Source organism: Amphibalanus amphitrite, unplaced genomic scaffold (genome assembly GCF_019059575.1).
Source record: "Amphibalanus amphitrite isolate SeventyFive unplaced genomic scaffold, NRLGWU_Aamphi_draft 001186F_arrow, whole genome shotgun sequence".
In the NCBI taxonomy this organism is placed as follows: domain Eukaryota; kingdom Metazoa; phylum Arthropoda; class Thecostraca; order Balanomorpha; family Balanidae; genus Amphibalanus; species Amphibalanus amphitrite.
The window spans coordinates 35053-106713 of NW_024882680.1; the positions used below are offsets into that span (position 1 = coordinate 35053).

At 50.9% G+C, this 71661-nt stretch overlaps 2 protein-coding genes across 3 annotated transcripts in view; one reads left to right on the top strand and one right to left on the bottom strand.

Annotated features, from left to right (window-relative positions):
- Positions 1–24450: 24450 nt before the first annotated feature.
- LOC122370940 (zinc finger protein 316-like) lies at positions 24451–34099 on the bottom strand. 2 transcript variants are annotated; one of them, XM_043346914.1, is made up of 12 exons: positions 33944–34099; positions 32964–33238; positions 32423–32452; positions 31846–32148; positions 31448–31558; positions 30983–31143; positions 28429–28561; positions 28108–28311; positions 27844–27938; positions 27224–27365; positions 25507–25680; positions 24451–25163 (listed from the first exon to the last, which is right to left on the bottom strand). In XM_043346914.1, the coding sequence occupies exons 1-12, from the start codon at positions 34065–34067 to the stop codon at positions 24972–24974; spliced, it is 1944 nt and encodes a 647-aa protein (XP_043202849.1). In that variant the 5' UTR covers positions 34068–34099; the 3' UTR covers positions 24451–24971. The 2 variants fall into 2 exon arrangements, with proteins under 2 accessions (XP_043202849.1, XP_043202850.1); XM_043346915.1 differs by lacking the exon at positions 32964–33238.
- A 33748-nt stretch (positions 34100–67847) lies between these two features.
- LOC122370938 (trichohyalin-like) overlaps positions 67848–71661 on the top strand; it is a 36620-nt gene continuing 32806 nt past the window's right edge. Inside the window, exon 1 of the mRNA XM_043346911.1 lies at positions 67848–68140. Coding sequence (XP_043202846.1) covers positions 67854–68140 — 287 coding nt within the window. The 5' untranslated portion in view covers positions 67848–67853. The remainder of the gene's footprint in view (positions 68141–71661) is intronic.

Consider the following 71661-nt stretch of genomic DNA (forward strand, 5'->3'; position numbering starts at 1 on the left):
CGCACACAATGTAGGTCCTGACATGCCCAATCCACAGTCCGAGTCATTCGGTGGCACTCCCAGCCGTTTGACCTAGAGAGTTCAGCAAAGGTCACGTGGCCCAAATTTGCACAGCAGATTGTGGCCCACCCAGTAGAGCTAGAGCGCTAACATGGCAAGAATCGATTCGCTAGCATCTAATCTTACTTTCCCAACACTCATTTGACCTCTCAAGGTCATTGGTAGCCCATAGGCCGTAGTAACTTTCCGTAAAAACCGCTTTTCGATATGTGACCCCGTTTGCCCTCGGCAGGTCAAAATGTGCAAATAAACGACACTCCATAGTCCATGCGTCGCAGTCCGGATTCAGCCCAGATTCGGGACATCTCCTATCAAGCTGAAAATCGCACACAATGTAGGTCGTGACATGCCCAATCCACATCCGAGTCATTCGGTGGCACTCCCAGCCGTTTGACCTACAGAGGTCAGCAAAGGCCACGTGGCCGAAATTTGCACAGCAGATTGTGGCCTACAGCGCTAAAAATGGCACCAATCGGCTCGCCAGCATCTAATCTTACTTTCTCAACACTCATTTGACCCCTCAAGGTCATGCAATGACCTAAGGTCATTCGTGGGCTATGTCGAAAATACACTTCCACAGCGTTTTCGAGTAGAGGAGTTGACCGAATTCCAAATCAAAGCACATCATCGTAGTCCATAGGCCGTAGTAACTTTCTGTAAAAACTGCTTTTCGATATGTGACCCCGTTTGACCTCGGCAGGTCAAAAAGTGCAAATAAACAACACTCCATACGTCGCAATCCGGATTCAGCCCAGATTCGGGACATCTCCGATCAAGCTGAAAATCGCACACAATGTAGGTCGTGACATGCCCAATCCACAGTCCGAGTAATTCGGTGGCACTCCCAGCCGTTTGACCTACAGAGGTCAGCAAAGGTCACGTGGCCCAAATTTGCACAGCAGATTGTGGCCCACCAAGTGATCTAGAGCGCTAAAAATGGCACCAATCGATTCGCCAGCATCTAATCTTACTTTCCCAATACTCATTTGACCTCTCAAGGTAATGCGATGACCTAAGGTCATTTGTGGGCTATGTCGAAAATACACTTGCACAGCAGTTTTCGAGTAGAGGAATTGACCGAATTCCAAATCAAAGCACATCATCGGGTAGCCCATAGGCCGTAGTAACTTTCCTTAAAAACTGCTTTTCGATATATAACCCCGTTTGACCTCGGCAGGTCAAAATGTGCAAATAAACGACACTCCATACGTCGTAGCCCGGATTCAGCCCAGATTCGGGACATCTTTGATCAAGCTGAAAATCGCACACAATGTAGGTCATGACATGCCCAATCCAGAGTCCGAGTCATTTGGTGACAATCCCAGCCGTTTGACCTACAGAGGTCAGCAAAAGTCACGTGGCCCAAATTTGCACAGCAGATTGTGGCCGACCCAGTAGAGCTAGATCACTAAAAATAACACCAATCGAATCGCCAGCATCTAATCTTACATTCCCAACACTCATTTGACCTCTCAAGGTCATGCGATGACCTAAGGTCATTTGTGGGCTATGTCGAAAATACATTTGCACAGATGTTTTCGAGTAGAGGGATTAACCGATTTCCAAATCAGAGCCCATAGGCCGTAGTAACTTTCCTTAAAACTTCTTTTCGATATATTACCCCGTTTGACCTCGGCAGGTCAAAAGGTGAAAATAAACGACACTCCATACGTCGTAGCCCGGATTCAGCCCAGATTCGGGACATCTCCTATCAAGCTGAAAATCGCACACAATGTAGGTCGTGACATGCCCAATCCACAGTCCGAGTCATTCGGTGGCACTCCCAGCCGTTTGACCTACAGAGGTCAGCAAAGGCCACGTGGCCGAAATTTGCACAGCAGATTGTGGCCTACAGCGCTAAAAATGGCACCAATCGGCTCGCCAGCATCTAATCTTACTTTCTCAACACTCATTTGACCCCTCAAGGTCATGCAATGACCTAAGGTCATTCGTGGGCTATGTCGAAAATACACTTCCACAGCGTTTTCGAGTAGAGGAGTTGACCGAATTCCAAATCAAAGCACATCATCGTAGTCCATAGGCCGTAGTAACTTTCTGTAAAAACTGCTTTTCGATATGTGACCCCGTTTGACCTCGGCAGGTCAAAAAGTGCAAATAAACAACACTCCATACGTCGCAATCCGGATTCAGCCCAGATTCGGGACATCTCCGATCAAACTGAAAATCGCACACAATGTAGGTCGTGACATGCCCAATCCACAGTCCGAGTAATTCGGTGGCACTCCCAGCCGTTTGACCTACAGAGGTCAGCAAAGGTCACGTGGCCCAAATTTGCACAGCAGATTGTGACCCACCAAGTAGATCTAGAGCGCTAAAAATGGCACCAATCGACTTGCCAGCATCTAATCTTACTTTCCCAATACTCATTTGACCTCTCAAGGTAATGCGATGACCTAAGGTCATTTGTGGGCTATGGCGAAAATACACTTGAACAGCAGTTTTCGAGACTCGAGTAGAGGAATTGACCGAATTCCAAATCAAAGCACATCATCGGGTAGCCCATAGGCCGTAGTAACTTTCCTTAAAAACTGCTTTTCGATATATGACCCCGTTTGACCTCGGCAGGTCAAAATGTGCAAATGAACGACACTCCATACGCCGCAGCCCGGATTCAGCCCAGATCGGGACACCTCCGATCAAGCTGAAAATCGCACACAATGTAAGTCCTGACATGCCCAATCCACAGTCCGAGTCATTCGGTGGCACTCCCAGCCGTTTGACCTAGAGAGTTCAGCAAAGGTCACGTGGCCCAAATTTGCACAGCAGATTGGGGCCCACCCAGTAGAGCTAGAGCGCTAACATGGCAAGAATCGATTCGCTAGCATCTAATCTTACTTTCCCAACACTCATTTGACCTCTCAAGGTCATGGGTAGCCCATAGGCCGTAGTAACTTTCCGTAAAAACCGCTTTTCGATATGTGACCCCGTTTGACCTCGGCAGGTCAAAATGTGCAAATAAGACACTCCATAGTCCATACGTCGCAGTCCGGATTCAGCCCAGATTCGGGACATCTCCGATCAACCTGAAAATCGCACACATGTATGTCCTGACATGCCCAATCCACAGTCCGAGTCATTCGGTGGCACTCCCAGCCGTTTGACCTACAGAGGTCAGCAAAGGTCACGTGGCCCAAATTTGCACAGCAGATTGTGGCCCACCCAGTAGATCTAGAGCGCTAAAAATGGCACCAATCGACTCGCCAGCATCTAATCTTACTTTCCCAACACTCATTTACCTTTCAAGGTAATGCGATGACCTAAGGTCATTTGTGGGCTATGTCGAAAATACACTTGCACAGCAGTTTTCGAGTAGAGGAATTGACCGAATTTCAAATCAAAGCACATCATCGGGTAGCCCATAGGCCGTAGTACACTTTCCTTAAAACCGCTTTTCGATATATGACCCCGTTTGACCTCGGCAGTCAAAATGTGCAAATAAACGACACTCCATACGTCGCAGCCCGGATTCAGCCCAGATTCGGGACATCTCCGATCAAGCTGAAAATCGCACACAATGCATGTCCTGACATGCCCAATCAACAGTCCGAGTCATTCGGTGGCACTCCAAGCCGTTTGACCTACAGGGGTCAGCAAAGGTCACGTGGCCCAAATTTGCACAGCAGATTGTGGCCCACCCAGTAGAGCTAGAGCGCTAAAAAATGGCACCAATCGGCTCGTCAGCACTAATCTTACTTTCCCAACACTCATTTGACCTCTCAATATCATGCGATGACCTAAGGTCATTTGTGGGCTATGTCGAAAATACATTTGCACAGATGTTTTCGAGTAGAGGAATTGACCGATTTCCAAATCAGAGCCCATAGGCCGTAGTAACTTTCTGTAAAAACTGCTTTCCGATATGTGACCCCGTTTGACCTCGGCAGGTCAAAATGTGCAAATAAACGACACTCCATACGTCGCAATCCGGATTCAGCCCAGATTCGGGACATCTCTGATCAAGCTGAAAATCGCACACAATGTAGGTTGTGACATGCCCAATTTACAGTCCGAGTCACTCGGTGGTACTCCCAGCCGTTTGACCTACAGAGGTCAGCAAAGGTCACGTGGCCCAAATTTGCACAGCAGATTGTGGCCCACCCAGTAGATCTAGATTGCTAAAAACGGCACCAATCGACTTGCCAGCATCTAATCTTACTTTCCCATTACTCATTTACCTCTCAAGGTAATGCGATGACCTAAGGTCATTTGTGGGCTATGTCGAAAATACACTTGCACAGCAGTTTTCGAGTAGAGGAATTGACCGAATTTCAAATCAAAGCACATCATCAGCCCATAGGCCGTAGTAACTTTCCTTAAAAACCGCTTTTCGATATATGACCCCGTTTGACCTCGGCAGGTCAAAATGTGCAAATAAACGACATTCCATACGTCGCAGTCCGGATTCAGCCCAGATTCGGGACATCTCCGATCAAGCTGAAAATCGCACACAATGTAGGCCCTGACATGCCCAATCCACCAGTCCGAGTCATTCACTGGCACTCCCAGCCGTTTGACCTACAGAGGTCAGCAAAGGTCACGTGGCCCAAATTTGCACAGCAGATTGTGGCCCAGTAGAGCTAGAGCGCTAAAAATGGCATCAATCGACTCGCCAGCATCTAATCTTACTTTTCCAATACTCATTTGACCTCTCAAGGTAATGCGATGACCTAAGGTCATTTGTGGGCTATGTCAAAAATACACTTGCACAGCAGTTTTCGAGTAGAGGGATTGACCGATTTCCAAATCAAAGCACATCATCGGGTAGCCCATAGGCCGTAGTAACTTTCATTTAAACCGTTTTTCGATATGTGACCCCGTTTGACCTCGGCAGGTCAAAATGTGCACATAAACGACACTACATATGTCGCAGCCCGGATTCAGCCCAGATTCGGGACATCTCCAATCAAGCTGAAAATCGCACACAATGTAGGCCCTGACATTCATAATCCACAGTCCGAGTCATTCGGTGGCACTCCCAGCCGTTTGACCTACAGAGGTCAGCAAAGGTCACGTGGCCCAAATTTGCACAGCAGATTGTGGCCCACCCAGTAGAGCTAGAGCGCTAACATGGCACCAATCGACTCGCTAGCATCTAATCCTACTTTCCCAACACTCATTTGACCTCTCAAGGTCATGCGATGACCTAAGGTCATTTGTGGGCTATGTCGAAAATACATTTGCACAGCAGTTTCGAGTAGAGGGATTTACCGATTTCCAAATCAAAGCACATCATCGGGTAGCCCATAGGCCGTAGTAACTTTCCTTAAACACCGCTTTTCGATAAGTGACCCGGTTTGACCTCGGTAGGTCAAAATGTGCAAATAAACGACACTCCATACGTCGCAGCCCGGATTCAGCCCAGATTCGGGACATCTCTGATCAAGCTGAAAATCGCACACAATGTAGGTCTTGACATACCAAATCCACAGTCCAAGTCATTCGGCGGCACTCTCAGCCGTTTGACCTACAGAGGTCAGCAAAGGTCACGTGGCCAAAATTTGCACAGCAGATTGTGGCCCACCCAGTAGAGCTAGAGCGCTAACATGGCACCAATCGACTCGCCAGCATCTAATCTTACTTTCCCAACACTCATTTGACCTCTCAAGGTCATGCGATGACCTAAGGTCATTTGTGGGCTATGGCGAAAATACATTTTCACAGCAGTTTTCGAGCAGAGGAATTGACCGAATTCCAAATCAAAGCACACCATCGGGTAGCCCATAGGCCGTAGTAACTTTCCTTTAAACCGTTTTTCGATATGTGACCCCGTTTGACCTCGCAGGTCAAATGTGCACATAAACGACACTACATATGTCGCAGCCCGGATTCAGCCCAGATTCGGGACATCTCCAATCAAGCTGAAAATCGCTCACAATGGAGGCCCTGACATTCATAATCCACAGTCCGAGTCATTCGGTGGCACTGTGGTGCTGTGGGGCGGTTCACCACATATCAGTGACTGGATTTTACGTTAATCAGAAATGGAAAATATCAACCTGGTGCGTGTTCCAAAAATTCAATCAGTTCGATCCAAACGGCCCCAAGTAAAAGAATTAATTAAAAGAGCGGGTTGTTATATTTTAAGTTCCAAACGAAGGCAAAAACCAAAACAGCGAATCAGACAATGGAGCGACGAAGAGACGAGAATGAAATCCAAGTTGGCCAAATATGCCCTGCCTAATCTAAGTTATAAATCCCGGACAGAACGGGCCAAATCGCGGAGCCAGACGTGACGCGTCTGCTCGGGCCAAGAGCTCGGCCAGAAGTCCCGAGGAGCGCGCGGCCCGACGCAGCGGGCCGGGCCCAGACATGCGCAGAAGCACTCGGACACCACGTGGCTGCCGATCGGAGCGCGGATTGGTCACTGGCCGACGCACTGCGGCAGCGCAGGCCGCAGCCACGCGGTCGCATCGTGATGGGACAAAGTTCACGAACAGACACGTCCTGGGCCGCCCCCCCCCCCAGCGCCGGGGCGGGGTAGCGACGTCACAAGTCGGCGCGCGAATCGGTCTGCGCCGGGAACTCCCGTGCCGGCCGGCGACACACGTGGTTACCACAGCACTCCCAGCCGTTTGACCTACAGAGGTCAGCAAAGGTCACGTGGCCCAAATTTGCACAGCAGATTGTGGCCCACCCAGTAGAGCTAGAGTGCTAACATGGCACCAATCGACTCGCTAGCATCTAATCCTACTTTCCCAACACTCATTTGACCTCTCAAGGTCATGCAATGACCTAAGGTCATTTGTGGGCTATGTCGAAAAATACATTTTCACAGCAGTTTTCGAGTAGAGGAATTGACCGAATTCCAAATCAAAGCACACCATCGGGGGTAGCCCATAGGCCGTAGTAACTTTCCTTAAGAACTGCTTTTCGATATGTGACCCCGTTTGACCTCCGCAGGACAAAAGGTGCAAATAAACGACACTCCATACGTTGCAGCCCGGATTCATCCCAGATTCGGGACATCTCTGATCAAGCTGAAATCGCACACAATGTAGGTCTTGACATACCAAATCCACAGTCCGAGTCATTCGGTGGCACTCCCAGCCGTTTGACCTACAGAGTCAGCAAAGGTCACGTGGCCCAATTTGCACAGCAGATTGTGGCCCACCCATTAGAGCTAGAGCGCTAACATGGCACCAATCGACTCGCTAGCATCTAATCCTACTTTCCCAACACTCATTTGACCTCTCAAGGTCATGCGATGACCTAAGGTCATTTGTGGGCTATGTCGAAAATACATTTGCACAGCAGTTTTCGAGTAGAGGGATTTACCGATTTCCAAATCAAAGCACATCATCGGGTAGCCCATAGGCCGTAGTAACTTTCCTTAAACACCGCTTTTCGATAAGTGACCCGGTTTGACCTCGGTAGGTCAAAATGTGCAAATAAACGACACTCCATACGTCGCAGCCCGGATTCAGCCCAGATTCGGGACATCTCTGATCAAGCTGAAAATCGCACACAATGTAGGTCTTGACATACCAAATCCACAGTCCAAGTCATTCGGCGGCACTCTCAGCCGTTTGACCTACAGAGGTCAGCAAAGGTCACGTGGCCAAAATTTGCACAGCAGATTGTGGCCCACCCAGTAGAGCTAGAGCGCTAACATGGCACCAATCGACTCGCCAGCATCTAATCTTACTTTCCCAACACTCATTTGACCTCTCAAGGTCATGCGATGACCTAAGGTCATTTGTGGGCTATGGCGAAAATACATTTTCACAGCAGTTTTCGAGCAGAGGAATTGACCGAATTCCAAATCAAAGCACACCATCGTAGCCCATAGGCCGTAGTAACTTTCCTTTAAAACCGTTTTTCGATATGTGACCCCGTTTGACCTCGGCAGGTCAAAATGTGCACATAAACGACACTACATATGTCGCAGCCCGGATTCAGCCCAGATTCGGGACATCTCCAATCAAGCTGAAAATCGCTCACAATGGAGGCCCTGACATTCATAATCCACAGTCCGAGTCATTCGGTGGCACTGTGGTGCTGTGGGGCGGTTCACCACATATCAGTGACTGGATTTTACGTTAATCAGAAATGGAAAATATCAACCTGGTGCGTGTTCCAAAAATTCAATCAGTTCGATCCAAACGGCCCCAAGTAAAAGAATTAATTAAAAGAGCGGGTTGTTATATTTAAGTTCCAAAACGAAGGCAAAAACCAAAACAGCGAATCAGACAATGGAGCGACGAAGAGACGAGAATGAAATCCAAGTTGGCCAAATATGCCCTGCCTAATCTAAGTTATAAATCCCGGACAGAACGGGCCAAATCGCGGAGCCAGACGTGACGCGTCTGCTCGGGCCAAGAGCTCGGCCAGAAGTCCCGAGGAGCGCGCGGCCCGACGCAGCGGGCCGGGCCCAGACATGCGCAGAAGCACTCGGACACCACGTGGCTGCCGATCGGAGCGCGGATTGGTCACTGGCCGACGCACTGCGGCAGCGCAGGCCGCAGCCACGCGGTCGCATCGTGATGGGACAAAGTTCACGAACAGACACGTCCTGGGCCGCCCCCCCCCCCAGCGCCGGGGCGGGGTAGCGACGTCACAAGTCGGCGCGCGAATCGGTCTGCGCCGGGAACTCCCGTGCCGGCCGGCGACACACGTGGTTACCACAGCACTCCCAGCCGTTTGACCTACAGAGGTCAGCAAAGGTCACGTGGCCCAAATTTGCACAGCAGATTGTGGCCCACCCAGTAGAGCTAGAGTGCTAACATGGCACCAATCGACTCGCTAGCATCTAATCCTACTTTCCCAACACTCATTTGACCTCTCAAGGTCATGCGATGACCTAAGGTCATTTGTGGGCTATGTCGAAAATACACTTGCACAGCAGTTTTCGAGTAAAGGAATTGACCGAATTCCAAATCAAAGCACATCATCGGGTAGCCCATAGGCCGTAGTAACTTTCCTTAAAAACCGCTTTTCGATATGTGACCCCGTTTGACCTCGGCAGGTCAAAATGTGCAAATAAACGACACTTCATACGTCGCAGCCCGGATTCAGCCCAGATTCGGGACATCTCCGATCAAGCTGAAAATCGCACACAATGTAGGTACTGACATGCCCAACCCACAGTCCGAGTCATTCGGTGACACTCCCAGCCGTTTGACCTAGAGAGGTCAGCAAAGGTCAAGTGGCCCAAATTTACACAGCAGATTGTGGCCCACCCAGAAGAGCTAGAGCAATAAAAATGGCACCAATCGACTCGCCAGCATCTAATCTTACTTTCCCAACACTCATTTGACCTCTCAATATCATGCGATGACCTAAGGTCATTTGTGGGCTATGTCGAAAATACATTTGCACAGATGTTTTCGAGTAGAGGGATTGACCGATTTCCAAATCAGAGCCCATAGGCCGTAGTAACTTTCTTTAAAAACCGCTTTTCGATATGTGACCCCGTTTGACCTCGGCAGGTCAAAATGTGCAAATAAACGACACTCCATACGCCGCAGCCCGGATTCAGCCCAGATCGGGACATCTCCGATCAAGCTGAAAATCGCACACAATGTAGGCCCTGACATGCCCAATCCACAGTCCGAGTCATTCACTGGCACTCCCAGCCGTTTGACCTACAGAGGTCAGCAAAGGTCACGTGGCCCAAATTTGCACAGCAGATTGTGGCCCACCCAGTAGAGCTAGAGCGCTAACATGGCAAGAATCGATTCGCTAGCATCTAATCTTACTTTCCCAACACTCATTTGACCTCTCAAGGTCATAGGTAGCCCATAGGCCGTAGTAACTTTCCGTAAAAACCGCTTTTCGATATGTGACCCCGTTTGACCTCGGCAGGTCAAAATGTGCAAATAAACGACACTCCATAGTCCATACGTCGCAGTCCGGATTCAGCCCAGATTCGGGACATCTCCTATCAAGCTGAAAATCGCACACAATGTAGGTCGTGACATTCCCAATCCACAGTCCGAGTCATTCGGTGGCACTCCCAGCCGTTTGACCTACAGAGGTCAGCAAAGGCCACGTGGCCCAAAGTTGCACAGCAGATTGTGGCTTACAGCGCTAAAAATGGCACCAATCGGCTCGCCAGCATCTAATCTTACGTTCTCAACACTCATTTGACTCCTCAAGGTCATGCAATGACCTAAGGTCATTCGTGGGCTATGTCGAAAATACACTTCCACAGCGTTTTCGAGTAGAGGAGTTGACCGAATTCCAAATCAAAGCACATCATCGGGTAGCCCATAGGCCGTAGTAACTTTCTGTAAAAACTGCTTTTCGATATGTGACCCCGTTTGACCTCGGCAGGTCAAAAAGTGCAAATAAACAACACTCCATACGTCGCAATCCGGATTCAGCCCAGATTCGGGACATCTCCGATCAAGCTGAAAATCGCACACAATGTAGGTCGTGACATGTCCAATCCACAGTCCGAGTCATTCGGTGGCACTCCCAGCCGTTTGACCTACAGAGGTCAGCAAAGGTCACGTGGCCCAAATTTGCACAGCAGATTGTGGCCCACCAAGTAGATCTAGAGCGCTAAAAATGGCACCAATCGACTCGCCAGCATCTAATCTTACTTTCCCAATACTCATTTGACCTCTCAAGGTAATGCGATGACCTAAGGTCATTTGTGGGCTATGTCGAAAATACACTTGAACAGCAGTTTTCGAGTAGAGGAATTGACCGAATTCCAAATCAAAGCACATCATCGGGTAGCCCATAGGCCGTAGTAACTTTCCTAAAAAACCGCTTTTCGATATATGACCCCGTTTGACCTCGGCAGGTCAAAATGTGCAAATAAACGACACTCCATACGTCGCAGCCCGGATTCAGCCCAGATTCGGGACATCTTCGATCAAGCTGAAAATCGCACACAATGTAGGTCATGACATGCCCAATCCACAGTCCGAGTCATTTGGTGACAATCCCAGCCGTTTGACCTACAGAGGTCAGCAAAAGTCACGTCGCCAAAATTTGCACAGCAGATTGTGGCCGACCCAGTAGAGCTAGAGCACTAAAAATAACACCAATCGAATCGCCAGCATCTAATCTTACATTCCCAACACTCATTTGACATCTCAAGGTCATGCGATGACCTAAGGTCATTTGTGGGCTATGTCGAAAATACACTTGCACAGCAGTTTTCGAGTAGAGGGATTGACGATTTCCAAATCAAAGCACATCATCGGGTAGCCCATAGGCCGTAGTAACTTTCCTTTAAACCGTTTTTCGATATGTGACCCCGTTTGACCTGGGCAGGTCAAAATGTGCAAATAAACGACACTACATATATGTCGCAGCCCGGATTCAGCCCAGATTCGGGACATCTCCAATCAAGCTGAAAATCGCACACAATGTAGGCCCTGACATTCATAATCCACAGTCCGAGTCATTCGGTGGTACTCCCAGCCGTTTGACCTACAGAGGTCAGCAAAGGTCACGTGGCCCAAATTTGCACAGCAGATTGTGGCCCACCTAGTAGAGCTAGAGCGCTAACATGGCACCAATCGACTCGCTAGCATCTAATCCTACTTTCCCAACACTCATTTGACCTCTCAAGGTCATGCGATGACCTAAGGTCATTTGTGGGCTATGTCGAAAATACACTTGCACAGCAGTTTTCTAGTAAATGAATTGACCGAATTCCAAATCAAAGCACATCATCGGGTAGCCCATAGGCCGTAGTAACTTTCCTTAAAAACCGCTTTTCGATATGTGACCCCGTTTGACCTCGGCAGGTCAAAATGTGCAAATAAACGACCCTCCATACGTCGCGGCCCGGATTCAGCCCAGATTCGGGACATCTCCGATCAAGCTGAAAATCGCACACAATGTAGGTCCTGACATGCCCAATCCACAGTCCGAGTCATTCGGTGGCACTCCCAGCCGTTTGACCTAGAGAGTTCAGCAAAGGTCACGTGGCCCAAATTTGCACAGCAGATTGTGGCCCACCCAGTAGAGCTAGAGCGCTAACATGGCAAGAATCGATTCGCTAGCATCTAATCTTACTTTCCCAACACTCATTTGACCTCTCAAGGTCATTGGTAGCCCATAGGCCGTAGTAACTTTCCGTAAAAACCGCTTTTCGATATGTGACCCCGTTTGCCCTCGGCAGGTCAAAATGTGCAAATAAACGACACTCCATAGTCCATGCGTCGCAGTCCGGATTCAGCCCAGATTCGGGACATCTCCTATCAAGCTGAAAATCGCACACAATGTAGGTCGTGACATGCCCAATCCACAGTCCGAGTCATTCGGTGGCACTCCCAGCCGTTTGACCTACAGAGGTCAGCAAAGGCCACGTGGCCGAAATTTGCACAGCAGATTGTGGCCTACAGCGCTAAAAATGGCACCAATCGGCTCGCCAGCATCTAATCTTACTTTCTCAACACTCATTTGACCCCTCAAGGTCATGCAATGACCTAAGGTCATTCGTGGGCTATGTCGAAAATACACTTCCACAGCGTTTTCGAGTAGAGGAGTTGACCGAATTCCAAATCAAAGCACATCATCGTAGTCCATAGGCCGTAGTAACTTTCTGTAAAAACTGCTTTTCGATATGTGACCCCGTTTGACCTCGGCAGGTCAAAAAGTGCAAATAAACAACACTCCATACGTCGCAATCCGGATTCAGCCCAGATTCGGGACATCTCCGATCAAGCTGAAAATCGCACACAATGTAGGTCGTGACATGCCCAATCCACAGTCCGAGTAATTCGGTGGCACTCCCAGCCGTTTGACCTACAGAGGTCAGCAAAGGTCACGTGGCCCAAATTTGCACAGCAGATTGTGGCCCACCAAGTAGATCTAGAGCGCTAAAAATGGCACCAATCGATTCGCCAGCATCTAATCTTACTTTCCCAATACTCATTTGACCTCTCAAGGTAATGCGATGACCTAAGGTCATTTGTGGGCTATGTCGAAAATACACTTGCACAGCAGTTTTCGAGTAGAGGAATTGACCGAATTCCAAATCAAAGCACATCATCGGGTAGCCCATAGGCCGTAGTAACTTTCCTTAAAAACTGCTTTTCGATATATAACCCCGTTTGACCTCGGCAGGTCAAAATGTGCAAATAAACGACACTCCATACGTCGTAGCCCGGATTCAGCCCAGATTCGGGACATCTTTGATCAAGCTGAAAATCGCACACAATGTAGGTCATGACATGCCCAATCCAGAGTCCGAGTCATTTGGTGACAATCCCAGCCGTTTGACCTACAGAGGTCAGCAAAAGTCACGTGGCCCAAATTTGCACAGCAGATTGTGGCCGACCCAGTAGAGCTAGATCACTAAAAATAACACCAATCGAATCGCCAGCATCTAATCTTACATTCCCAACACTCATTTGACCTCTCAAGGTCATGCGATGACCTAAGGTCATTTGTGGGCTATGTCGAAAATACATTTGCACAGATGTTTTCGAGTAGAGGGATTAACCGATTTCCAAATCAGAGCCCATAGGCCGTAGTAACTTTCCTTAAAAACTTCTTTTCGATATATTACCCCGTTTGACCTCGGCAGGTCAAAAGGTGAAAATAAACGACACTCCATACGTCGTAGCCCGGATTCAGCCCAGATTCGGGACATCTCCTATCAAGCTGAAAATCGCACACAATGTAGGTCGTGACATGCCCAATCCACAGTCCGAGTCATTCGGTGGCACTCCCAGCCGTTTGACCTACAGAGGTCAGCAAAGGCCACGTGGCCGAAATTTGCACAGCAGATTGTGGCCTACAGCGCTAAAAATGGCACCAATCGGCTCGCCAGCATCTAATCTTACTTTCTCAACACTCATTTGACCCCTCAAGGTCATGCAATGACCTAAGGTCATTCGTGGGCTATGTCGAAAATACACTTCCACAGCGTTTTCGAGTAGAGGAGTTGACCGAATTCCAAATCAAAGCACATCATCGTAGTCCATAGGCCGTAGTAACTTTCTGTAAAAACTGCTTTTCGATATGTGACCCCGTTTGACCTCGGCAGGTCAAAAAGTGCAAATAAACAACACTCCATACGTCGCAATCCGGATTCAGCCCAGATTCGGGACATCTCCGATCAAACTGAAAATCGCACACAATGTAGGTCGTGACATGCCCAATCCACAGTCCGAGTAATTCGGTGGCACTCCCAGCCGTTTGACCTACAGAGGTCAGCAAAGGTCACGTGGCCCAAATTTGCACAGCAGATTGTGACCCACCAAGTAGATCTAGAGCGCTAAAAATGGCACCAATCGACTTGCCAGCATCTAATCTTACTTTCCCAATACTCATTTGACCTCTCAAGGTAATGCGATGACCTAAGGTCATTTGTGGGCTATGGCGAAAATACACTTGAACAGCAGTTTTCGAGACTCGAGTAGAGGAATTGACCGAATTCCAAATCAAAGCACATCATCGGGTAGCCCATAGGCCGTAGTAACTTTCCTTAAAAACTGCTTTTCGATATATGACCCCGTTTGACCTCGGCAGGTCAAAATGTGCAAATGAACGACACTCCATACGCCGCAGCCCGGATTCAGCCCAGATCGGGACACCTCCGATCAAGCTGAAAATCGCACACAATGTAAGTCCTGACATGCCCAATCCACAGTCCGAGTCATTCGGTGGCACTCCCAGCCGTTTGACCTAGAGAGTTCAGCAAAGGTCACGTGGCCCAAATTTGCACAGCAGATTGGGGCCCACCCAGTAGAGCTAGAGCGCTAACATGGCAAGAATCGATTCGCTAGCATCTAATCTTACTTTCCCAACACTCATTTGACCTCTCAAGGTCATGGGTAGCCCATAGGCCGTAGTAACTTTCCGTAAAAACCGCTTTTCGATATGTGACCCCGTTTGACCTCGGCAGGTCAAAATGTGCAAATAAACGACACTCCATAGTCCATACGTCGCAGTCCGGATTCAGCCCAGATTCGGGACATCTCCGATCAACCTGAAAATCGCACACAATGTATGTCCTGACATGCCCAATCCACAGTCCGAGTCATTCGGTGGCACTCCCAGCCGTTTGACCTACAGAGGTCAGCAAAGGTCACGTGGCCCAAATTTGCACAGCAGATTGTGGCCCACCCAGTAGATCTAGAGCGCTAAAAATGGCACCAATCGACTCGCCAGCATCTAATCTTACTTTCCCAACACTCATTTACCTTTCAAGGTAATGCGATGACCTAAGGTCATTTGTGGGCTATGTCGAAAATACACTTGCACAGCAGTTTTCGAGTAGAGGAATTGACCGAATTTCAAATCAAAGCACATCATCGGGTAGCCCATAGGCCGTAGTACACTTTCCTTAAAAACCGCTTTTCGATATATGACCCCGTTTGACCTCGGCAGGTCAAAATGTGCAAATAAACGACACTCCATACGTCGCAGCCCGGATTCAGCCCAGATTCGGGACATCTCCGATCAAGCTGAAAATCGCACACAATGCATGTCCTGACATGCCCAATCAACAGTCCGAGTCATTCGGTGGCACTCCAAGCCGTTTGACCTACAGGGGTCAGCAAAGGTCACGTGGCCCAAATTTGCACAGCAGATTGTGGCCCACCCAGTAGAGCTAGAGCGCTAAAAAATGGCACCAATCGGCTCGTCAGCATCTAATCTTACTTTCCCAACACTCATTTGACCTCTCAATATCATGCGATGACCTAAGGTCATTTGTGGGCTATGTCGAAAATACATTTGCACAGATGTTTTCGAGTAGAGGAATTGACCGATTTCCAAATCAGAGCCCATAGGCCGTAGTAACTTTCTGTAAAAACTGCTTTCCGATATGTGACCCCGTTTGACCTCGGCAGGTCAAAATGTGCAAATAAACGACACTCCATACGTCGCAATCCGGATTCAGCCCAGATTCGGGACATCTCTGATCAAGCTGAAAATCGCACACAATGTAGGTTGTGACATGCCCAATTTACAGTCCGAGTCACTCGGTGGTACTCCCAGCCGTTTGACCTACAGAGGTCAGCAAAGGTCACGTGGCCCAAATTTGCACAGCAGATTGTGGCCCACCCAGTAGATCTAGATTGCTAAAAACGGCACCAATCGACTTGCCAGCATCTAATCTTACTTTCCCATTACTCATTTACCTCTCAAGGTAATGCGATGACCTAAGGTCATTTGTGGGCTATGTCGAAAATACACTTGCACAGCAGTTTTCGAGTAGAGGAATTGACCGAATTTCAAATCAAAGCACATCATCAGCCCATAGGCCGTAGTAACTTTCCTTAAAAACCGCTTTTCGATATATGACCCCGTTTGACCTCGGCAGGTCAAAATGTGCAAATAAACGACATTCCATACGTCGCAGTCCGGATTCAGCCCAGATTCGGGACATCTCCGATCAAGCTGAAAATCGCACACAATGTAGGCCCTGACATGCCCAATCCACAGTCCGAGTCATTCACTGGCACTCCCAGCCGTTTGACCTACAGAGGTCAGCAAAGGTCACGTGGCCCAAATTTGCACAGCAGATTGTGGCCCAGTAGAGCTAGAGCGCTAAAAATGGCATCAATCGACTCGCCAGCATCTAATCTTACTTTTCCAATACTCATTTGACCTCTCAAGGTAATGCGATGACCTAAGGTCATTTGTGGGCTATGTCAAAAATACACTTGCACAGCAGTTTTCGAGTAGAGGGATTGACCGATTTCCAAATCAAAGCACATCATCGGGTAGCCCATAGGCCGTAGTAACTTTCATTTAAACCGTTTTTCGATATGTGACCCCGTTTGACCTCGGCAGGTCAAAATGTGCACATAAACGACACTACATATGTCGCAGCCCGGATTCAGCCCAGATTCGGGACATCTCCAATCAAGCTGAAAATCGCACACAATGTAGGCCCTGACATTCATAATCCACAGTCCGAGTCATTCGGTGGCACTCCCAGCCGTTTGACCTACAGAGGTCAGCAAAGGTCACGTGGCCCAAATTTGCACAGCAGATTGTGGCCCACCCAGTAGAGCTAGAGCGCTAACATGGCACCAATCGACTCGCTAGCATCTAATCCTACTTTCCCAACACTCATTTGACCTCTCAAGGTCATGCGATGACCTAAGGTCATTTGTGGGCTATGTCGAAAATACATTTGCACAGCAGTTTTCGAGTAGAGGGATTTACCGATTTCCAAATCAAAGCACATCATCGGGTAGCCCATAGGCCGTAGTAACTTTCCTTAAACACCGCTTTTCGATAAGTGACCCGGTTTGACCTCGGTAGGTCAAAATGTGCAAATAAACGACACTCCATACGTCGCAGCCCGGATTCAGCCCAGATTCGGGACATCTCTGATCAAGCTGAAAATCGCACACAATGTAGGTCTTGACATACCAAATCCACAGTCCAAGTCATTCGGCGGCACTCTCAGCCGTTTGACCTACAGAGGTCAGCAAAGGTCACGTGGCCAAAATTTGCACAGCAGATTGTGGCCCACCCAGTAGAGCTAGAGCGCTAACATGGCACCAATCGACTCGCCAGCATCTAATCTTACTTTCCCAACACTCATTTGACCTCTCAAGGTCATGCGATGACCTAAGGTCATTTGTGGGCTATGGCGAAAATACATTTTCACAGCAGTTTTCGAGCAGAGGAATTGACCGAATTCCAAATCAAAGCACACCATCGGGTAGCCCATAGGCCGTAGTAACTTTCCTTTAAACCGTTTTTCGATATGTGACCCCGTTTGACCTCGGCAGGTCAAAATGTGCACATAAACGACACTACATATGTCGCAGCCCGGATTCAGCCCAGATTCGGGACATCTCCAATCAAGCTGAAAATCGCTCACAATGGAGGCCCTGACATTCATAATCCACAGTCCGAGTCATTCGGTGGCACTGTGGTGCTGTGGGGCGGTTCACCACATATCAGTGACTGGATTTTACGTTAATCAGAAATGGAAAATATCAACCTGGTGCGTGTTCCAAAAATTCAATCAGTTCGATCCAAACGGCCCCAAGTAAAAGAATTAATTAAAAGAGCGGGTTGTTATATTTTAAGTTCCAAAACGAAGGCAAAAACCAAAACAGCGAATCAGACAATGGAGCGACGAAGAGACGAGAATGAAATCCAAGTTGGCCAAATATGCCCTGCCTAATCTAAGTTATAAATCCCGGACAGAACGGGCCAAATCGCGGAGCCAGACGTGACGCGTCTGCTCGGGCCAAGAGCTCGGCCAGAAGTCCCGAGGAGCGCGCGGCCCGACGCAGCGGGCCGGGCCCAGACATGCGCAGAAGCACTCGGACACCACGTGGCTGCCGATCGGAGCGCGGATTGGTCACTGGCCGACGCACTGCGGCAGCGCAGGCCGCAGCCACGCGGTCGCATCGTGATGGGACAAAGTTCACGAACAGACACGTCCTGGGCCGCCCCCCCCCCCCCCAGCGCCGGGGCGGGGTAGCGACGTCACAAGTCGGCGCGCGAATCGGTCTGCGCCGGGAACTCCCGTGCCGGCCGGCGACACACGTGGTTACCACAGCACTCCCAGCCGTTTGACCTACAGAGGTCAGCAAAGGTCACGTGGCCCAAATTTGCACAGCAGATTGTGGCCCACCCAGTAGAGCTAGAGTGCTAACATGGCACCAATCGACTCGCTAGCATCTAATCCTACTTTCCCAACACTCATTTGACCTCTCAAGGTCATGCAATGACCTAAGGTCATTTGTGGGCTATGTCGAAAATACATTTTCACAGCAGTTTTCGAGTAGAGGAATTGACCGAATTCCAAATCAAAGCACACCATCGGGGGTAGCCCATAGGCCGTAGTAACTTTCCTTAAGAACTGCTTTTCGATATGTGACCCCGTTTGACCTCCGCAGGACAAAAGGTGCAAATAAACGACACTCCATACGTTGCAGCCCGGATTCATCCCAGATTCGGGACATCTCTGATCAAGCTGAAAATCGCACACAATGTAGGTCTTGACATACCAAATCCACAGTCCGAGTCATTCGGTGGCACTCCCAGCCGTTTGACCTACAGAGGTCAGCAAAGGTCACGTGGCCCAAATTTGCACAGCAGATTGTGGCCCACCCATTAGAGCTAGAGCGCTAACATGGCACCAATCGACTCGCTAGCATCTAATCCTACTTTCCCAACACTCATTTGACCTCTCAAGGTCATGCGATGACCTAAGGTCATTTGTGGGCTATGTCGAAAATACATTTGCACAGCAGTTTTCGAGTAGAGGGATTTACCGATTTCCAAATCAAAGCACATCATCGGGTAGCCCATAGGCCGTAGTAACTTTCCTTAAACACCGCTTTTCGATAAGTGACCCGGTTTGACCTCGGTAGGTCAAAATGTGCAAATAAACGACACTCCATACGTCGCAGCCCGGATTCAGCCCAGATTCGGGACATCTCTGATCAAGCTGAAAATCGCACACAATGTAGGTCTTGACATACCAAATCCACAGTCCAAGTCATTCGGCGGCACTCTCAGCCGTTTGACCTACAGAGGTCAGCAAAGGTCACGTGGCCAAAATTTGCACAGCAGATTGTGGCCCACCCAGTAGAGCTAGAGCGCTAACATGGCACCAATCGACTCGCCAGCATCTAATCTTACTTTCCCAACACTCATTTGACCTCTCAAGGTCATGCGATGACCTAAGGTCATTTGTGGGCTATGGCGAAAATACATTTTCACAGCAGTTTTCGAGCAGAGGAATTGACCGAATTCCAAATCAAAGCACACCATCGTAGCCCATAGGCCGTAGTAACTTTCCTTTAAACCGTTTTTCGATATGTGACCCCGTTTGACCTCGGCAGGTCAAAATGTGCACATAAACGACACTACATATGTCGCAGCCCGGATTCAGCCCAGATTCGGGACATCTCCAATCAAGCTGAAAATCGCTCACAATGGAGGCCCTGACATTCATAATCCACAGTCCGAGTCATTCGGTGGCACTGTGGTGCTGTGGGGCGGTTCACCACATATCAGTGACTGGATTTTACGTTAATCAGAAATGGAAAATATCAACCTGGTGCGTGTTCCAAAAATTCAATCAGTTCGATCCAAACGGCCCCAAGTAAAAGAATTAATTAAAAGAGCGGGTTGTTATATTTTAAGTTCCAAAACGAAGGCAAAAACCAAAACAGCGAATCAGACAATGGAGCGACGAAGAGACGAGAATGAAATCCAAGTTGGCCAAATATGCCCTGCCTAATCTAAGTTATAAATCCCGGACAGAACGGGCCAAATCGCGGAGCCAGACGTGACGCGTCTGCTCGGGCCAAGAGCTCGGCCAGAAGTCCCGAGGAGCGCGCGGCCCGACGCAGCGGGCCGGGCCCAGACATGCGCAGAAGCACTCGGACACCACGTGGCTGCCGATCGGAGCGCGGATTGGTCACTGGCCGACGCACTGCGGCAGCGCAGGCCGCAGCCACGCGGTCGCATCGTGATGGGACAAAGTTCACGAACAGACACGTCCTGGGCCGCCCCCCCCCCCAGCGCCGGGGCGGGGTAGCGACGTCACAAGTCGGCGCGCGAATCGGTCTGCGCCGGGAACTCCCGTGCCGGCCGGCGACACACGTGGTTACCACAGCACTCCCAGCCGTTTGACCTACAGAGGTCAGCAAAGGTCACGTGGCCCAAATTTGCACAGCAGATTGTGGCCCACCCAGTAGAGCTAGAGTGCTAACATGGCACCAATCGACTCGCTAGCATCTAATCCTACTTTCCCAACACTCATTTGACCTCTCAAGGTCATGCAATGACCTAAGGTCATTTGTGGGCTATGTCGAAAATACATTTTCACAGCAGTTTTCGAGTAGAGGAATTGACCGAATTCCAAATCAAAGCACACCATCACACCATGGGTAGCCCATAGGCCGTAGTAACTTTCCTTAAGAACTGCTTTTCGATATGTGACCCCGTTTGACCTCCGCAGGACAAAAGGTGCAAATAAACGACACTCCATACGTTGCAGCCCGGATTCATCCCAGATTCGGGACATCTCCGATCAAGCTGAAAATCGCACACAATGTAGGTCTTGACATACCAAATCCACAGTCCGAGTCATTCGGTGGCACTCCCAGCCGTTTGACCTACAGAGGTCAGCAAAGGTCACGTGGCCCAAATTTGCACAGCAGATTGTGGCCCACCCATTAGAGCTAGAGCGCTAACATGGCACCAATCGACTCGCTAGCATCTAATCCTACTTTCCCAACACTCATTTGACCTCTCAAGGTCATGCGATGACCTAAGGTCATTTGTGGGCTATGTCGAAAATACATTTGCACAGCAGTTTTCGAGTAGAGGGATTTACCGATTTCCAAATCAAAGCACATCATCGGGTAGCCCATAGGCCGTAGTAACTTTCCTTAAACACCGCTTTTCGATAAGTGACCCGGTTTGACCTCGGTAGGTCAAAATGTGCAAATAAACGACACTCCATACGTCGCAGCCCGGATTCAGCCCAGATTCGGGACATCTCTGATCAAGCTGAAAATCGCACACAATGTAGGTCTTGACATACCAAATCCACAGTCCAAGTCATTCGGCGGCACTCTCAGCCGTTTGACCTACAGAGGTCAGCAAAGGTCACGTGGCCAAAATTTGCACAGCAGATTGTTGCCCACCCAGTAGAGCTAGAGCGCTAACATGGCACCAATCGACTCGCCAGCATCTAATCTTACTTTCCCAACACTCATTTGACCTCTCAAGGTCATGCGATGACCTAAGGTCATTTGTGGGCTATGGCGAAAATACACTTGCACAGCAGTTTTCGAGTAAAGGAATTGACCGAATTACAAATCAAACCACATCATCGGGTAGCCCATAGGCCGTAGTAGCTTTCCGTAAAAACCGCTTTTCGATATGTGACCCCGTTTGACCTCGGCAGGTCAAAATGTGCAAATAAACAACACTCCATACGTCGCAGCCCGGATTCAGCCCAAATTCGGGACATCTCCGATCAAGCTGAAAATCGCACACAATGTAGGTCTTGACATACCAAATCCACAGTCCGAGTCATTCGGTGGCACTCTCAGCCGTTTGACCTACAGAGGTCAGCAAAGGTCACGTGGCCCAAATTTGCACAGCAGATTGTGGCCCACCCAGTAGAGCTAGAGCGCTAAAAATGGCACCAATCGACTCGCCAGCTTCTAATCTTACTTTCCCAACACTCATTTGACCTCTCAAGGTCATGCGATGACCTAAGGTCATTTGTGGGCTATGTTAAAAATAGGTACAGTTGCACAGTAGTTTTCGAGTAGAGGAATTGACCGAATTCCAAATCAAAGCACATCATCGGCCACGTGACCTTTGCTGACCTCTGTAGGTCAAACAGCTGAGAGTGCCACCGAATGACTAGGACTGTGGATTGGCCATGTTAGGACCTACATTGTGTGCGATTTTCAGCTTGATCGGAGATGTCCCGAATCTGGGCTGAATCCGGGCTGCAACGTTTGGAGTGTCGTTTATTTGCACATTTTGACCTGCGGAGGTCAAACAGGGTCTCATATCGAAAAGCGGTTTTTTAGGAAAGTTACTACGGCCTATGGGCTACCCGATGATGTGCATTGATTTGGAATTCGGTCAATCCCTCTACTCGAAAACTGCTGTGCAAATTTATTTTCGACATAGCCCACAAATGACCTTAGGTCATAGCATGACCTTAAGAGGTCAAATGAGTACTGGGAAAGTAAGATTAGATGCTGGCGAATCGATTGGTGCCATTTTTAGCGCTCTAGCTCTACTGGGTGGGCCACAATCTGCTGTGCAAATTTGGGCCACGTGACCTTTGCTGACCTTTGTAGGTCAAACGGCTGGGAGTGCCACCGAATGATTCAGACTGTGGATTGTGCATGTCAGGACATACATTTTGTGCGATTTTCAGCTTGATCGGAGATGTCCCGAATCTGGGCTGAATCCGGGCTGCGACGTATGGAGTGTCGTTTATTTGCACATTTTGACCTACCGAGGTCAAACGGGGTCACATATCGAGAAGCTGTTTTTAATGAAAGTTACTACGGCCTATGGGCTACCCGATGATGTGCTTTGATTTGGAATTCGGTCAATCCCTCTACTCGAGAACTGCTGTGCAATTGTATTTTCGTCATAGTCCACAAATGACCTTAGGTCATCGCATGACCTTGAGAGGTCAAATAAGTGTCAGGAAAGTAAGATTAGATGCTGGCGAGTCGATTGGCGTCATTTTTAGCGCTCTAGCTCTACTGGGTGGGCCACAATCATCTGTGCAAATTTGGGTCACGTGACCTTTGCTGTCCTCTGTAGGTCAAACGGCTGGGAGTGCCACCGAATGACTTAAGACTGTGGATTGGGCATGTCATGGCCTACACTGTGTGCGATTTTCAGCTTGATCGGAGGTGTCCCGAATCTGGGCTGAATCCGGGCTGAATCTGGGCTGAATATGGGCTGTCTTGACGGACATCTGCTGTGTGCTGCATTGAACTCTTTCGTGCTGTTGTACGATGTGTCGAAATGTATGCTGCCGCCTGATGCTGTGTGCTGCGTCCGGGTCTCTTGCTGCTGTGTGCTTCGTTGAAGTTTATATCGTGCTACTGTTGTGTGCTGCGTTGTGGTCCCTGTGCTACTGTTGTGTGCTGCGTTGTGGTCCCTGTGCTACTGTTGTGTGCTGCGTTGAAGTCTACATCGTGCTGCTGTTGTGTGCTGTGTTGTGGTCCCTGTGCTACTGTTGTGTGCTGCTCTGAAGCTTAGTTATATCGTGCCATTGTGTGCTGCGTTAGAGCATCTCGTGCTGCTGTTGTGTGCTGCGTTGAAGTGTATATCGTGCTGTTGTATGCTGCGTGCGAGTCTATATCGTACTGCTGTTGTATGCTGCGTGCGAGTCTATATCGTACTGCTGTTGTATGCTGCGTGCGAGTCTATATCGTACTGCTGTTGCGTGCTCCGTTAGTCTCTCCAGTCAGAAGATTAGATGATTAGAAGTTTGAAGGAGACCCGTACTAGTCAGTGGAAGGTTTCGACTTTCGCACAGGAAGGGCGCTATCGCACTCGCCCGTTTCTTGCCCGAAAAATAATCCATCTGGCAAAAATCCATGTAAAAATCGGGACAGATTTAAGTAAAACTGGACAGGCGGCGTCTTTCTACCGTCGAACACACGTTGGTTGCGTCTGAGACGTGTATTTCCAGTTGTGCAGGTGACGGGGCAGGTTCCGACCGTTTGGTTCTGTCACCCGCCAGTTGTCACCACGGGTAGCCTGCTGAGCGCACCACTGGCTGAATAGTGAATACGCTCAGCGCAGCGCGAGCGGCTACCGTGACATCAGCTTCAGACACACAGAGACCGGGGGCAGTACACCAAACAGCACTAACAAATTCATTGGACACGAAAAAATGAATCAAACGGCTCTGTAAACTGACGGGACAGTCGGACCCAGCGATCAGCGTCCGGGTCGGAGGGGAAGCAGCGCCCAGTATCCCGCTGTAATATTCCCGTAAAACTTACAGCAGTGGATGGAATAGGGAGTTGGTCAGGTATCCTCTGGCGGCAGACCGGTCGACGAGGGCTCCACACAGGCCACAGGTCACAGGACGCGCCGCTGAGTGGCTCCACACACACCACACGCGGCCGCAGCTGGTGACAGTGGCACGGACGGGCCGCTGAGATCCCGTACAGAGACGCTGGTCGGCGTGCCGTGACCAGTGTCGACACCGGCCACTCGGGGGTCCGGACTCGCCCCCCGCCGCCGGGGACTGGGGACGCTGTTCCGTCCCTCCCTCAGTGGCGGGACTCGCTCCCTGCCGCCGGGGACTGGGCACGCTGTCCCGTCCCCCTTCCCTCAGTGGCGGGGGGGTCTCTCCCTCAGTGGCGGTCCTGACTCCCTCAGTGGCGGGACTCGCCCCCTGCCGCCGGGGACTGGGCACGCTGTCCCGTCCCTCCCTCGGCTGTGGCAGAACTCGCCTCCCTCAGTGGCAGGACTCGCCTCGCTCAGTGGTCCGCGCCGTCCGTCTCCAGCAGCGCGGCCGGCGGCGGCGGCTCCGTCTCGTCGGCCGCGCCCGCCGCCGGCAGCATCTCCTGAACGGAGGCGGCCACCCACTTGGAGCTGATGTCGCCGCTGTCGGCCATCAGCTGGTCAGCGGCGCCGGCATCTGCGGCCGCCTCAGCCTCGCTCAGCATCACCTGGGCACGCCGGAGGGGGCCAGGGCCGGTTAGAGGGTTTGTGATATGGACGATGGGGTTAACCTCACAGCCGCCAGGGATCCGCTGACACGACGGCGGAGTTTTATAGCCGCCGGGGGATCAGCTAAGATAAGGACCCCAACGGTGACGGAGCCGGCCGGCGCTCCCTGGTTGACCGAGCAGCCGCAGCCGGCACAGCCGGTCCACACTAACCACTCGGCTAGAGGTGCAGATTACGCTGCTGAGTTCTGAGGTTCACCGGTTCCCTGCCCCCGGCCGGGCTACACCCGTCCCTGCCGGGTTGTACCACGGAGGTTCGCGCGCGCCGGGAGCGGCGACCCACCTGGACGACGCGTCCGTCGGCGTCCGCCTGCTGCAGCGCTGGCACGTAGGTGAGGCTGCCGTCCTCCTCCTCCCGGAGCACGATGACGCCCTCGCCGTCGACCGGCAGCGCGCCGGGGGTCTCTGCCCCCTCCCCGTCCCCCTCCTCCTCCTCCTCCTCCGGCTCCTCCCCGTCCTGGAGGCGACAGACGCAGCGGGAGCGTCAGCAGCAGGCCAGCGGCGCAGCCACCGCAGCGGGAGCGGCAGCAACAGCGGCGCAGCCACCGCAGCGGGAGCGGCAGCAACAGCGGCGCAGCCACCGCAGCGGGAGCGGCAGCAACAGCGGCGCAGCCACCGCAGCGGGAGCGGCAGCAACAGCGGCGCAGCCACCGCAGCGGGAGCGCCAGCACCGTCAACAGCGGCCCGAACACCGCGAACGGGTGTGTTAGCAACGCCAACAGCGGCGCGTCACACGGTAAACGCCGGCATTTAGCACCACAAACACGTGTACCGCGGCGCTGCGCACCGCAAACAGCAGTCATGCGCCCCAGAGCATGACTCCGTTCCGTGATAATATCCGGTCCTCTCCGACCCTCCCTGAGCTGTTGCTCGGTCGTGTCTCTCCCTCCCTGAGCTGTTGCTCGGTCGTGTCTCTCCCTCCCTGAGCTGTTGCTCGGTCGTGTCTCTCCCTCCCTGAGCTGTTGCTCGGTCGTGTCTCTCCCTCCCTGAGCTGTTGCTCGGTCGTGTCTCTCCCTCCCCGAGGCTGCTGTTGTTCGGTCGCGTCTCTCCCTCCCTGAGCTGTTGCTCGGTCGTGTCTCTCCCTCCCTGAGCTGTTGCTCGGTCGTGTCTCTCCCTCCCTGAGCTGTCGCTAAGTCGTGTCTCTCCCTCCCTGAGCTGTTGCTCGGTCGTGTCTCTCCCTCCCTGAGCTGTTGCTCGGTCGTGTCTCTCCCTCCCTGAGCTGTTGCTCGGTCGTGTCTCTCCCTCCTTGAGCTGTTGCTCGGTCGTGTCTCTCCCCCTCCCTGAGCTGTTGCTCGGTCGTGTTTCTCCCTCCCTGAGCTGTTGCTCGGTCGTGTCTCTCCCTCCCTGAGCTGTTGCTCGGTCGTGTCTCTCCCTCCCTGAGCTGTTGCTCGGTCGTGTCTCTCCCTCCCTGAGCTGTTGCTCGGTCGTGTCTCTCCCTCCCTGAGCTGTTGCTCGGTCGTGTCTCTCCCTCCCTGAGCTGTTGCTCGGTCGTGTTTCTCCCTCCCTGAGCTGTTGCTCGGTCGTGTCTCTCCCTCCCTGAGCTGTTGCTCGGTCGTGTCTCTCCCTCCCTGAGCTGTTGCTCGGTCGTGTCTCTCCCTCCCTGAGCTGTTGCTCGGTCGTGTCTCTCCCTCCCTGAGCTGTTGCTCGGTCGTGTCTCTCCCTCCCTGAGCTGTTGCTCGGTCGTGTCTCTCCCTCCCTGAGCTGTTGCTCGGTCGTGTCTCTCCCTCCCTGAGCTGTTGCTCGGTCGTGTCTCTCCCTCCCTGAGCTGTTGCTCGGTCGTGTCTCTCCCTCCCTGAGCTGTTGCTCGGTCGTGTCTCTCCCTCCCTGAGCTGTTGCTCGGTCGTGTCTCTCCCTCCCTGAGCTGTTGCTCGGTAGTGTCTCTCCCTCCCTGAGCTGTTGCTCGGTCGTGTCTCTCCCTCCCTGAGCTGTTGCTCGGTCGTGTCTCTCCCTCCCTGACTAAGCCGCCCGGCCTGCGCCCGTCTCCCGTTCCCCGGACGTACCCATTCGGGCAGGGCGTGTGCCTCCAGGTGTTTGGTCAGCGTCTTGGCCAGCTTGAAGCGCTTGCTGCACAGGTGGCATTGGTGCGGCTTCTCATTGCTGTGGGAGCGCTCGTGGAGGCGCAGGTTGCTGGCGTTGATGAACCTGCCGGACGGGGAGGGGGGGGGAGGGGTTACAGCCGACCCTGGCCGCGCACAGTTATGCGGTTTACATAGCATATTTGACGAGACTCTAGCTCGTTAATTTGGCGATAATTTCGTTGCAGTTGTCTTCAAATATTTAGAGGGGATCATTTTGTAAATTGTTAAGCACCATTGGCATCTTTTGCAACAGCACGGACGGAGATATAAGCTTGCAACAAACCCTATGTAAACGCGTCTAGTGTCTCCCAGATGGGGAGGGGCGGCCAGGAGGCACCGTGACAGCCACCCAGCTGTCCGACAGGACACACACGGCCAAAGCGCGCTGCATAGAACCCGTTCATGACAGAGACCGAATGACAGTGCAGCCATCACAGCATACCTACCAGGCGAGACTGGTAGTGCCCGGACATGGTGCGTGCCTTTCGCAATGAGACATACCGCGCCGGTCCAGGGTATGTATTATGTAAAGGAAATCTGACCTTTTGAAGCAGACGGAGCACGCGGGAAACTTGTTCTTGGGGTCCAGTTCCGGCGGCTCTTTACCCAGCAGCAGCGCCTCATTCACGTGCTGAACCTGGACAAAAGGCAGCAGCCGTCACTTCATTGGAGTCAGAGCGATGATACATTTCAGGCACATTTAGTATAATAAAGGCTCGAAGTGTGTGTACGTTAGCCGTCTGTCCGTCCCCGCTCCGTGTCGTCCGTTCAGCAGGGACCGCGGTGGGCAGTGACAGTTAGCTGACCTGGTGCATCTTGAAGCGGCTCCGATTGTAGAAGCTCAGCGAACACACCGAACACTTGAACGGCTTCTGGCCCGTGTGGATACGCTCGTGCTCGGTCAGGTGCGACTTCTGCTTGAAGCCCTTCTGGCAGACGGAGCAGACGAACGGCCGCTGGTTGGTGTGCACACGCACGTGGTCGTCGAACGCGCCGCGCGCCGCGAACTTCTGTGGGCGGGGCGGTCGGGCGGCGCTCAGGGCACAGACACACAGTCGACAGGGCCCACGGCAGCGGCAGGGGGACTGTCAGCGGCCGGACGGACACGGCCAGCCGCCGGCGCTCACCTTGTCGCAGAGGGTGCAGGCGAACCGTGCGGCCGCGCTGGGCCGGCCGCCGGAGCGCGCCGCCGGGCGGCACAGCCGTCCCTGGCGCTGCCACTGCTGCCGGTGCCGCTCCAGACCGGCCTCGTGGCGGAACCTGTGGGCACCACCGCGGGACGGAGCTGTGAGCAGACACAGGGAGGGGCCTGTGAGCAGCACCGCGGGACGGAGCTGTGAGCAGACACAGGGAGGGAGCTGTGGGCAGCACCGCGGGAGGGGCCTGTGAGCAGACACAGGGAGGGACTTGTGAGCACCACCCACAGGGAGGGGCATGTAAGCAAAATATCCCACGAAAGGACTTTGTAGACGATAGCTCTGTCCGCACATACCACAGGGCGCCTGACATCCAATCCCACGGAGAGCCTTGTAAGCAGAGCTCACCGAGGAACCTTTTCGACAAACAAACGGGAGATCTGGCCAACTCACCAGACCGGAGACTCACTCTGCATCACGGCTGGAGGACTCGTGGCGCTGCTGAACAACAAACTTACCTTATTCTTCTCGGCAGACCGACTGACAAATGTTTTGCAAGAACGTCACCATGCAATGCCAAAAATGTCCGCTGTAGTCTCGGAGTGGGGCTGGGCCGAGTCGCTCCCGCGGCGGTACTTACACCCCCGTTTGTAGTTGGGGCAGCTGTGTCTGGCGGGCCGGGCGGTACTTACACCCGTTTGCAGGTGGGGCAGCTGTGTCTGGCGGTACTTACACCCGTTTGCAGGTGGGGCAGCTGTGTTTGGCGGGCCGGGCGGTACTTACACCCGTTTGCAGGTGGGGCAGCTGTGTCTGGCGGGCGGTACTTACACCCGTTTGCAGGGGGCAGCTGTGTCTGGCGGGCGGTACTTACACCCGTTTGCAGGTGGGGCAGCTGTGTTTGGTGGGCGGTACTTAAACCCGTTTGCAGGTGGGGCAGCTGTGTTTGGTGGGCGGTACTTAAACCCGTTTGCAGGTGGGGCAGCTGTGTCTGGCGGACCGGGCGGTACTTACACCCGTTTGCAGGTGGGGCAGCTGTGTCTGGCGGGCGGTACTTACACCCGTTTGCAGGGGGCAGCTGTGTCTGGCGGGCGGTACTTACACCCGTTTGCAGGTGGGGCAGCTGTGTTTGGTGGGCGGTACTTAAACCCGTTTGCAGGTGGGGCAGCTGTGTTTGGTGGGCGGTACTTAAACCCGTTTGCAGGTGGGGCAGCTGTGTTTGGCGGGCCGGGCGGTACTTACACCCGTTTGCAGGTGGGGCAGCTGTGTCTGGCGGGCGGTACTTACACCCGTTTGCAGGTGGGGCAGCTGTGTCTGGCGGGCGGTACTTACACCCGTTTGCAGGTGGGGCAGCTGTGTTTGGTGGGCGGTACTTAAACCCGTTTGCAGGTGGGGCAGCTGTGTTTGGTGGGCGGTACTTAAACCCGTTTGCAGGTGGGGCAGCTGTGTTTGGCGGACCGGGCGGTACTTACACCCGTTTGCAGGTGGGGCAGCTGTGTCTGGCGGGCCGCGCGGTACTTACACCCGTTTGCATGTGGGGCAGCTGTGTCTGGCGGTACTTACACCCGTTTGCAGGTGGGGCAGCTGTGTCTGACGGGCGGTACTTACACCCGTTTGCAGGTGGGGCAGCTGTGTCTGGCGGTACTTACACCCGTTTGCAGGTGGGGCAGCTGTGTCTGGCGGGCCGGGCGGTACTCACACCGGTTTGCAGGTGGGGCAGCTGTGTCTGGCGGGCGGTACTCACACCCGTTTGCAGGTGGGGCAGCTGTGTTTGGCGGGCGGTACTTACACCCGTTTGCAGGTGGGGCAGCTGTGTCTGGCGGGCGGTACTTACACCCGTTTGCAGGAGGGGCAGCTGTGTCTGGCGGGCGGTACTTACGCCCGTTTGCAGGTGGGGCAGCTGTGTCTGGCGGTACTTACACCCGTTTGCAGGTGGGGCAGCTGTGTCTGGCGGTACTTACACCCGTTTGCAGGTGGGGCAGCTGTGTCTGGCGGGCGGTACTTACACCCGTTTGCAGGTGGGACAGCTGTGTCTGGCGGGCGGTACTTACACTCGTTTGCAGGTGGGGCAGCTGTGTCTGGCGGGCTGCGCGGGCGGCACTTACACCCGTTCGCAGGTGGGGCAGCTGTGTCTGGCGGGCGGTACTTACACCCGTTTGCAGGTGGGGCAGCTTGTGTTTGGCGGGCGGTACTTACACCCGTTTGCAGGTGGGACAGCTGTGTTTGGCGGGCGGTACTTACACCCGTTTGCAGGTGGGGCAGCTGTGTTTGGCGGGCGGTACTTACAACCGTTTGCAGGTGGGGCAGCTGTGTCTGGCGGGCGGTACTTACGCCCGTTTGCAGGTGGGGCAGCTGTGTCTGGCGGGCGGTACTTACACCCGTTTGCAGGTGGGGCAGCTGTGTCTGGCGGTACTTACACCCGTTTGCAGGTGGGGCAGCTGTGTCTGGCGGGCGGTACTTACACCCGTTTGCAGGTGGGGCAGCTGTGTCTGGCGGGCGGTACTTACACCCGTTTGCAGGTGGGGCAGCTGTGTCTGGCGGTACTTACACCCGTTTGCAGGAGGGACAGCTGTGTTTGGCGGGCCGCGCGGCGGCGTCGTGCAGCAGCTGCGCGTGCCTCCGCAGGTGGACGCGCTGTCGGAACGCGGCGCCGCACTCGGCCACCGGACACGCGTAGGGCCGCTCGTCCGTGTGGGTGCGACGGTGGACCTGCGGCGGCCGCGGCACTAATCACAGAGAGCCAGAGCGACAAACAACGGTCACAGAGAGCGGCACCGGTCACAGAGCGACACTGGTCACAGAGAGCGGCACTGGTCACAGACACGGTGCGGGCGGTGTCTGGGGCTGAGGACGGTGTTTGGGGTGGGTACGGACGGTGGGTACACACTTACACAGTACACATGGTGTCTGGGGTGGGGTAGGACGGTGTCTGGGGTACGGACAGCGTTTGGGGTACGGACAGTGTCTAGGGTACGGACAGAGTACTCTGTGAGGTATGAAGGCCTGCGCGCACCTTGAGTGTCTCCTTGTTGCAGCACATTTTGCCGCAGTAGCCGCACTGCACGCTACTGGCCGTGGCGCGCGCCGGCCGGTCGCTGGCCGCGGCCGACCTTAGCCGCCGCTCCTGTCGGAGACACAAACACACACCGGCACCTCAGCAGTCAGCTAACAGCGGGCACAGTGTGGGCGTCCACTGAGACCGGGCACCACCAGTCTCGGCCACCGTCTGAGCACCTGTCTACCACACAACTGTGGCTACTCCCCGCCCGCCAGTCGGTACTCCCCGCCCGCCAGTCGGTACTGCTGTCGCTACTCCCCGCCCGCCTGTCGGTACTGCTGTCGGTACTCCCCGCCCGCCAGTCGGTACTGCTGTCGCTACTCCCCGCCCGCCTGTCGGTACTCCCCGCCCACCTGTTTGGTCTCTGCGCCGCTGTCGGCTCCGCTGCTGTCGCCGGCTGGCTCCGCTGTCGGCTCCCAGTCGTCGGGCTCCGACTCCGCCGCTGCTCCCGTGGCGTCCTCCCGCTGCGGACTCGGCGCTCCGCCGGCGGCCGGAGCCGTCGGGACCGGTCCGAACAGCCGGTCCGGGACGCCGGCGGTGGCCGCCAGACCGGCGGGAGACGCCGCGCCGAACAGCCGCTCCGGAACACCGGCCCTGGCCAACACGGCCGAGCGGCCGCGGCCGGCCACCGCGCCCCCGGCAACGGGCGGCTGCTCCTGGACGCAGGAGGCGGTAGCGGGTCACACAGGAGTACCACAACACCCTTGCGTGCGTGCTCACTACTCACGTGCTGCGCGCTACTGCGCTGGCTCGTTTGTCAACTCGTTTGTCGGCTGCGCTGGCTGGCTCATTTGTCACCTAAAAGGCATTGTACTGAGTCAAAGAGGTCACTGTGCATCTTTTAGGGCCTTCAGGCACACGATTTCAGTTTGTTATGTCCGTGACACCGCAGAATCTTTGGCACTGGACGACCTGGTCCACGGAACTCACCAGAGTATGGACGACCCGAACATTCACCTCCTACCGGCAGACAAAAACACACACACAGCCATCAGAGGTGTCAGCCCCCGGCGGGTCAGGGCGCACCACTACTGGAGGACCCCTGCACTGCGCCAGTGAGCACCGAGCAAAATGGAAAAGCGGAAGGAAAATACAGCGATATATCCGTCGGACGTGTCACAACACACAAACACCCCCGACCGCCCCTGATACACCTTTGAGTGGACCACCATAGTGGCCCACAGTTGTTGGCAGAGGCCGTATAACTACAGTCACAGAGCGGTACGACTGGTCGGCTCTCCGCGCCGTCCCAGGCCATCCGGCCATCAGCCATCTCCCCAGCCATCTCCTATCTCCCTGGAACCGGTCGGTTCCAGGGTTCCCATACACCTCATCATCTCCGCAGCAGCTCACCGCGGCTGTCGCGGCAGCAGCAGCGCGTACCTCGGGCGGCACGCCATCCCCTGTTACCCCGCGGCAGCAGCAGCGCGTACCTCGGGCCGCACGACATCCCCGCGGCGGCAGAGCCTACCTTTGGCGGCGCGCCGCCGGGCCCGGCCGGCGCCGGCGGCGGCTCGTCCTCCTGTCGCGCCACCTGCGCCGTCTTACGGGGCCGGCCTCGGCGTCGGCGCGGTGTGTCCGACGGCGCAGACTCGGCGGCCTCCCCGACCGCGGCCGGCGCCGGGGTCCGGCTGCCGCCCAACGCCGGCGCCGGGGCCCGGCTGCCGCCCAACGCCCGCTCCGGGGCCCGGCTGCCGCCAGCCGCGGGTTCGGCGCGAGTTCGGAGCTCCTTGAACTCGGGACGGCCTGCGCACACAATTAGTGGATCGATCACTGGAACTGCAGCCTGCCTTACCTCCTGAGCATATTATGCCATTATCTGAGGTAGCCGGCGGCCAGTGCACTACATACACCGATGTCGCGGACTCGCGGCTAAACTAATGACTATGGCTTCTGCAAATAGGTATCAGTTAGCCTATTAGTTCTGCCAACAGGCCAAAGGAAGTTAGTTGATGATCACAGGTGTCAGTAGGTAGAGCTGTGACTATTTATCTAGATGAATCTGCTAAGCAGAATGTACTAAAAAACATTAAAAGTTATATGTAAATCTTCCAAGTGACTTAGTAGCAACTTTAGGACTATAATGTGCACAAAGCATGCTTGAAGGTGTCATATTGTACTTAGAGTGCAGACACCCTAATATGCTAGGATGTCACCAGCTGCTGCCCAGTGACAAGACAGGACCCTAATGTACCGGCCTTTGCACTCTCTCACCCCTGTTTGTATCAGTCTGCTCAGTCAGCCAACTGCTTGTTATGACAGCACCCCTGTCCCCTGAGCATGCCTTTATGTGCCTGTATGCATATGATTATGCACCCTATAGCCTCTATCAACTTACACCATGCTGAATCATTTGGATACATCTGCATTATTATGCCAAAAGGAAAATAAAGGGCAGGCTTTAACACCATCAATGCTTTTAGTAACTATGGCAATGAAAGATAAACTTACTGTGAAGCATGAGCTTAGATGCAAGCTCAAAGAACTCTTCATTTTCTTCTGGTGGTAGGATACCATAGTATACATATCTCATGAAGTCCTTCAGGCAATCAAGGCTTGTATCCAGAATCAGCATGGGATGATCACTCTTGTTTTCATGCAGAAGATTCTGTCAAACACATATTTTACCAGTAAAACGCCTTTTGGGCGAAGAACGAGCGAGCGAGATAGTGAGCCCTGCACGTGTAGAAGGGCGAGAGGGTACTTCCAACGGGCTTGTGCAAAGCACCCTTCTAACCGGTCGCTAACGGTGTACCAAATTTGAACGCAATCGGCCCAGCCGTTCCTGAGATCTGGAAGCGGCATTCTGCACGTGCGCACGTGCAAACGGGGTCCAAAATGACTTTTGTACGGCACCCTACTAACCGGTCCCCAACCGTGTACCAAATTTGAGCGCAATCGGCCCAGCCGTTCTCGAGATCTGGAAACGCCCCCTGCACGTGCGCACGTGCAGTAGCACCCTAACCGCAACACATGGGAATGCATTGCCTGGTGGGTGCCTACCTGTATGCTAAGTTTCAGCGAAATCGCCCCAGTAATTACCGAGTTACTGAAATGGGAACAAATTTAGCACCTCTTATTGTTGTATTTTGCACGTGCAGTGGGGGTCACTCCCATAGATGAAGAGTATCCGACCTTTGGTAGAAGGGATGCAGCTACCCTATAAAAATGACCGCAAGACAATCGCTCAAGCAGCTGCTGAGATATGGGCCTCTCAAAATCATTACTTTTGCAAAACTGCTTGAACACCCTCGACTTTTCACGTGGCACGTGCCACGGCGGTCACTGAGATGTATCAAAAGTAGTCAATTACGGGGTAGAAGGGATGGGGCTACCCAGTACAAAAGACCGCAGGCCATTCGGTCTAGCGGTTGCTGAGATATAAGCCTCTCAAAAGCGTTACAGGCCGGGCCGGGCCGGGCCGCTCATACTGAGATTTTTCCGTTATATTGAAAAGACTTCGCTTCGCTCGCTGTGCTCGCTCGCTCGTAATTAGCATGCTACTGAACAAATGGCAACAGTAGTGTGTAAGGTACTTAGATAGGCACAGAGTAAAAGCTCCATGAGAAGGCAATTTTCATATATAATTTTTTTTTGGAATTACAAAGGCAGCTGTCATTGATTGTAACAGCCTCAAAATTAGGATATGTGCCCAACATAGCTTAGCAGTTAGCACAGTAAAGGGAGAGTGAGCTTCCTGGACTCATTTTGTTTAATGTTGTCACTCTGACTCCCACATGCTGCAATAGATCACTCTCCAGGCTCCAGACTGTTACCTTTAGGGACATTTGCTCATGTGCTCCTGAGCACTTTTTGCTTATGCCATTCAAAATGAAATTGTTAGGCCTGGGAAGGTAGCAGGTTTGTCTCGCTACACCTTGCCAATATCCAAGGTTTACTGGAATATTTGAATGCTGACATCTGTGATAAAACGATTTTCATGAATTTTGAGGGCATATCACTGAGTACTGACAATACCCTCTCCCTTACCTTACCTTACCTTATTTTGTGGGCCATGATTTTGCCATATGGACAGGCCACTGTGCAGTCCAGCAGCATTTCGTTCTCCCACAGCTGCAGACATGACGCTCCCAGTCTGGTGCACAGCCAATCAGATGGAGTCATCAGTGTCTCCGTCACAGCAGCTGAAAAGGAAGGAACTTAGGCACCAGATGATTGACTGTGACAGCAGGGTTATAGCAGCCTGGGCAAAGAGATGAAAATGTTTGAGTTTTGACCTTTGAAGGCACCTCAAGCTTAAGCGGTGAGGCTCTTGCGTCAAATGTTTTGAATGATTGATAAACTTCATATATTCCCACTTATCTTTATTGGATACAGACAGGTTTGGAAACTAAGCAAGGTAAACTTGAACTAAGCAATGAATTGAAAAGGATGCACGATATACTCTTATATTACATGAAGGTACTAACCACTATTTAGGTTAGGTACCTAGGTATCTTCTTCCAACTCAACTCCATTGCGACGACACGACTCCCAGCGTTTTATATACCCTCTGCTACAGCCTACATACCTACATACCTTGAACTCCCAGCACAGCACGGCGACTATAAATACAGCACAGCACAGGTTTATATAGCCTTGCAGCACAGGAGCCTCGCACACAAAAACAAACAAACAAGCAAATCGAGATATAAATAAAACGGGGTCGACAATTGCGGCAGAAGGCGTCGTAATTTGTCGCTTTCATAATAAAATGCAGCCACTAAATCCTTGTGGTCTGCTTGCCTGCTGAACTTGCAAAATACCTACAGGCTACATGACGTAAAAATATCAGTCAATACCGAGGCCACTGGCCTATAGGTATCAGTGGCGGTCGCAGGGGGGGGGGGGGCCATCAGGGCCATGGCCCCACCAAAGGCAAATCAGGGGGGGCCATCATATCATTTGGCCCCCCCCAAACAACCGATGGGCCCCCATGGCCGTATGGGGCCCTGGCCCGTATTCGATTGTCACGAGGCTCGAGAAACCCACGCCAGCTATTAACAGCTCCCATACCAGTCTTTGAGGGTCCTACACTGACCTCTGAGGGCCCTTCAGTGGCGGTCAAGCGTCCACATTGACCGCTGAGGACCCGTATTGACCTCTGAGGGCCCTCCACTGGCCTTTGAGGGCCCCTAAACCGGCCTCAGGGGCCCAACCGGCGTCTGAGAGCCTCACACCGGCCTCTGGTGGCCTCATTTCTGTCTCTCGAGTCCCAAGACTAGCCTTTAAGTGTCTCTGAGGGCCCCGCACTGGATTCTGTAGACCCGATGTCGAGCCAGCATCGGCCTCTGGGGGCCCATCTTGGCCTTTGAGGGCCCTCCGCTGGTCTGGGGTCCAACGCCGGCCCATGCCGGCCTTTTAGGGCCCCATATTGACCTCTAAGGGCCCATGCTGGCCTGTAAGGACCCACGTTAGCCTCTGAGGGCCCCCCGCACTGGATTCTGATGACCCAATGCCGACCTCTAAGGGCCCGCATCGGCCTAGTCTGAGGGCCCATCTTGACCTTTGAGGGCCCTCTTCTGGCCTCTGGGGTCCAACGCCGGCCCATGTCGGTCTTTTAGGGCCCCACCCTAACCTCTGAGGGCTCCATGCTGGCCTGTAAGGACCCATATTAGCCTCTGAGTGCCCGATTCGGTCTCTGATGGTCTCAAACTGCCCTTTGCAGGCCCTGTACTGGTCTCTGAGGGCTCTAAACTGACCCCTAAGAGCCCAAACCAACCTCTAAAGGTCCCACGACCCACACCGGCCTCTGATGGTCCCATTTCTGTCTCTGGGACCGAAACTGCCCTTATAAGCCTCTGAGGGCCCCGTACTGGCTTCCACGGGCGTAGGAACGTCATGAAAAGTGGGTGGGCCACCCTGTCAAGGGGCCTCCTTTTCCAGGGGGCCTCCTATTTTCAGGGGCCTCCAACTTTTGCCTCGTCCTGCTGGCTGCTTTCAAGTATGACCTCCAAATCTAGCTTCTGAGATCGGGCAGATGTACCTACCCAGGGGCGTAACCGCTTAAGAACAGTGCGGAACGTCCGCACCATTTTTAAAACTTATTCCCCCTCCGATTTTTTTTAGAATCTATTTGCCGCAAACGGCGCATGACCCCTGAAAACCACTGTGCCGCCGTCCACTGTGCGGAATGCTTGCGGTCCGTCCGGAATTTAGGTGGGCGCATCCGGTCCGTACGGAAATCGTGTGCGGAGCGCATCCATGTTGTGTGGACACATATCGCTGATAATTGGCGTAGTTATATTCAGTCCCGACTCGGAAGTCACGTTATGCAAGTCGCGCGTGACCTCCCTCGAGCTAAATTCGAAATAGGGTTATCAATCGACATCCGAAGTGGCTGTCGCGGCTGTCGCAGAGACGAAGTACCAAAGTACGACGTGTTGAACTTTGTGCGGAGAACGCAGACGGAATGGATGCGGACATGGCCCGTCGCCCATCTTCGAGTTTTCAATTGCAAATTTAAGATTGAATTTCAACTCTTTCAAGACAAAGTAAATTAATATTATTTCCTTGGCATGGCACCATCTTGTGATGCTAGGCAATGGCCATATTTTCTTTTTGTAACAACTGATATCGAGTGTGCGTGAGCTCTCCGTTTGCTGTCCGGATGCGGAGACATTCCTGGACGGAGACCGACGGAGACCGACTCCGGACGGAGACCGCATGCGCCCATAGGGGATTGAGGGACCTCCCAGACCGAAAGTTTTGGGGGTCTCCTGTGGCCAGTATGAATAGAAGGACCTCTCAGTCCATCAGTCTCATGGGCCTCTTCTGCCTGGTGTGATTATAAGGGGCTCTCAGGTCATCAGTCTCAGGGGCCTCCTCTGACTACAGTGTAGATGGATAGGCATCCCAGACCATCAGTCTCAGGGGCCTCTTCTGACTATTGAGGATAGAGGAGGAGTGAGGGTAGGGGCCTCGGCTAGACCGCCAGTGTTAGGGGCCTATTCTGACTAGTGTGGATGGAGGGGCCTCCCAGACCACTAGTCTCAGACCTCTGACTAGTGTGGATAGAGGGGCCTCCCAGACCGCCAGTGTCAGGGGCCTCCCCAGACCAGTGTGGATATTGGGGCCTACTCAGATCCACTAGGGCCTCTCAGGCCATCAGTCTCAGGGGCTTCGACTGACAAGTATGAACAGAGGGCCTCCTTGGATCCATCACGGCCCCTTGGAGTCCGTGCGTGGGGATTCGTGGAACTTATTTTTACCGAGTTTGTTTATTCTGGAAGGTGACGACGTCCTCTCAAATCGAGACGAGGGGCCTCGAGTAAAAAGTGGGTGGGCCAAAACACATGGTTGCCCCCCCCCCCCCACCTCGAAAAGTGGGTGGGCACTTGCCCACCTGGCCCCCCCCCCCGTTCCTACGCCTATGCTGGCTTCTGAAGGATCGATGCCGGCTTCTGAGGACCCATACCGGTCTTAAAGTGCCTCATAGCGACACCTGAGGCCCCACACTAGCCTCTGAGGGGCCCACAAACTGGCCTATGAGGTCTCTACACCGGCCACTGATGGCCCTATTATGTTCTCTGGGGGGCTCAAGCCTTACCTTTGGGCGTCACGCACTTGCTTATGAAGGCCCACATCAGCCTCTGGGGCCCTACCTAGAACCCTTTGAGGCCCTTCGCTGACCCTTGTGTCCAACGCCGGCCTCTGGGGTCTGACACCGTACTCTAAGGGCCCCATTGCAGCCTCTAGGCGATAGGTATCGCCGAAGCGCTATCGATGGGCCCATAAGTGTAGGAACCATGGGTGCAGTGGGCGCAGTTGCACCAACAATAATTCTGCAGTGAGTGCACTTGTATTCTGCATCCACAATAATCTGTTAGGATATTTTGCCCACTATCCGTCTTTCGAAGCATTTGCTACTGTAATGGTCTTCAAAATTTGCATTTGTGCTCAAGCAAAAAAAAAAAAAAAAAGATTAAACGGAAGTCGGAACACATGTGATTGAACAGTGAACAGATACCGATGACCCACTGCTAAAAGTTTTAGCACGATGATCTTAAAAAATGGCAAAGTTTTTTTGCAAAGAAAATGGCAAAGTTAGCCGCCTTTACTTTTGCGGTAGTCCATTCACAGTTGCGTGAATTATTGACATAATCAATGCTTAACCCGCGCACCGACGGGGGGGGGGGCGGATATCCGCCCCCCCTGAGGTTTTTCGCGAATAGCGGGAAAACCGCGGCGCGTAGCGCCGCGAAATTTGGTATGACTATTCCCTTATCAATTTTACACATGGTGTGCAAGTTTGAACCTCCTACCTTTCAAGGTCAGGTCACCAGGTCACTTTGAATGACCCAACCTCAAGTCACTTTTTTGCAACTTTGTCACCGTGCCAGAGCTACAGTAGATGTCGGAGGCCTTTGAAAGTCGCAGGATGTTATTAGGTCATTAGTAGCTACAATTTGTATATCTCGGAATTTTGATATCGGTGACCTAAGGTCAGGTCAATTTCGCGACCTCCCCATTATAAGTCAATGGGGGAAAAATCAACTCCCTGTTTTTACCACTAAAACGGGTCGGAATGGCCCCATATACCATACATGACTTCATATACGATCAACCTTCACTACCTTGAGGTCTGTTTTGCTGTTGGGCAGCTGTGAGGTCATGTGACGTCATCAAAGGTCACCAAAGGTTTTTGGCCAATAACTCCGTACAGGAACAAGATACAGACGCGTGGATGGTCTCATTGTGTTCAGCTCGTCAAGACGCATCGAATGATATACATGATGACCTCGAGGTCACGTGACCTGAGGTCAACCTTTGACCTTGACCTTTCGAGGTCAACATATATATCATTCGATGCGGATTGACGAGAGGATCACGATGATGCCCTTAGTTTGTTCCTATCTTGACTAATTCGAAAGTTATTCGAGAAAAACTCTCTCCATATCTAGCGCCGCCATTTTGACTTTTTCGACCCCTGTGACGTCATCTTTGACCTGACCTGAAAATGACCTTTGTAAAAATTGTAGATCTTGACCGTGCGTATCCGATGCCGTTTACCGCTTGTCGCTATCTTGCTTCGTTCTCGAGATCTCAGGGGGGGGGGCGGTCATCCGCCCCCCCCCCCCCGTCGGTACTAAGTTGGCGCAGACCCCCGTCGGTGCGCGGGTTAAAAATGCACTTTTCGGTACCTTTTCGACATGGTGCATCCTCAAAGCTCTCAATGAGCCTCCGCTCGGGTGCTGCTCCCTACCCCCCCCCCCCCGCTTCACCGGCCATGGCCTAGATTTCTGCACCCGTGCACTAAGCCCGTGGGCCCCTTTAAGCTAGCACCGGGCCCCCCGGGTCAGCGCAGGGGCCCCTTTGCCAAGTTGGCCCCCCCCCAAACTCCAAGTCTGCGACCGCCCCTGATAGGTAGGTATAGTCTTTAGGCTATATAGGCTATATTTTATTTAGGCTTTTGTATAGCCTAGAATGCCTTATTTTTCAAGTATGCAGTTTCTGTCCTGTCACACCTCTCAGTTGGTGCAGGGCAGTGGACGCTACTAGTCTATATGTAAAGTCTCGCGGGTCTCAGCGGTAGGCTTTGCACCTATAGAAAATTTAGTGTACACTCGCCTAGACGCCTACTAAGTGATGTTTGCCCTCGTATTTGGAAATTCCGACCTCGACGAGCATGTGTGGTCGAAAACCACCACTTTAGGTACCTACTCGGAGCCGGAGCCGGAGCCGGAGCCGGAGCCGCCATGGCATTTCACCCAGAGCCGGAGCCGGAGTCGGAGCCGTCTGAAATTTCCACGGCTCCGCAATCCGCATCCCTGGTAATAGTGGGGGAACTCATGGCCGGCCCGATCTCCTGCAGTCCGGCTGCTGGGGGGGGGGGGGGGAGGTCCAATATGATGCCACACCTATTGCCTATTAGGTATACCTATAGGTACGTATGTATTGGTACGTATTGGTATTGGTAAAGTTAAAGCTAAAAGTTATTAAATAAGTTTAAAAAAACACCGACGCGAAGCGCTGCCGTTTTTAAGATATCCGCGAAAAACAAATCGTCAACTTGATGAACCGATCAAAATCACTAACATCTCAGGAGGCACACTGTGACACTGCTGATATTTATAGTCACCGTGACTGCTGAGTGCTGAATGCTGATACCAACACATACGTTATAGTATATATACCTATAGGCAATAGGCATGTCTTTTGTGGCATCATATTGGACCTTCCCTCCCCCCCCCCCCGCTCAGCAACTTTGACTGCCCTGCCGGGGATCGGGCCGGCCATGAGTCCCCCCACCCTCATAACTGAAAGTCTGGATCCACCCTGGTGCCCTAGAGAATCGCTAACTAGAATCAGTAGGTACATACAGAATATGTCGCGGTCAAAGCCTATTTTAACATGTTAACTGGGGTGGCAAAACCCACCCCAGTGTTGCGGTTTTCCACCCCAGTCGTCTTACTTTGCCACCCCAGTGAAAAACACCCCAAAAGTCTGGCCACAGATATAATATAAGCTGCCGACAATCACGGATGCGACACATTCTTGGGGTCTCTCATGCTGTTGTGTGCTGCGTTGAAGTCTCTCGTGCTGTTGTGTGCTGCGTTGAAGTCTCTCGTGCTGTTGTGTGCTGCGTTGCAGTCTCTCGTGCTGTTGTGAGCTGCGTTGAAGTCTCTCGTGCTGTTGTGAGCTGCGTTGAAGTCTCTCGTGCTGTTGTGAGCTGCGTTGAAGTCTCTCGTGCTGTTGTGAGCTGCGTTGAAGTCTCTCGTGCTGTTGTGTGCTGCGTTGAAGTCTCTCGTGCTGTTGTGTGCTGCGTTGAAGACCCAAATTATCCCATCCTCCCCTATATTTTGTTTGGAAACAAGTTTTATGTTTACCTCATGTTACCTCGAATGACTTTTAATTGACCTTGATACATGAAAGGTCGTATCGTTTAATTGACCTTGATACATGAAAGGTATAGGTATGATGGATTCGTAGCCGCTGATCAAGAATCTAGCATCCATTTTGCTCTTGCACAGATAACAGTAGTACTACTGTTATCTGTGGCTCTTGGCTTTCATATAGAGCCTCAGGAAAGCAATTTTTTCTTATTATTTTGTTTTGACTGACTTGAATCAGTGAAATAGCCTCTAGCAAGGATAGGTATACCTAATCTCCATGACCTTGACCTTGGAGCAGCATTGTATCGTAAGATGAACCTCAAAAAGTTGTCTGATAAGCCTTAAACATTTCAAAACATCTTGGAACTTAGTAGGGGAGAGTGGGGAAAGATGCCCAGGGTTTTGCTATGTCATATATTATTCGAAAATGACGATCGGAAAGCAAAAACTTGGAGTTTCAACGGAAGCCGACATCATTTTTCTCCAAAAATATCACACTTCCGTGCCTGAAATATGATAACTTTTTTGCCAATAAGCATTTTCCTGAATAAGTGAAAGGGGGCATCTTACCCCACAGGGTGGGAAAGACGGCCCCTGGCGTTGGGGAAGATGCCCCCTGCACTATAAGTGACATAAATGGGCACGTGAATCACCTGAACGAACCAGTAGTCCCTTCGAGCCTGCAGTAGACACCAAACGTCATCGTTAGGGCCACCATAGTCCAGCGCGGCCAAACAAGCCTCCTTGGTGGCGTTCGGAGACCACTGTGGGGCCCTTATAGGTCTTCATGATGCTTGAGGGCCCTCGAGCCCATCGTGGGGACCTCAGATGCTAGCGCGGCCCGTGGAGCCAACGTGGGAGCCCTCAAAGGATGTCGTGAGGGGCCCTTGAGCCAATAATGGGGCTCAGAGGCCGTCGTGAGGGCTCTCAGAGTCAGATGCCGCCCCCAAAAGTCGCTGTGTGGGGCGAGAGACCGCGGCATGGGGATTACCCGACCGTAGGTACTGGACTCTCAATAGACCCAGATCGGCTTTTGTCTCTCATCGCAAGTATGTAATAAATGATTTGACGGGCTGCTTGAAGGACAGCCTACGGATTTAGGGGGGCGTCTTTCCCCATCAGGACAGGGGGCATCTTACCCCAAGGTACCGAAGTAACATTAAATCAGTACAATTTGTTAGCCATGAAACTACACGCTGAAACAAACTGTTTGGGACACAGTAGGTACACGCATGTTATGTATCACGACTATAGCAAGGGACGCAAAAATTATCTACCTTCTTTAATATTTACAATGTTTTGAGTTTTGACACCAAAATATTTTTTGAAAGCAGCAAATAAAAAACATGCTATCACCAGCCAGCCGTTGCCCAACTGACCTTCGCAAATTTTTGTGCAGTTAACAAGGCAGGCTTCCGCTTTACGCTAAGAACATTAATTTCCAGGTCCGATTCTTGGTTTCGCCGCTAGAGGGGGTGGGGCGTCTTTCCCACCCTGGGCATCTTACCCCACTCTCCCCTAGGGGAAGTTGGGGGAACGCCGAATACTTTTTTTCTGACGCCCGTAGCACGCAAGGTAGACAGCATAAGCTATTCTTGTTGGCGTCATTCGAGAGGCCAGTCTTTTGCCTTTCAAACATACCAGGCGCATTTGATGAATTCGCATACCGTTAAGCGCACAAACTAAAAATATCAAAGAAGTGACTTTTTCGGCGTTGCCCCGGACTGCGGGGAAAGCCGAAAATGGGAGAAATGATCTACGGGGAATGCCGACATTGATGTTTTGCCACTTTATCTCAAACTTTATCCAGAATTTATCAAAGCTGACACGCGTTTTAAGAGCTTGAGGACGCTTGGGCTTGGTGCACACTGGAAGTTATAATTGTGTGATATAATAAGAAAACGCCAGGTAAATAATTCCTTATAGGTAACAGGCCGTTGTGTCGGTTGAAAGTGTAATTTGTGTGACTAAAAATTCGCGTTGCTATTCTACAGCAGCTAAGTCCACGTAGCGTGCTTTAACGTGCGTAATTGCACGTTTTCGGCATTACCCCAGCCAGCTATACTTTCATTTGCAGGCCCATAACTTTTCAACGTGCCGTATAAATTTCAAATAGGCAGCACACTTATGCAAAGACATGCTGAAGATTACTTGACCGAATTGGCCAGACAAACGGTAGCATAATGAGTAAGAAATGCAGCTTCAAAGGCGCATGTAGTACAAGGAACCTTGAAAACGCTCTTGGCGCCCTCACAGCCGAAGTATTCCGAATGACGACTCGTAACAAACATGCGATAATTGTAGTCACTTAAGCTTCAATGCATCACTGACAGGTGGCATCCATGTCTTACGGTTTTCGAAATATCTCGAATTTCGGCTTTGCCCCAACTCCGGCATTGCCCCAACTTCCCCTATACAAGATATACGAAAAAGTGCAAAGTTTGAGGTCAATTTTGAGCATGACATTGACCTTGATATTTTTTCTTTTGGGTTAGGTCCTTTCGGTCCAATGAGACCATTTCAGAGCCGGGAGGATGATAGGATGTAGGGGGAGACATTGGTCTGGGCAGGCACCCTAGTGAGTCGCCGGGGCTGAGCCCGTCCAGAGGACAGGCCACCCAGCCCCAAGGCACTCACTGCACCCGGCTACGGGGTGCGCTCCCTCGGGAGCAGCGGTGCCGCTCCAAGGGTAAGCGTCAAGTTCCTGCGTGCTGGAACTTAGTACCTACTTAGTAAGTGGAGCGGGGCACCCGGGCCCGTAGCCACCCATTCATCCATTCGGACAAAATTTCTTAAAAAAATGCCCCCCCCATCAGACCGCGTTGCTCGGCAGACCCCATCAGGGCGCGGTTAAGTGGGCGTGAAACGAAAGAAGAGAATCATCATCGTCGAGCACATTTCGACCACACATGCTCGTCGAGTTCGGAATTTCCAAATACGAGGGCAAACATCACTTAGTAGGCGTCTAGGCCCGCATGAGATAGGGGAAGTTGGGGGAATGCCGAATACTTTTTTTCTGACGCCCGTAGCACGCAAGGTAGACAACATAAGATATTCTTGTTGGCGTCATTCGAGAGGCCAGTCTTTTGCCTTTCAAACATACCAGGCGCATTTGATGAATTCGCATACCGTTAAAGGTAGTGTGCCACCTTTGAAAGATTTCCCATTTTATTTTTCCTAGGATAAGAAGCTTCTGTTTTTACCTATTATCGCAAAAAAATCAAAAATGGGCCTGGAATAGTGCCTTTTTCGCCTAAAAGTTTATCGGTTTTTCGATATGTATAACAACTGTAGTGGGCTCACCTGCAAACAGGCGTCGCCAACAATCGCGAATGCGGCGCACATGTGACAATAAGCAAAGGTCATTATAGTGTTACGACGTACGGGAATGAGTTATCAGCTGTCTAATCGTAGACAACACAATGTCGAGCCTTAAACTGTAAGCCTGTATTGGTATTGTTTCTTTTATGTGGCTGTCGAACATTATTTATGGTTTGAAATATGATTTTATGTAAAATAATTGATATGAAAAAGCCGTCTCATAAGTTATGACCCCATTTCACCACACGCAAGTGGCAGAAATGACAATGATCAGCTGACGCATTTTTCTTGGCCGAAGTCAGAGCGCGCAGCCCGACGCACCACCACCGCACCACAAAGTATGAGCAGAAGCCGCGCCCAAAGCCAGGGCCCCTGTAACGTGAGGTAGCCGAGTCGGGGCAGCGTGCGCTGACCCAAGCCGGGGCCGCAGCTTTGGGCGCGGTCTACCGCATCCCCGCGGGCAGCCCCGGGCTATCACATGACACCGGGACACACTGGTCGGAAACGCTCCAGCGAGAGGCCAGCGGCCTTTCCGCAAAAGTTTTTTGCTTGTTATTCCACAACTAGTGAAGCAAACTTCATAAAACTTTGCATACCTTCTCTGTCATATGTAAGCTATCATTTGGATGTCAAGCACTAAATATATGACGTGAATCTGTTAAGTTATGACGTCATAATTGAGTATAATACAGGATCGAGCACCACTTTAAGTGAACAAGGGAAATTGGAAGCTGCTATTCGGGCACCGGGAATGGTTTCATGCACTCCTTGCAAGGTCCGGTGCTTCACTTTAGCATTGTTGACTTTGCGTGACGTCATTTATGACGTCACTAAGGCCATATAAGTTTTTCGTCAATAACTCCTGATCAGATGGAGCTAGAGAGTCGGGAAAGCCACCACTGGACTCGGGAAGACCTACCGAATCGAGTGATATGCGATATGTCCTCCTTCAACCATTTTCGTGACCTGAGGGGCTCCGACCTGACCTTGACCCGAGGTTAACGCCTTAAGTTGACTTCACCCGAACACCAAGTATAGCATTCGACGCTCCTGAGCTAGACAAGCACGATGATGCCAAAATCGCGGCAGTGCGACCATTTTTGGCAAAGTAATTAACCAAAAACTGAGCCCGTGCCTTGTGGCACTTACCTAACCTAAGAGGTCACTGGCTGACCTAAGACCTTAAATCGGGTAGTACTTGCTGCGTCTTATAACGGCACACAAGCTCGTTTTTTTCCGCGAGGCTCTAGCTCAATTAGAGGCGAAACGGCGAGGGAGTTGTATCAACCCTCCCCGGTCAATATAGAAAACCAATCGGTCCGGCCAGGGCTAAATACCGGAATTGTGATCTAATGTAAAAAGACGGCCCAAGGTAACCTGACGCAAGTGACAGGTGTCCTATATTCGCAGCGTCTTATATTCACGAAGGTCTCAATTTCCACTTTCTTCAGCCGAGTGATGGTTACTAATAGCAAGGCTCTCTAAATGCAAGCCGTAATCGCCACGCAATATGTGGAAGGCTTTTGATGTCAACACATACATAAATGCAATAATAAAACCATATTGTATGCGCTTTCCGCAAAATTCATAAACTCAAGCGCGTCTGTTTTTAATGACCAGTCAACTACGCATGGATGCGTGCAGGCCACACAGGTCAGCGTAAGCCGGGCGCGGCGGCCGAGCCGAAACTGGGGCGGGGCGGGCGGTAGTTGGGTAGGAATAGCGGCTCCTGCAAATTTTGCGCAAATATGCGCAGTTAGCTTTTATGTTGCCCTGGTGTAAATTTAAATCCTGCTTCATCTCACAAAAAATCAGAGTGGGACTAGATGGGACTACCTGTTGTTTCCTTACTTAAACTTTGCAGTTATATTCCAGAATCACTCTAGGAGAGCCCTCATAAAAAAGCTACAGTAGATCTTAGTTGGGGAAAAAGTATACCAAAAAATTTGCACTGACCAGTCGGCAACTTCATAACAAACATTTTGATGCATAATATGTGGGATTTCAATTTGGTGTCTATCAGCAATAAGACTCTGAATATCCGGCTCAAGAAACCTCTTGCTCCGCGTCAGTTTCCGAGTTCTGGGATACCCCATCTTCGGGGGCTGATTACAGTTATTTTTGGTCACCCGGATTAGTTTTTTTGGCCTAATTATAATAATTTGATCAATTTCAAATCGATCTATATAAAAAATAATCCGAAACTCCGGAATCGCCCGTGGCCTCTCGTGAGGGCGTTTCCGACCAGTGTGCGGGAGGACGCGCGGCTCCGGCTTGGGTCAGCGCACGCTGCCCTGACTCGGCTACCTCACGTTACCGGGGCCCTGGCTTTGGGCGCGGTCTACCGCACCACCTAACAGGCGTGTTCGCAGGAGCTGATGATGAACGGGTTTATCGAAACTTGATTGGATGAGCATATCGGTAATAGCGGTTTCAGTGTGTGCATTTATTGTTCATAGTGGTGTGAAATGTGGTTGGGGTACGACCGACAACCCGTCGGGGCGAATTTCGCACTGGGGTACTCAAAATTTGAAGAATTTAAGACGTTTCCATGAGTTTTGAAGGTATGGATAAGTTCTAAAAATCCGGTTCTCCTTATCTGGGCCATTAACTCCATACAGTCCAGGAAAGCTGGCACACTACCTTTAAGCGCTCAAACTAAAAATATCAAAGTAGTGACTTTTTCGGCGTTGCCCCGGACTGCGGGGAAAGCCGAAAATGGGAGAAATGATCTACGGGGAATGCCGAAATTAATGTTTTGCCATTTTATCTCAAACTTTATCCAGAATTCATCAAAACTGACACGCGTTTTGAGGGCTTGAGGACGCTTGGTGCACACTGGAAGTTATAATTGTGTGATATAATAAGAAAATACCAGGTAAATCATTCCTTATAGGTAGCAGGCCGTTGTGTCGGTTGAAAGTGTAATTTGTGTGACTAAAATTACGCGCTGCTATTCTACAGCAGTTAAGTCCACGTAGCGTGCTTTAACGTGCGTATTTGCACGTTTTCGGCATTACCTCAGCCCAGGCACGTATCCAGGATTTCGCTCAGGAGGGGGCGACAGCCGAGAAGGGCCCGGAGGTCAGCCAAAAGGGGCCCCACAGCGACTGCCTATCCTGGCGTGTAAAAATTCGAGAATGTCGAAAAAACAGCAAATTTACGCTAGAATTTGGCATTGTAAATGAAAATGCATTGTCTTGCGTTTCTCGACCTTGATAACATGTTTGCAGTTAGCTTCCGTTGAAGTTCGTTTTTGCAGTCCACTTCCGTTGAAGTTCGTTAACCCTCGCCCTGGCAGGGCCTTTTTCATAACACGGCCTGGCAGGGGGGGGGGGGGTCGATGCGACCCCCCCCCTCGCGATTGGCTCCTATGGCACCTAGAAACACCAAATTTGGTAGGTAGGTGGGCCCCATGGAATTCTCGCCCCTGTGCAAATTTGGTTGTTCTAGGTCAATATTTAGGGGGTTTTTGGGGGGCATAAATGTAAAAATTTCGCTAAAAACAGGTCAAAAGTTTTTCGCTTATAACTTTTGATCTAATTAAGATAGAGCAAAAAGAAAAGCACCAGTGAACTCAGCACGTCAAGGCGCGTCGAATGATATACTTTTTAGCTTGCTTAAGTGTACTTAAAGTTTTTCTTAATTTTTAAGTAAACTTTAATTAACTAATTAAGTTCAAATTAACCCATTTACGCCCTTCGTTGCGTTTTCGCAACACAAGCAAGCGTCGACGTGATCAAATCTTGAGAAGTGTATAATGGCGTCTCACCGATGAGACAAGTTTCATCGCGTTTAGCATGGTTGCGCGCATGATGCTACGCAGCTACAAGTCTGTGTGGCCGGTAACTTACTGTTCAGAGCTCCCAGAGGGAAGTCGTAGGTCCCGTCAGTGATGACGTCACGAAAACCAAAATAAGTAGATTAAGTGATTAATTATATCGTAATGAATAATGTGTGAACATATTCTGCAGAGTCCCTACAATAGCTAGAATATGCATTTTATTAACAAATTCTGCTGCAAATAGGGTTTGTGACTATTTTCAAATATGACTACAGTCGTGTTGCGGTAACGCAACGTTGGGCACATCGGAAAGACAGGGGTGTTGCGAAAACGCAACGAGGGGCAAATTGGCAGGGCAGCGGAAGTATAGGAACATCAAATAGACTTCACTTGTGATGCGTTGTGGGTTCTTTCCTTCTCTCCCCAATCTTCCTCCCTCTCTTCCACGCTCCCCAACTCTCTCTCTCTCTCCTTCCCTCCCTCCCTCTCTCTCTCTCTCTCTCTCTCTCTCTCTCTCTCTCTCTCTCTCTCTCTCTCTCTCTCTCTCTCTCTCTCTCTCTCTCTCTCTCTCTCTCTCTCTCTCTCTCTCTCTCTCTCTCTCTCTCTCGTTTTGTAGTCGTGAGGGACGTGTAGGTATGTAAAGTGCAAGGTGCATTTGCACGTGAATGTTGCGACACGTTTCACATTAACTCACTTAAACAGCTATCAAACACTCATTTCTTTTTCTCTCGCAGATTATCGGGCTGTTCACTAAGCAATGGGTTTTCGAGCATCTGAAAATCGCATGGTAGGAAAAGGGACCTGCATCAAACGGTCGGCGATGCTAACGGAGCTGAGAGATAGCGAGGTACTTTGAAAATTGGATCTACTTTGTACCTACTAAATAATGGGGACGTAGTCTGGTATCAGACGACAGATAGGCATTGTGATTCTCTGGATACAATCCGCTGGCCCTTACGTTAGAAAAGATAACTCCCAGAGTCGGCAAATGTGGGATATGTGCCCTCGGGGGGGGGGGGGGGGGGCAACAGACCCCTTCGGCAGGGGTGATGAGGGCGTCTGGAAAATAATAGTTTATTTTTAGAATTCATGGTTTGCACGGATTGATAAGGTGGTTGATGTGAAGCATTGCTTGTTTGTTTACTGAGGGTAGGCCTTTTGTCTAATTAGACCATTTTAGAGCTAGAGGATTATTGGAATTACGGAAAACATTGGTCTGAGCGGGCATGGTGAATCGTCGAGGCTGAGCCCATCCATCCAGGCACCCATGAACCCATGAACCCTTCCCAAGCACTTTCTGTATCCGGCTACAGACCCGTGCTCCTATGTGAGCTGCTCGAATGCGATATAGTTGCCTGTCCAGCTTGAAACAGGGGTTGGGGCATGAAGGAGAAGGATTCTACTATCCTGAAGATGGAAAGGACGGATTGACGGAACACTTGGAAACTGTGAACTGCGTCGAATCACCAGTCTGCCCTGGCATTGTCTCGAGAAGGACGTTACAAGTGTGAAGGTCGCGATGAAAATTTTGGATTAGGTGTAAAAGTGATAAAATGGGTCCTGGGAGACACTTCAAGCCGAGTTGTTATGACGCGCTACGCCTTACGCGGGTAATTTGTGAAAGCCGGATAGGTTCATTTTTTGCTAAGAGTGCGCACGACTACCCTGCATTTGAATTTGTATTTACTCCTAGGAGGGTGGTTAACAATGGTATTGCGGATAGGCGCTTAGGCGAGGCACTGGTTTACTCCCAATCCTCGGTTAAATTGTTTTCAGTTTGGGGCTCTCATATGAGAGGGTAATGGGCTAATGGCTCTGTCTAACTTCCAAAAAGAAAGCACCGCCCAGGGTACGTGCCGACCACTAGGTACGTTAAATGGACAATTGTTGTTGATAATGACCGTTTGTTGCCATCTACCCGTTCGCGAACCCTTAAGTTATGCTCCCTCATTGAGGCTCTTGGCGGGTAATAAAGCATGATGGATGTGGGTTCCGCATTCTCAAGCAATATTTTTCAACAGTTGGTGAAATATATGTTAAAACAAACTAGCATATACGGCGGTTTAGTGTACTTTATGTCCGTCTGATGTGCCCGTCGTTGCGTTTTCGCAACGCTGATGGCGCCCGGTGTGCCCTTCGTTGCGATTTCGCAACGCATGTTTTTTACGTTTTTCTCGAAAAACTTTTGCTGCCGGCAAAAATTATTTTCGATTCCATGCAAGGCCCTGGTAGAAGCGTAACATATCTTGATTTCATCGATTTTCATGATGGTCAATATTCCTGGGCATAAATGGGTTAACCAAATTGCATCATATCGCATATCATTCGATTCGGCTGATCACCAGGAACACAATGACACCATTTTTTAAGCTCTAGCGTCATTATGTGCCAAGTTATTGGAAAAATGTGATTTGACCTCAGTTGACCTCATTTTACCTGACCCATGGATAAGTACACCAAACAAAGAAGCACCAAGTGACCTGCTGTTAAGTACTGTGGTTTCAAAGCACAAAAGTGATAGAACGAAGCGGTTATCTCCAGTATTTTCCGAATTTAGTATTTTCCCATAGGCTTAACATTACGACGCAATGACTTCTAACTGACCTCAGGTCAGTGACCTCAAAAAACCCGAACTATATGTTATACAACTCGGTGAACTTAGCACATCCTGAAAGTTTGAAGGAAATCAGTCGAAAACTGTGAGTTGTACAGGTGCAAAAAGAAAGTTGAAATTTGACCATGACCTTGTACCGGTTTTTCTGACCTGGTGACCTGATCCAAGGTCACCCGGACCTGAAATTTTCAGGTCATATGTAAAAAGGTTGCCCCATAGGCTGTGCCAAATTTCGCGGCGCTGCGCGCCGCCGTTTTTACGCTATCTTCGAAAAACCTTAGGGGGGGTCGCATCGACCCCCCCCTGCCAGGGCGAGGGTTAACCCGCGCCCGGCCGGGGGGGGGGCTGTTTGAACACCTCCTCCTTGCGGTTTTGCGTGGATATAAAAAAGAGGGATGAATCTTATCTACAGATATGAAAATTTTACACCCAGGTCGCTCAAGGTCAGGTCACCAGACCACGTCAAGTGACCTCACCTCAGAAAAGGTTAGAATGCTCTCCATAGCAACACCGACTGAACGATCGGCTTGAAACTTATAGCGATTGATAAGAGTAACAGTATGTATAAAATGATTATCTCGAAATTTGCATACCGGTGGTGACATAAGGTCAAGTCAATTTTTGCGCCCTCTCCATTAGGTTTTATAAATGGGAGAAAATCGAAAGGTGCCTCTTTTAGGCAAACGTCATCCTAGGCACCCTCAATCACCTGGTTACATAAAAAATGACAACCTAAATCGGAAATTTGTACCCGTGACCCCTCCTTATGTCTATGGGGTCATCTCAGGTCACGAAACGTCTCCACAGCTTTTGACAATAGCATTTGTTAGAGACACGCTAGAGCGTTGAAAACACCTTAGATGTGTTCAGGCCTTATCGACGATACGGTTTGACGGATGTGCAACATGACCTTTCAGGTCAGGTCACCTTGAATTTAGTTCAAATTTTCTAAATGACCTGATAAGGTCAAATTATATGTAGTTCATTCGACGCGTCTCGACGAGAGTAACACGATGCTGACAAAAGAAATGTCGTGCCTTTTCCTGAGTCGAAAATTGTTAAAGAAAAAAAGTGTTTCATAAAAACGACTATTTTAAAAGTTTTTTTCTCTCAAGAGGCTAAACCGTTAACCCGAGCACCGACGGGGGGCTGTTATCCGCCCCCCCCCCCTTGAGGTTATGCGGGAAAACCGTGGCGCGTAGCGCCGCGAAATTTGGCATGACTATTTTCTCATTAATTTTACACATAGGTAGTGTGCAAGTTTGAACCTCCTAACTTTTAAGGTCAGATCACCAGGTCACTTTGAATGACCCAACCTCAAGTCACTTTTTTGCAACTTTGTCACGTCGTGTCAGAGCTACAGTTGATAACGGAGTATGATTCGATGCGGATTGACGAGAGGATCACGATGGTGCCCTTAGTTTGTTCCTAGCTTGGCTAATTCGAAAGTTATTCGAGAAAAACTCTTCATATCTAGCGCCGCCATTTTGACTTTTTTTACCCCTGTGACGTCATCTTTGACCTGATCTGGAAATGACCTAATTAAAAATTGTAGACCTTGTCCGTGCGTACCCCATGCCGTTTACCGCTTGTCGCTATCTTGCTTCGTTCTTGAGATCTCAGGGGGCGGGCGGTCATCCGCCCCCCCCCCCCGTCGGTTCTAAGTTGGCGCGGACCCCCGTCGGTGCGCGGGTTAATCGCAGGTCAATTCTGAGAACAGTTTACGGAAAGAACGTTAAAAGAACTATTGAATGCGTTTTTTGTGGCGCTGCAGCTCTGTTTGTACCCGGGTTATGCGCCGGAGTTGTCAAACAATGTTGAAATAGGCAAAATGTGACCTTTGCTGACTTATGGTGACCTGACCTTTGACCTGACCTAGAAAATGACCGAGTTACTTTCGGCATGATTTTTTACGCTCTTCCGAATGCCAAGTACGCTTACGTGTCGCTACGTGGCCCAGGAGCCGAGTTAGAGAGAGAGGGTGTTCAAACGCCTCCCCCACCGCCTGTCCCAAACGCCATCCGTGGCGCAACTATGGAGCTCATTTTGTTCGGAGAACTGTAAACAGGAGCAGCCCCATGAGGTCAGTCGAAAGGGTCCCATCATCGGCTGTTGCCTGTTCCTCGGGCCCCATGGCCTGGGCAGGGCCTTCTCAGTGGGCCCTTCCGTTTCTGGGGCCCGGCCAGGACAAGCTGTTTCTGAGACTGGGCACGGAAGTGTATATCTGGGCTCGCTTTCTTGATACGTTGTCGAGGCCGAGGGACCAATACTTAAGCTCAAAAGCCTGCTTCAAGGCTTTCTGAGCGGGCCCTTCCGCTTTTGTAGACCTCCCGGGCCCCCGGTTGTCATTGGCTTGGCCCGGTCCGCTTGTGGGGCCCGGCTAGGGACCCATATGAGCACCGGCAAGACCCTATGGGCCCTTTTTGGACCCGAAAGCCTGGGCAAGATCTTCTCAGCGGGCCCTTCCACATCTAGGGCACAGACAGGCCCTGTGACTGGGCACGGAAGAGGATTTTTTCGGATCCGCTAACCATAACTTCTCCGGGGCCAATTAGCTCAAAAGCGATACCTTTGGGCCCGATAAGGGACCCGTTTGGAGTCCGGCAGGGCCATAGGGGCCCTTCCTCAAGCTCGAAGGCTCGAGCATATCCTTCTGAACGGGTCTTTCCGCTTTTGGGGCCCTGACGGGCTCCAAATTGCCCTCGCTCTGCCCAAAAGTGGGCCGAAGGGCCCAGTTACGGACCTGTTTGTGGCCCGGCAGGGCCCCAGGGGCCCATCCGCGAACCAAAAAATTCGAACAAATCCTTCTGAACATGCCCTTCCGCTTTTTGGCCCAGCCGACCCCAAATTGTTCCTGACTAGGGAGTAGGGGCCCGCTTTTCTTGCTGCCTAGCGGGCCCTGCCGGGCCCGCTTTTGGGGCCCGGCAGGGCCCAGGGGGGGGGGCGACCGCCCCCGTCGCCCCCCCCTTGGATACGTCCCTGCCTCAGCCAGCCATACTTTCATTTGCAGGCCCATAACTTTTAAACGTGCTGTATAAATCTCAAATAGGCAGCACACTTATGCAAAGACATGCTGAAGATTACTTGACCGAATTGGCCAGACAAACGGTAGCATAATGAGTAAGAAATGCAGCTTCAAAGGCGCATGTAATACAAGGGAAACGTACCTTGAAAACGCTCTTGGCGCCCTCACAGCCGAAGTGTTCCGAATGACGACTCGTAACAAACATGCGATAATTGTAGTCACTTAAGCTTCAGAACATCACTGACAGGTGGCATCCATGTCGTACAGTTTTCGAAATATCTTGAATTTCGGCTTTGCCCTAACTCCGGCATTGCCCCAACTTCCCCTAAAGTTGCCTGTCCAGCCCGGAGGGGGGTTGCGGCGTGGAGGAGAAGGATTTCTGTATCCTGAGGATAGAAGCACGGAACGGTGAGACCTTGAGATTGAATGTTGAGCACATCATCGGACTCCTTACTTCCTTAGATTCTCTTCTTTCGTTTCACGCCCACTTAAAGGAAATAGTTCACTTTCACGAAATTATTTTTTTTGCAACGGATTTATGATTTTTTATGTTCAAAATAATCAGCAAAGAAAATAAAACCTTTTTATAACAAAAGATTATTTTCTATATTTTGATATAGGAAGAACTTTTCAGTTTCTGTAAGGCACAGTCGCGATCCAGTATGAAAAGAGCATGGTTCCCGAAAATTCTTCAGAAACAGAGAAATTATCGCAGCCACCGGCATTTGGGCGATCTGCTCGATCTGATAATGTTCCCCTGAATGTCCTAATTGATCAGTACGAGAATTTCTCTAGAGTTCTCGTAGATAATTTCTCTACTTTCTGAAGAATTTTCGGGACCCATGCTCTTTTCATACTGGATGGAAATATATGCAAGGCACACATCCTCAACGCAAGACACCTTTTTCGAGACGAGAAATAGGATATCTTTGCCTAGGGTGATCGTTGGGCTGTAAAAGCTCCTGATTTATGCTCGTCTCAGCCCAAGCTACCGAACTGCTATTCCAGTTCAAAACCCATGTTAAAAAGTGAACTATTTCCTTTAACCGCGCCCTGATGGGGTCTGCCGAGCAACGCGGTCTGATGGGGGGGGGGGGCATTTTTTTAAAGAAATTTTGTCCGAATGGATGAATGGGTGGCTATGGGCCCGGGTGCCCCGCTAAGCAGTGCTTGTTGCGAATGACACCACGGACCCACCACCCCGCCTTGCCCGCGCCCGGTTCACCGGTGATAATTTGGATCGAAAGTTTAACGTGCCGCAGGTAGATGGCGGCACGGTCCTCCCGGGTCTAGCGTGGCCCAGCTGTCTCGCCAGTTGCCAGCTGGCTTAATATAGGAACGCGGGTCAAACGGCGTGGAGCTTCCCGTCCGCGAACTCGCTGCCACCGAGTTAGGACTTAGGAGACGGACGCCTTATCCACTAGGCCACGGGGAGGGCATTTTGCCCCCCCCCCTAAGATCTCGAGAACCACGCAACATAGCGACAAGCGGCAAAAAGCGTTGGATAGCCCCAACGGGAAACTACCTTGTGACCCAATTTCATTGACCTCGGTCTAACCGATGACGTCATAGGTCAGGTCAAATATCGAATTCTCACCGTTTACAGGCATTTCAAGAAATGCGTTGTAAAATCGAGTAAAATGCATTTCATTGAAAATCATCGATGGGAAAATGTTCGTCAGACACATATTTTGCTATTTGAGGTCAATGATACCAGGTCAGGTCATAGGGTAAGTGGCTCCTATCACGCACACCTAGTAGGAAAACTGCTTTTGAGACTTACTGAAACCTGTTTTGCTGATAAAATGGTCACAAGCAGTTTTCATAAGCATTTGCTTCCTTGATTTGACTTTTATGTTCCAGCGTTCCTTCATCATTTATGACATATAAGGCAAAACCTCCACCAACGTCCGACGTGCGCTAATAGAGCACCGGTGCTCTTATGACGCACATTCAGCTGCCTCAAATGCGCACAAGAACAATTCCAACAGGTTTAATAAACATGTCGAGGTATTGATCAAATCACTTTATTTTAAAGTTGAACACCATGAGCACATCACGAACTTTGAACTCGACACATCATGAAACACACCATGAACATGAACGCATCATGAACACATCACGAACTCGAAACCTTTTCACTGACTCAGTATCTACTGGCATCACCAGTCGAGCGCCCGGGCCCGGCGTCACTTGCCGAGCTCCCGGGCCCGGCGTCACCTGCCGAGCTCCCGGGCCCGGCGTCACCAGCCGAGCGCCCGGGTCCGGCGTCACCAGCCGAGTGCCCGGGTCCGGCGTCACCAGCCGAGCTCCCGGGCCCGGCGTCACCAGTCGAGCGCCCGGGCCCGGCTTCACATGCCGAGCGCCCGGGCCCGACGTCACCTGCCGAGCTCCCGGGCCCGGCGTCACCAGTCGAGCGCCCGGGCCCGGCTTCACATGCCGAGCGCCCGGGCCCGGCGTCACCTGCCGAGCTCCCGGGCCCGGCGTCACCAGTCGAGCGCCCGGGCCCGGCTTCACATGCCGAGCGCCCGGGCCCGGCGTCACCTGCCGAGCTCCCGGGCCCGGCGTCACCAGCCGAGCGCCCGGGTCCGGCGTCACCAGCCGAGCGCCCGGGCCCGGCGTCACCTGCCGAGCTCCCGGGCCCGGCGTCACCAGTCGAGCTCCCGGGCCCGGCGTCACATGCCGAGCGCCCGGGCCCGGCGTCACCTGCCGAGCTCCCGGGCCCGGCGTCACCAGCCGAGCGCCCGGGTCCGGCGTCACCAGCCGAGCGCCCGGGCCCGGCGTCACCTGCCGAGCGCCCGGGCCCGGCGTCACCAGTCGAGCGCCCGGGTCCGGCGTCACCTGCCGAGCGCCCGGGCCCGGCGTCACCTGCCGAGCGCCCGGGCCCGGCGTCCAGCTCCACCGCCGTTTTGCCAGCTCCACCGCCCGGAGTGGAGCTCAATGCCGCATTCTACACTGTGCCAATGACTAACATGTCAATTCATCGTGATATAAGCTGTTCCTTGTAAGAAAGAAGGCTAGATAATCATCAAATGTACTGTGCGCATTTGCAGCACTGAAAGTGTGCGTCATTGCAGAACCAGTTGCCCTAAACACGCACACCTGACATTCAGCCCCCTCCCGTCAACACTGACGTATTCTGGGTAAAGCATGCACGCCTAAACTGAGTCCCGTTTCATTGCCATCCGGTCAGTGCCCATCGATCTTTCCGGCCTATTCAGGTTTACGCGAGAAGTGCATGCGTCTTAAAACATGCATTATTGCTTCAGGCACTTTTTTGCTGAAGAAACATTGCACCTCAATCACAATATCCGCCATAACTACTCACCTTTTGAGCCGACAACACCCCACCGCCGTCCACACGCAGCACAAATGTCGCTGGAAGTGATTGACAGCTGATTTTTTCGTTCCTGGCTTCTGCTGAAGGAACTACATTAAAAAAAGTTCTTGGTGTGCGCTTTTAGGAAGTGTGCGTCATAGGAGCCACTTACCGGGTAAGTGGCTCCTATCACGCACACCTAGTAGGAAAACTGCTTTTGAGACTTACTGAAACCTGTTTTGCTGATAAAATGGTCACAAGCAGTTTTCATAAGCATTTGCTTCCTTGATTTGACTTTTATGTTCCAGCGTTCCTTCATCATTTATGACATATAAGGCAAAACCTCCACCAACGTCCGACGTGCGCTAATAGAGCACCGGTGCTCTTATGACGCACATTCAGCTGCCTCAAATGCGCACAAGAACAATTCCAACAGGTTTAATAAACATGTCGAGGTATTGATCAAATCACTTTATTTTAAAGTTGAACACCATGAGCACATCACGAACTTTGAACTCGACACATCATGAAACACACCATGAACATGAACGCATCATGAACACATCACGAACTCGAAACCTTTTCACTGACTCAGTATCTACTGGCATCACCAGTCGAGCGCCCGGGCCCGGCGTCACTTGCCGAGCTCCCGGGCCCGGCGTCACCTGCCGAGCTCCCGGGCCCGGCGTCACCAGCCGAGCGCCCGGGTCCGGCGTCACCAGCCGAGTGCCCGGGTCCGGCGTCACCAGCCGAGCTCCCGGGCCCGGCGTCACCAGTCGAGCGCCCGGGCCCGGCTTCACATGCCGAGCGCCCGGGCCCGACGTCACCTGCCGAGCTCCCGGGCCCGGCGTCACCAGTCGAGCGCCCGGGCCCGGCTTCACATGCCGAGCGCCCGGGCCCGGCGTCACCTGCCGAGCTCCCGGGCCCGGCGTCACCAGTCGAGCGCCCGGGCCCGGCTTCACATGCCGAGCGCCCGGGCCCGGCGTCACCTGCCGAGCTCCCGGGCCCGGCGTCACCAGCCGAGCGCCCGGGTCCGGCGTCACCAGCCGAGCGCCCGGGCCCGGCGTCACCTGCCGAGCTCCCGGGCCCGGCGTCACCAGTCGAGCTCCCGGGCCCGGCGTCACATGCCGAGCGCCCGGGCCCGGCGTCACCTGCCGAGCTCCCGGGCCCGGCGTCACCAGCCGAGCGCCCGGGTCCGGCGTCACCAGCCGAGCGCCCGGGCCCGGCGTCACCTGCCGAGCGCCCGGGCCCGGCGTCACCAGTCGAGCGCCCGGGTCCGGCGTCACCTGCCGAGCGCCCGGGCCCGGCGTCACCTGCCGAGCGCCCGGGCCCGGCGTCCAGCTCCACCGCCGTTTTGCCAGCTCCACCGCCCGGAGTGGAGCTCAATGCCGCATTCTACACTGTGCCAATGACTAACATGTCAATTCATCGTGATATAAGCTGTTCCTTGTAAGAAAGAAGGCTAGATAATCATCAAATGTACTGTGCGCATTTGCAGCACTGAAAGTGTGCGTCATTGCAGAACCAGTTGCCCTAAACACGCACACCTGACATTCAGCCCCCTCCCGTCAACACTGACGTATTCTGGGTAAAGCATGCACGCCTAAACTGAGTCCCGTTTCATTGCCATCCGGTCAGTGCCCATCGATCTTTCCGGCCTATTCAGGTTTACGCGAGAAGTGCATGCGTCTTAAAACATGCATTATTGCTTCAGGCACTTTTTTGCTGAAGAAACATTGCACCTCAATCACAATATCCGCCATAACTACTCACCTTTTGAGCCGACAACACCCCACCGCCGTCCACACGCAGCACAAATGTCGCTGGAAGTGATTGACAGCTGATTTTTTCGTTCCTGGCTTCTGCTGAAGGAACTACATTAAAAAAAGTTCTTGGTGTGCGCTTTTAGGAAGTGTGCGTCATAGGAGCCACTTACCCTAGAGGTCAGGTCACTGAGGGTCACAATATGAAAATATCATGTGATGCATGTTTTATGGTCCATTTTATATGCCAAATGCGATTATGTATAGGACAAGCAGCCCTTGGGGTCAGTTGAGATTATGTTTTGGTGAACGTCAGGTCAAGGTCAGGTCAAATTAGGTCAAATTTCAAAGTTGATATTTTTGCATAAACTGGGTATCGATTCGATGCAGCTCGTCACGGGGAGTTCAATGATGGTTTTGTTTTGCGCTACGTGGTCTAGAATTGCTATAAATTGAGTTCAAAAATTGACGTCATCAATTTTGAACAATTTTTTTTTGCTATAACTTGGCCAAAAAAAGGAGGTATCGATCTAAAATTTGGTATGTATAACGAAGAGCACAGGGACTATCACATATAGGTATTCCGGTTTTTCGAAATTTGATTTTTTTTTGGAAATTTTTGAGTTTTTCTTAAAAAATCATTTTCTTGGGGGTGGAAATCCAAAAATTTCGAAAATCCGAGATAGCAGGTCTGTAGCACTGTCTTTTCTCTACACAACCACATAAAGAACTTTAAAATTACTTGGTAACTGTAGATTTGGTGAGCGTTTCAAGATGTCATGTTTTTTGTTCATTTTTACTCGAACATGACCTCAGTTTGACCTCAGTAACTCCTGACCCAAGGTGACCTGTGACTTGAAGTTTTGTGTGAAGGTGTGAAATTGATGCCCGGGAAGGTACCCAAAATTTGGTGGCGCTGCGCGCCGCCGTTTTTCGCTATTTAAGAAAAACCACAGGGGGGCCAAAATGGCCCCCATCAGGGCGCGGGTTAAGCCGGTTTCACGCATCTTGCCGTCCTCTAGAACGCTTACTTTGATATCACTATACAAGTGCCGGTTTTGCCTTTGACCCGACCTCTAACCTTGAGAATCAACCTGAGGTAAAAAGTTTTAGGTGCTTTAGAATCGTCTCGTAAAGACGTTTCGTTTGGTGCCGTTGTTTCTGTAGCCTGTAGCTTATTTACGGAGTTGACGGGGAGTGGAGTGGTGCGAAAAACGCCCTCCCCCGGGCTGCGATGGTTAGGATTACCCTCGCACCCGGCCGGTTTAATTTAGGCGCTCTTCTTCATGATTTATTTTTATTGCACTATACTGCAAAGAACAAAGGTAAATTCACACGCGGTTGGACCGACAAGGTTTTGCAATGTTGCAGGCTATTTAACTATTACAAATAACCGTCATGATAATGACAATATTTAGATATGAAGTAAACGGACCACCGTGGTTCATCTTACTCTGTGGTGGCACATTTCGCCCCGAATATAAAGAATCTTGCCATAAAATTGATATAAATTTTTCCGTACCCACCACAACCTGGCGGGGGGGGGTCGGATCCGACCCCCCTTGCTATATCTCGAGAACCAATGGTCGTATCGAGCTCCGCGAGGTGGCTTCGAAAGTTCTCTACGAGACCTTCCCAAAGCGATTTCAAGATTGAGGCCAACTTTCGGGTCAAGGTCAGGTCAAATGTCAATTTCTGGGGTTTCTGCATGATGAGGCTTATCGGACAGCGGAATCGATAGCTCCTGCTCGAAACTCACCAAAAATGACCTCAAACACTTAATAAAGGTACCATACCATGTGCACATAGGGGTCATACTAAGCACGGGTCAAGGTCAGGTCAGGTCAGGAAAGGTCACGGTAGGTCACTTTCTGCTACGTGGGCATACGACACATGTTTTATTGGTTATTTTTCACGCCGAATCCAATGGTCATGGTTATATGTGACCCAAAGCCCCTGTCCAGTGTCCTGGTCATCAGTGTGTATTGAAAGCATAGGTACCTAACAAATCGTCAGGGCTAAGAAAAGGTCAATTTTTCGATTTTTTATTTTTGAATTAAAATGCACTTTGCTAGACGAACTTTGTCCCAGGAATCGAATGCTGCCGTTTGTTTTCATATGCGATGTTCAGAAGTGCCTAAAACCAACGAAAATGCTTATGACTTCACCATGCCCTATACATGTTGGAGCTATTTTTACATTTTGGGGGTCAAAAATCAAAAAAGAAAGTTGAAATTTGGGACATCAAATGTTCTATCAAATTTCATTCAAATCAAATCAAATCAAATCAAATTCAAAAGTTCTCTAACATAGAAATGTTCCGTTTATGAAATTTTTGAAAATTTTGGATTTAAGTAGGTACCTAGCTGTTTTCCAAAAAGAGAGTTTTTGGACATGGCAACGACGCTGTCAGTGTCATGAGACATAGGCGATTGTCATTCCATTGTCTGTTTTGCATGGCATTTTTGTCTCTAATAGTTGCAGAGAACTATTGACGAGCACGTTGCTGGGTTATAACAAGCAAAAGCCGTAGTCTTACCAAAATCGTCGCAGACTGTGACGTATACCTACCATCTCCTAAGGCGCCAAAATTGATATTTTTTATTTCTTCTTCTGGTGTAAAAACCATTTTGCCAGGGAACTTGAAATTCTGCCACATAAAATGTCATAATAAAGCCACCTAATCTGGAAAATGTGAATGACGTGGGTTATGTAATTAGGAAATGGGAGATGTTTAAAACCGTGACTTTTTTTTTAACCCGCGCGGGGCTGGGGTCTCCAGCCGAACGCGCGGGGCTGGGGGGGGGGGGGTAAATTTTACCCCCCCCCCCCCTGTTATCTCCCGAACTAACGATCCGATTTGGAAAATTCAAACGCCAATCAAAAGCTCTCATCACGAACAACTAGAAACATGTACTTAATTTAAAGTTTGAGGTCAAGGTCAAGGTCAGGTCAAGGGTACAAATTGCAAATTTCTACAGTATCGGCCTTGCACCGTAGTTGCCCGAAGAATGGAGTCATGGACTGAGACTGATCGCCCAAAACGTGTTCTTAGGCTAACAAGCAAAAGCCGTAGTCTTAACAAAATCGTCGCAGACTGTGACGTATACCTACCATCTCCTAAGGCGCCAAAATTGATATTTTTTATTTCTTCTTCTGGTGTAAAAACCATTTTGCCAGCACTGAGAAAAAAAAATGACTCCATATGGGTCAAAACTCTTGAAAATGCTCCCCTGAAAACTCCTTAAAACCATTGATAACTCCCTTTCCAGCAGAGTTATTGAGTGTGTTCTAGGGTAACTTCGAGCCTTCCTCATGTTGCGAAAGAGTTTTCAAGAGTTCTTAATGGATGGCGAAATGACTCCATGTGTGACACCCCATAACTCTGTGACGCAACTCTCCATTACTTCCGAAAAACCTTTCCCGAACGTTCCGACAGGAGTAAAAGGGGAGTTACGAAGGGGTTTATAGACGGACCTGACCTATATACAGTGACGGATAATTGGACCTTACTTTGGATTTAAAGGTAAGCTTAGCTGTATTTCTCATCATGCTTTTATAGTGCAAAGTGTTATAATGCTGTGATGAGAACATATGGTAACCCCATGTTCTTGATGGGCTGGAATGGTCTCTGTAAGGGTAATTGATTTGTATTGTTCCTGAGTGAGATAAAGATCGGAAACAGCATGCTCTGAGTTTCTAGGTATTGGCAAATATCACACATTAATTATTTCCCTCGAATAAATTGGAAAGTTAGGATTACACAAGCTTTACACGTCATGGATCCTATTGTTATTGCCCAATTATTTTAATATCTATACCAATGACAAATATCAATTTTGAAGGGTTTGCAAAGCAGAGCCAGAAAAAAAGGAGAGCCAGAAAATAAAACTATCTTGATCTTGGCATAAAAGCCTTGATTTTCCTAGCCCCTACATATATATAGAAGAAAAAAAAAATCAGTTACCTACCACTGCCACTGCCCATGAATGATGAAAACCACCGACAAACCAGCATGTTTAAATAAATTTGTCTAAATTGTTGTATGTTTTTAGAAAGTGTTCATAATTGAATTCGTTCTTTAATGTTAACATGGTTACCTATGCAGCGTATAACGTCCTTAGCTTATTTTTAGCGACCTGCTCAACTTTTCGAGCGTTCAAGTAGGTACGTTTTATAGCATTGCCTGTGTCTGCAAGTAAGATGGAGACTGTTAACTTGCCCTTTAGACTTTCACTGAAACTAAACTTTATCAAAATTGTAGGGCATAAAAAGTATGCTAACTTTGCAATCTCTTGCTTTCATTATTTTGACATCATGTGCCGAAATGCAGTATCAGTGCCAACACGTCAGGTCGCGTATGTCTCGTCTCGTCCATCTTGTCTCATCTGCCTACCTCTCAGTCTCCTCCCTCATTTCTTCCTTCTATCTTTCCTCGCTTCCTTTCTCACTCCCTCTTTCCCTCCCCTCTCTCTCCCTTTCTTTCTCCTTCTATCCCTCCCTTCCTTCCTGTTTTCCTTCCTTCCTTCATCCCTCCTCTCCTTCCCTCCCTTTCTCCTTCATTATTTCCCCTTCTTCTCTTTTTTTTTCTTTCTCCTCCATTTCCTCCCACGCAATGTTAAGGGTACCTACAATTTCATGGTTATTAACATTTTGCAGGGGATGAGCTGGAGAGCCTGCAGCGCATCCCGCAAGACACGTCGGAAGCCAACGGAGGCCAGCAAAATATCCATCCCACCATCGTGAAAGGAGAGCCGGACGAAGAAGATGCAGTATTCGTCGAGGCCCAGGAGGTGGTAGGGTAGCGGCACCACCAGACCAAGCATTCCTGCTGTGGTAGGCCGCCTTTTGGATTCTTAACATCAAAACTCGCGACCGTGGAGCATATGGAGTGAGATCCCCGGAAAGCGTGCCGTGGCGGGATGTCGAAAGCGGTTGTTAATTTTTTAAGCCTCCCACCGCCCCGGACTATGAATACACATTTCTTGAAATATATTTTTTATCTGTGCTTCGGTACACGAGCTTTGGGTGGTTACGCTATTCGTCCAATATTTATTTTCGGGGGGGGGGAGGGGCTGGAGTGGAGTGATGGGAAGTTTGGGTGAGTTTGATGGGGAGTAACAAGAGGTATACCATGAAGCTGTAAACGGAGTTTTGGGGAATCATGGAATGGAGTAATCGGGAGTAATTATGAGGCAGTAGGAGAGTCATTGAGAGTAATGGAAGGGAGTTTCAGGGAGTATGTTGTTTGTTTTGATAGGGTAAAGGAGAGTAATGAAGAGTTTTCTAAAACGGTAGGGAGAGTTACAGAGAGTTTCTCGAGGGAAGTTTTGGGGTGTAATGGAGAGTTTTAGAGGGGTGTAATGAGGAGTACCACCTGGGAGTTTTGGGGTGTCGTTTTGGTGAACTCCCCCTGGGGGTGTCATGCGGAGTCAGGATTTTTCTCAGTGAGGGAACTTGAAATTCTGCCGGCATGTTGGAGCTATTTTTACATTTTGGGGGTCAAAAATCAAAAAAGAAAGTTGAAATTTGGGACATCAAATGTTCTATCAAATTTCATTCAAATCAAATCAAATCAAATCAAATTCAAAAGTTCTCTAACATAGAAATGTTCCGTTTTTGAAATTTTTGAAAATTTTGGATTTAAGTAGGTACCTAGCTGTTTTCCAAAAAGAGAGTTTTTGGACATGGCAACGACGCTGTCAGTGTCATGAGACATAGGCGATTGTCATTCCATTGTCTGTTTTGCATGGCATTTTTGTCTCTAATAGTTGCAGAAAACTATTGACGAGCACGTTGCTGGGTTATAACAAGCAAAAGCCGTAGTCTTACCAAAATCGTCGCAGACTGTGACGTATACCTACCATCTCCTAAGGCACCAAAATTGATATTTTTTATTTCTTCTTCTGGTGTAAAAACCATTTTGCCAGGGAACTTGAAATTCTGCCACATAAAATGTCATAATAAAGCCACCTAATCTGGAAAATGTGAATGACGTGGGTTATGTAATTAGGAAATGGGAGATGTTTAAAACCGTGACTTTTTTTAACCCGCGCGGGGCTGGGGTCTCCAGCCGAACGCGCGGGGCTGGGGGGGGTAAATTTTACCCCCCCCCCCTGTTATCTCCCGAACTAACGATCCGATTTGGAAAATTCAAACGCCAATCAAAAGCTCTCATCACGAACAACTAGAAACATGTACTTAATTTAAAGTTTGAGGTCAAGGTCAAGGTCAGGTCAAGGGTACAAATTGCAAATTTCTACAGTATCGGCCTTGCACCGTAGTTGCCGAAGAATGGAGTCATGGACTGAGACTGATCGCCCAAAACGTGTTCTTAGGCTACCAAGACAATATTCGTTGCATACAATATCATTCAGAGGTCAAGGTCAAGGTCAGGTCAGGTCAGGTCAGGTCACCAAAAAACAAAATATAGAAAAGGGCATGTGCGACACATGTTTTATGGGTCATTTTACTCATAGAATTCAATAGGCACACTCAATAAGTGATATGGACCACCTCTGGATGAATTTCAGGTCGAGGTCAGGTCAAGGTCAGGTCAAGTGAGGTCAAATTTTGAAGTTGGTTGTGAAGGCCTAAAAAGGTGTCTATCTGATGCAGTTTTTCACGGCGAATCGAATGGTGCTATTTTTGTTTCCGTACGAGGTCTAAAACTTCCAAAAAAGTCATTTTTCAAAAATTTTGTGTATCGTGACGTCATAAAATTTTGAATAACTCCCACATTTTTGAACCGATTCTTCTAAAATTTGGTATGTAGGTGCACATAGACCACTTCTTTGACATATATTCCGGTTTTTTCGATAGACTCAAAATTTTGGATTTTATAATCATTTTCCCAAGAAAGTCAGTTTAAAAAAAATTAGGCCAAAATCCAGAATTTTCAAAAAACCGAGATAGCCATTTGATAGACAAAGTAAAATTACGTATAACCTTTTTTGTTACGTCTTGATTCCTTTGAAAATGAAGATGTTAGCGGCGTTTGAACTTTTGCCGTTTTTTAGGCGAAAATGGCGATTATGACGTCACTAAAACGTCAATTTCTCAAAAATTTTCAGACGGATTTCGCTCAAATTTTCAGGGTACGTGTCAAATTGATGTAAGAAAAGGTACTGAAAGTTTGGCGGCGCTGCGCGCCGCCGTTTTTGAGATATCGCAAAAATTCGCGAGGAGGGGTAAAATTTACCCCCCAGCCCCGCGCGGGTTAAACACCCTCCTGTACATATGTTCTTCTATACACGTGCAAGGCCCACTCTCGCGCTTGCTCGTTTGTCGCCCCAAAAGGCGTCTTACTGCTATATGGTAAGGTTTCCGGGAAGCTCTCGGGCTGCTTTTGATGACAGTTCTGAACCCATTTGCAGAGCTCCATGATAGACTGTCTGATGAACGGGTGCCGCGGAGCTGTGGGTTCTGTATTACGCCGCCGTTTAGTGACATGGCCCCGGCAGATTTGTGGTGCGCTGTGCGTTGGACGGCTGACGGCGCCGAGGGAGGCGGTCCCTCCCGCCGGGGCGGGGCCACCGGTGATGGTCCCTCCCACCAGGGGCGGGGCCGCCGGCCAGCGACCGCCGCCGCCGGGAGCGGGGGCGGAGCCAGCCACTCGCCCCGCCCCGCGCCGCCGCCGGGCGGGGGCGGGGGCGGGGGCGGCGGCGGCGGCGGCAGTGAGGCGGCGGCGGCGGTCGGGGATGGCGCGCGGCGCTTTGCTGCTGTGTCTGGTGCTGACGGCGGCAGCGGCAGCCGCCGCCGAGGGCGACGCGTCGCTGTCGACGCGTCTGGCGGCGCTGGAGGCGGCGCAGCGCGCGGACCGCGCCGAGCTGGTCCAGCTGCGGGCGCAGCTGGCCGGCCGCGACCGGCTGCGGGAGGCGCTGCCGCAGCTGGGCCGCGAGCTGCGGCAGCTCAGCCGCCACGTGGGTGGCCAGGCGGCCGTGAGGGACGAACTGGAGGAGCTGCGCGCCGAGATCGGCAGCTTCAGGTGAGCCGCCGAGCCGGCGTGCACGGGGAGGCGCGGCGCGGCCACCACGTGCCGGGGAGGGATGTGCGGTTACCTACTCTGTTCATGTTAGTGTGGCATGTTTGCGTTGCATGATATGTTGATCGCTGTCTATGTCCCGGGACATTTACGCTGCCTTTGTCTATGTCCCGGGATGTTTACGATGTCTTTGTCCATGTGCCGGAATATTTACTCGGCCTTTATCTCTGTGTTGGTAAGCAACAATTGATGCTGTTCGTGTCTATGTGCCGGATCCTACATGCTGTCCATGTCTCTGTGTTAGCAGTAAATATGCGGTCAGTGTCTATAACGTGCTGTGTATTACGTGCTGGGACATTTACGTTGTTCAAGTCTCTGTGGACAGCTATAAACGCTGTCCACTCAGTCCGTGTCTGTGCGCGGCGGGTATAGTAACACCGCCAGTCTTTGTGTCGATAATATGTTGCTGTCCTATGGCCCTTGTCTGTGTGTGTCGGGATATTTATGGTGTCCGTATCTCTGTGTCGGCAATACAAACATATGCGCTGTTAAACGAGCAAAATCGGTAGGCGTTTCTATTGCACTCACAAAAGTATGCAGTAGAAGATTCAATGCGATTCTTTAACCCGCGCCCTGCTGGGGGGGGTGTTTGAACACCCCCCCCTTGTGGTTTTAAGCGAATATCTCAAAAACGGCGGCGCGGAGCGCCGCCGTTTTTGGTACACCTTATCATACATCAATTCTACACATGTTGTGAAAATTTCAGACCAAGGTCATTCAAGGTCAGGTCACCAGGTCACTTGAAGTGACCTCACCTCATAAAAAGTTTCAATGTCTGTCATAGCTACACCGAGAGACCGATTGCTTTGAAACTTTCAGCGGTTGATAAGGGTAACAGTATCTATAAAATGTATATCTCGGAATTTTGATATCGGTGACCTAAGGTCAGGTCAATTTTGCGACCTCCCCATTATCCCGGCAGTTGCTGGGGTATTTCGCCACCCACCGTTTGCTGGGGGGGGGGGGGGGCGTTAAACGCCCCCAGCCGATAACTCGAGAACCAATAGGCGCAGCGAAACGCACGAGGCGGCAAACGAAAGAACGCCACGAGACGCTTCAGATGAGTACTTTAAAATTGAATTTTGAGGTCACAGGTCGGGTCAAGGTCAGGTCAAACACCTGAAATCGGGCTTTCAGTAGCATGGACTTCAGGACTTCGCAATGGGCGCCTCTCGTCATAAACTCTGTCAAAACGGTGCAGAATCCATCATATAAGGCCTACAAGAGTGTCAGCTCCATGTAGGGGTCAGTAAAGCATAGGTCAGGGTCAAGGTCAGGTCAACCGGGTAGGCACATATCCCCGAAAATCAAAACTGATATTCGCAGCCTATGACACATGTTTTATGGGTAATTTGGAGCGTAGAACACGATGGTGACATTCATTTTATCATATGTGTACGTGTTTGGCTTAAAAAGTTCAATTTAAGAAATGCATGTATCATGGTCGTGAAGTAGTCACGAGAAATTGCCAAGATTCAGTTGAAGATTTTGGAAAATGCGGAACGATAATCAATAATCGAAGATAGCCATTTGATTGTTCATGGTATTGGCAGTCTAATGGCGTTTACGGCATGTCTGTATGTCTATTCTGTGATTTTATATGATTTTATGAACATATGCCGTTTTTGGCCGAAAACTCAGAAATCATGACGTCACTAAAACTTCGATATCTCAAAAAATTTTCGACTGATTTTTTTTAAACTTTGTCACAATAAACTTCAATCAATTCCCTACAGGTACCCAAAATTTGGCGCGCCTGCGGCGCGCCGTTTTTATGCTATGGCCCGGCGAAAAAAGTGGGGGCGTTTAACGCCCCCCCCCCCAGCAACTCGCGGGTTATAAGTCAATGGGAGAAAATTGAAATGCGCCTCTTTTGGACGAAACACATTATAAACACTCCCAAACACTGAATTACAAGTGGTTTAGACACACTGAACATGAAAATGGTGTCCGTGACCCTTGTTTATGCCCTGAGGTCATCTTAGGTCACGAATGGTATCTAACAGTTTTTCGCAAATAACTTTTGATAGAGGCATGCTAGAGCGATGAAAACGCCTTAGATGTGTTCAGCTCGACGATACGGATCGACTGATATGCAACATGACCCTTTCCGGTCAGGTCATGACCTTGACCTGAGGTCAAATTTTCAAGTTGACCTTTCAAGGTCAAGTTATAGTTCATTCGATGCGTCTTGACGAGAGGAACACGATGCCGGTAAAAGTAAGCTCGTACAAGGCTTGGGTCAAAAGTTATTGCCGCAAAACTGTTTCCGAAAAAAATCGGCTATTTTTGCAGTTTTTGCCCCCTGCAGGCAAAACCGTTGACGTTAGGTCAAATCTGAGAGAATTACTCAGAAAGGGCGTTAATAGGGCTATCGAATGTGCTTTTCCGCGGCGCTGTAGCTCTATTGGTTCCCGAGTTATGCGTTGGCTTCTTGGAAATTTTCGATATTCGACCTGGAAATCGGCGAAATTTTGCCTTCAATGACCTCTGGTGACCTGACCTTTGACCTGACCAAAAAGTTGACCGAAGTGATTTCGTCATTATTTTTGGCGCTCTTTCGAACGCCGCCTTCCGCGTATCGCTACGTGGCCCAGGAGCCGAGTTACAAGGGGGGGGGGTGTTCAAACACCCCCCCCCCCCCAGCAGGGCGTGGAAATCCAGGACCCCCAGCCGGGCGCGGGTTAAGACCTAGAACCGCAGAAGAACCGGATGGAATGAACTAACTAGCACGTAAGTACCTAACAACTAAAACAAAAACAGTTTTCGTACACCGCAAAACGTGTGTAGTGTGTACCTACAAGCATTGTCGGTAGTTCCTGTAGATTCGGGACAGCGTTTGGGCAGCTCGATAACAACTGACGACTTCATTTCGACCGTAGACGGCTTTGAGTATTTAATTTAGATTGGAAATAAGTAGCCCCTATAATGGGTGTCGTTTATAGAGGACCCCAGCCCTTATACAAATAATTTATGTATTCTAACCCCTTAGCGTTGCGCGGTACACTAAGAATTGCTGTGTAGTGTGTAGGTACTAGGTAGATAGGTATTGTATTGTAAAGTTGACCGTCAGAGCCCTATACCAATACATTTCGGGGCGGGTAGCGCCGGCGGTAAGTTGCATGCAATATTTGTGCGTGTCTCGTGTATCTGGTCGTGTCTCGCGTAGTGTGTCGTCTGGCAGTCGGGACCCTATACACTGCCGGCCGGCCGCTGGTTCGCGGGCCGCTGCACGGGGCGGCCGACACTCGCCTATCGTTGCGCGCGGCGGCCGGCTCCGCGCACTGCACGCGGTGGCCGGCCGACACCCGTTTGCGGTTGCGGGCGGTTAGTCGGAGGCCATTAGGAGCTCTGATGGCTGCCCGGCCTTCCTCACTAACGTAATTATGTCATATGAAAACCGCAGCGGGAGCGGCGGGCGGCGCGGTGTGGCCAGGGAGCGGGACGCCGGAGGGGCACTGCGC

Excerpts from the sequence above, each read along its gene's own strand:
- LOC122370940 (XM_043346914.1), bottom strand. The coding sequence starts at position 34,067 with ATGCTGATTCTGGATACAAGCCTTGATTGCCTGAAGGACTTCATGAGA. Across the intron at positions 27,939-28,107 it reads GCCGCTTCAAGATGCACCAG|GTTCAGCACGTGAATGAGGC; the intron begins GTCAGCTAACTG and ends CCTTTTGTCCAG. Across the intron at positions 27,366-27,843 it reads TGCTCCGTCTGCTTCAAAAG|GTTCATCAACGCCAGCAACC; the intron begins GTCAGATTTCCT and ends CCCGTCCGGCAG.